Source organism: Halichoerus grypus, chromosome 6, assembly GCF_964656455.1.
Source record: "Halichoerus grypus chromosome 6, mHalGry1.hap1.1, whole genome shotgun sequence".
NCBI lineage: Eukaryota > Metazoa > Chordata > Mammalia > Carnivora > Phocidae > Halichoerus > Halichoerus grypus.
The window spans coordinates 163,173,384-163,235,277 of record NC_135717.1 but is presented as its reverse complement, the minus strand read 5'-3'; the positions used below and the strand labels follow the sequence as shown (position 1 = coordinate 163,235,277).

General features: G+C 41.6%; 1 protein-coding gene across 5 annotated transcripts; it reads right to left on the bottom strand.

Moving 5' to 3' along the window:
* Positions 1 to 6,373: 6,373 nt before the first annotated feature.
* Positions 6,374 to 54,068, bottom strand: TCP11L2 (t-complex 11 like 2). Of its 5 annotated transcripts, none has more exons than XM_078076511.1 (10): positions 54,027 to 54,068; positions 45,382 to 45,571; positions 42,862 to 42,997; positions 38,934 to 39,054; positions 29,532 to 29,752; positions 28,582 to 28,718; positions 17,273 to 17,460; positions 16,878 to 17,059; positions 14,270 to 14,442; positions 6,374 to 8,822 (listed from the first exon to the last, which is right to left on the bottom strand). In XM_078076511.1, the coding sequence occupies exons 2-10, from the start codon at positions 45,536 to 45,538 to the stop codon at positions 8,581 to 8,583; spliced, it is 1,557 nt and encodes a 518-aa protein (XP_077932637.1). In that variant the 5' UTR covers positions 45,539 to 45,571; positions 54,027 to 54,068; the 3' UTR covers positions 6,374 to 8,580. The 5 variants fall into 5 exon arrangements, with proteins under 5 accessions (XP_077932637.1, XP_035939044.2, XP_077932639.1 ...); XM_036083151.2 differs by having other exon boundaries at positions 53,918 to 54,057; XM_078076513.1 differs by lacking the exon at positions 54,027 to 54,068 and adding an exon at positions 53,145 to 53,343.
* Positions 54,069 to 61,894: the final 7,826 nt, after the last annotated feature.

Sequence of the window (61,894 nt, the reverse complement as noted above, 5' to 3'; positions counted from 1 at the left end):
TTATTCAACCATCAAAATGACCTATATTGAGGAGGGATTAACTCACTAGAGGCTAGAGCAAACAGGACAGTAATTAAGACAATGTTATATTCTCAAAGGACTGGAGAAAAGATCCGGGAATAAATACCAAGATGTAGAGAAATTTAATATGAAAATATGATATTTTAAATCAGGCAAAGACGGGTTATCCAATAAATGATACTGGAAGAGCTGATTAGCCATTTAGAAAAAAATCTAAGTAAATCCTTTATGGCTTATGTATTTAAATGTTAAAACTTTAAGAGAAAATGTAAGTTGAGTATGTTCGTAAGATTGAGATTGTGAAAGTCTTCAAGGACAGCAACACAGAAATCCTAAAGGGAAATATTCATAGATTTGGTAATATAATTGTAACCATAGTTTTAGGATTCCATGAAAATGTAAAAATTTTCTGAACAGGTTTTTTAAAAGATTTTATTTACTTGAGAGAGAGAAAGAGCGAGCGCAAGCAGGGGAGAGGCAGAGGGAGAAGCAGGCTCCCCATTTAGCAAGGACCCCGACATTGGGGCTTGATCCCAGGACCCCAGGATCATGACCTGAGCCAAAGGCAGACACTTAACCGACTGAGCCATGCAGGCACCCTTTCTGAACAGATTTTTTAAATTCACCGTGAATAGAGTTCTTTAAAAACACAAGTTGTTAGAAAACAAAGTATTGGATTGGTAGCCCTAATTTAAAATGAACTCATACAGATCAATAGGAAAAACTCCCATTGGAAGAAAACAGGGCTAAAGATACCAGCAATTGTTTAACTGGTACGCAGTTTCCATTTGGGAAGATGCGAAATTTGTGGAATTGGCAGTGGTGAGGATTGCACAACAGGGTGAATGTGCTTAAGGCCACTGAACTGCATGCTCCAAAATGGTTATAATGGTAAATTTTCTGTGTATTTTGCCATAGTAAGTTATGAAAATTTGTAAATATACATGTGCCATTTTCTCATTGTGAGTGTATAACCCTTGCCTGCTGTTCATTTAATTTCTGAATTAGCAATTCTTAGGAGATACAGGCACTGAAATTTACTTGAAGTAGCTAATTAAAAGAAGAATCTTAACCCTGTGCTTGAAGATCTTACAGTTTACTTAAAGAGACACTTTTACTTTTGTATCATCCTTGTGAATTACCAGAGAGCAGCCTATTTAGAATCTAGCATGGAAGGGATTGTGAGGTGATTTTTAGATGGCAGAGTTCTCAAGTTTGGCCCAGATGTGTTGGCTTACTGCTCCAAAGTCCTCTTGGCTTTCCACGCTCAAAGTGGTTCTCCAATTTTAGCATCTGAATCAGCTGGAGAACTTAAAACCACCTCAATTTTCATATTAGGCAGGTTTGGGCTGGGGCCTGTAAATTTGTAGTTCCAATAAGTTCCCAGGTGTTGCTGATGCTGCTGGCCCAGTGATCACACTTTGGGAATCACTGTCCAACATAAGACATATCGCTGGATACCATATCCTCTGTTTATGCATCTAGCTCTTCTTCAGACCCGGAGCTCCTGGAACAGGAACTATCTCCTTTGTCTTTGCATTCCCAGGTTCTAACCCATGTTTGTTCCTGAATAAATTTTTGTTGAATAAGTAATTTGAAAGAAAATAATGCAGTGAGTATTAATAAATTTGATATTTCTTGTTTTAAAAAAACTTGTTTTTTGTTTTGTTTTGTTTTTTTAGTTTCTCTTGAAAAGAGATGGATCAGGTAGCAGGGGTCCCAGAATCCTGCATGGGAACAATTAGCTGACGCTGAGTGGTGTCAGGGCCCTTAGACCACAGCTGCCACGATCCTTGCAACCCTTCCCTTGCTGCACCTGCCTCCCCCCTCCCGCCCCCTCTGCCAGGTATTGGCATTTGCCCCCAGGTCAACCCATGACTTCTTTCTGATGCCCTAAGGAACTGAATTTTAAAAACCAATAAGCCAGAAGCAGTCTCCTGAGTTCTCTGTTTCTTGCTGTCACATCCTTTTCCTGAGATATTAGTGCAAAAAGACTCATGGTTTGAGTAGAAGGCTGGGCATTTTGGGAAGGGAAATCTCGGAGGGAAAAATGGCTGACATCTTGGAATACAGTGCTATCACTTAAGTATAAAGTGCTGCAATAGTCAGATGAGAAGGTGACCAATGCCATGGAGAAGTGGGTAGGGGAAATAGGGGCAAAAGAAAGAGGAAGAACTGAGGTGTCCAAGCTGGACCATTTACTGATCATTTACTCTATGCCAGGCGTTGGAATAACCACTCTGTGTGCATTCTCTGATGTAATGATCAACTGCTGGGAGGTAAGTATGATTATCTCCACTTGACAGGAGAAAAGACTAAGGTTCATAGGGATTAAGAAATTTGCCAAGCAGAGCTGGAATTTAAATCCATAAATATCTGACCCCAGAGCTCATGCTTTCAACCGCTCTATCATAATACCACACTGAATGGATGGGGTGGCAGAAGACATTTCAAGCAGAGAAAAACAGCATGAGCAATGGCATGAGAGCTTTACACAGTACCACATCCTGACAATTGAGTGTGGTTCTCCATAGGGCTTGTCTATAGGGAAGTGTCTGTCGATGACACTAGAAAGATCTATTGGGGCTGGGCCATTATTGGCCTTTATGCCATGTTAAAGAAATCAGACCTTACTTTGAGAGGCTTCAACATGAAGACACTAGAAACGAAAGAAAAGGATTGTCCTTTCTTCTTCAAAACCTTGACGCATCCAGACTGGGAGAACACATGCGTGATCCTGATTTCTAAACCTGAATAAATTCATAATAGAACTAGCAGAGACTAGAACAATGTTGGGGAAAGAACATGGGCTCTTCAGTCTGGAAAGGCAAGGGCAAAGAGGGAGTCCATGAAGCCATCATTTCACAAACAGCAAGGTGAGGCTGAACATGGACAGAAGCCTCTAATCAGAGAACAACCTGCATTTTGAGCAAGGGTGGATGGTCCAAAAACCTCTTGCTGCTTGACACGCCCACAAACCCCTTCTCTGAAAAGCCTTGCGTTGTGTCATGAGATCTGGCCATACTGGGAGAACTGATAGGGCCAGGAATCTGCCAAAGACAGCCAGGCAGGGGAGCTGAGGTGGCTTGTCAGGCATGAGACCCCTACCCAACGCAGGAGAGTGGGAGAGAGGAGTGACCATACTGACCAATGGCAATTAGACCCAATCATTTCTCTCTGGGATGTTATTCATTAAGAAGGACCAGAAGGGAGGGCAGCCACAGAAAGAAGCAGAGAAGTAAAACGCCAAGGAAGCTTTTGGAAGCCGTGAGAAATACTTTTGATTGGATGACCTTAGGAAACCTATATAGCAGGTCGTTTAAGAGCACACTTTCCAGGGTAAGACTCTTTGGGTTCAAAGACACCAGCTCTGTGACCTTGGACAACTTCCTCGGCCAATCTGGAGTCTCATTTTGCCTGTATGGAAATGGTGATAAAGCCCGCCTCCCAGGGTGGTGTGCAGTTATAGGAGGTCAGGTGTATGAAGTGCTTAGAGTATTCCTTGCCTGCCAGTGCAGCTGCTGAAGACAGATTCTGGGTTTTCTTCTTTATAAAGCCTTGCAATAAATCCCTCGGCCCCTTTCCCTTGAAATCTGAAAGAGGCTAACATAGTAAGCTTAGAGATGAGGAAGAGAAAGCTTCACCCCCAAAATAGAGAACAAGAGGACACAAGTCAGTAATACAAGCATACTTTCTAAAAGATCAAATCAGGTGCGCCTGGGTGGCTCAGTTGGTTGAAGCGGCTGCCTTCAGCTTAGGTCATGATCCCAGGGTCCTGGGATCGAGCCCCACATCGGCTCCCTGCTCAGCGGGGAGCCTGCTTCTCCCTTTCCCACTCCCTTGCTTCTGTTCCCTTTCTCGCTGTGTCTCTCTCTGTCAAATACATAAATAAAATCTTAAAAAAATAAAAGATCATAAATGATTACTAGATACAATTAGAACATGTTGGGTTTGTCACTTTCCTTTGCAGCTGTCACCAAGGACAATTACTGCTTCCTCTGCATACCCTTGAGCTTCTCTGCCAGTGACAATACTGGGCTTAATGAACCATGGTTCTGATGGGATATGACCATTTCTGTTCTGATGTATTTAGTACTTGACCATCACAGCTCACAGTACTAAAACCTCCTGAAGCTTGAAAGAGATTTAGGACTAATAAATTACAGTTATTTTAACATATTCTGACAACATTATGCTTTGGAGTTTGCAGACGATTTTGAATACATTATCTCATTTGATTCTCACAGCATCTCTGTGAGGTAGGGTAGGAAACTGGTAAGGAAATTAAGGAAACTGGCTTGAGTTCATACAGCTATTAAGTAGAGGAAGTGAATTCAAACTCAGGTCTTGTGACTCTCAGTCCCATGCTACTTTCACTAAACAATGAGTGGAAAATTTTGGAACTTACCATCCCCAGAGGTGGAACAGGCTGAACTTCAGTTTCAAGAAGGGTTCGAATTAGAAATAAAAATATGTTGCACAACAGGCGGTGCTCTCCGCAGCGGTGGCATACTTTGCCAAGCAGACACAGCGCTCTCTACTGCTCATCCTGGACCTGGCTTCAAAATCCTCTCAACACAGTGCTCTGGAGAACTACTAGTCAAAGATCAGAGCAGGCACATGGCTTTAAACCTTTTTTCAGGAAGAGAAGATTCATGGGGCTTATTTAAGGAAGCTAGAAGGACCCAAGGTAGAGACTGCTAATACTGACCAATATATCCAAATCAGCCTCTTCTTCCTCGGCACCTTGTCCTGCCTCCCTTGCAGTTAGATGAGGCCACATGATTGAGTTCTGGCCAATGAACCATCAGTGGGAGTGGGCAATCCTTTTCTTTCCCTATCTTCTGAGTGAATGGAGACTTTGAAGAGCTAGGGGGACATCAGTCACAGGAAGGATGGAAGTTGGGCTTCTGAAGGGCTGAATGGAGTAGCACCTCCCCGAGAGCCCACCAACCTACCCCCTGCTTTGAACTGTAATTTGAGAAATGTGGGTCTATGAGGCCACTGAGATGGGGAGCTATTTGTTCAACAGTTCATCTGCACACACCAATAAAGGCTGACTTCACATGCCTATACCCTTCCTTGAATCATCTTATGGTGTTATTCTCAGAGGCAATGCTAGATTGGGTGAGCTCACACATTTCTCACATTCAAATTTTAAAGACCTCACAAATGTACATGATGGTGGATTTTTTCTTCTTCTTCTCTTTCTGTTCCTCAGCAAACCTTGTCCATTTGGAAAACATCTCTGGTTGGGTGACTTTGATGGGACCATGGGAGTCTAAGGGTCAGCTACTCCCTCATTCCATCCCCTGCAAATCAGAGCCCGGGCACTTGGTCTAGATTCTTCTGCTTGTTGATATCTGGGACTTTAAATCTTGAGCAAATGAAGCAAAGAAGCAAGGACAGTTGAGAAATCAGTCTCTGAAGCCATAAGACTGAATCCAGCTTGGCCAGAGTCCTGTAGCTTGCATTGCCCTGGTTCCTACCCATTTTCCAAGCCTGATTCCCCAGATTAAGAAGATTCTGTGAGGTACTTTATAGCTAAGCAATAAGCTCCCTTTCTGCTTCAGTTGGCGTGGGTCCATTTCTGTTCCTTAAACCCTGTGTTCATGTGTGAGTGCATGTATGTGTACACACTCCATGCAGAGGAATATTCCAGCACCAACAGCAACTGTTCTTTGCCGGGGTAATCTTTCCAAAACATAATTTCCAAATACATAATTTCTAAAACATAACCCTCTCCTGTTTCAAAAGATTCAAATTCTTCATCTATTTCAGGACAAAACCCACAAATTTTAGCATAACATCCCAGAACCTTTTTACCTCTCTCGTTTCGCCTCCCCTCACTTTTACTTTTCTACTGGGTGCTGGCCCTTGGCTTGCCATTTCTCCACACCACTGTACTCACCATGCCCTTGGCCTATTGTGCCTTCCCCTTTCTTAGCCCCTTGGCAATTCCTGCCTATCCTTCCTGTCGTAGCTCAAGAATGATCTCCATGAAATAGAATTTGATGGTATTACCTCTAGCACTATGTGTACTTGTTTTATGGCCCATATTACACTTTGTTGTGATGGTTCACAAGTTTGTCCTTGTTACTAGGTTATAAGCTTCTTGAGGACAGTGTCTGTCTAGTCACTGTGTATCACAACACGTAGGATACCTCTGGGCGTATAGTATATGCTTAGTAGGTATTTGTTGACTGACCGACTGACTGAGTGACTATGACCTGATCTCTTTAAGGCTCTGACAATCACCAGAAGAATAATTCTAGAACAACTACAATAAAGACTGTACAATATCCAGCCCTGAGGTACCCAAAGGTGGTTTAGGAAACAAAGAGACACTGGCTATCTTGAAATAATTTTTAATGTTTTAAAATTTAACTAGTGCACACAATACATGTTTTAGCAGAAGAATGAAAATGTGTGTATGGTGTTTAATAAAATTGACATTACAAAACAAGACCACGTTAAGAAAACTTGAAAAGTAGAAGTAAACATTTAAGTAAAACAAAACAAAACAAAAAAAACAAAAAACACAACATGCTAAGGGATATGCTTTTAAAATCCTAATAAATGTAGTTGCTTAAATCCAGACTTGAGACATTGAGATTTACTTTGGGACTTAAAAAAGGAAAAATAAAGCTGCAGAATGCCCTTCATTTAAAATGCATTTAAAAAAAATGTCTGCACATTGTTTTCCTGCTGGCAATTGCAATATAATCAAGTATATAAGAATACCGGCTGGATTCCAATCTGATGATAAAAAAAGTACACCACCTGGTCTTCCTGTTAAGTATACAGTTTACCTCAAAAAGCAACAAGAAGTCACACTACATATTACTTTTCCATGTCAGACCCTCCCTGCCACCCATACTCCAAAGTGAACAGAGTTGAAAACTACTTCAACTTAAGTGAAAATGAAAACAAAAATCTTTAGCACCTTATAGTTTCTAAGCACAGGACAACACGGGCAGAAGGGAAATATAGGAAGAGGGGGTGGAAAACGGGTAAGACCAGTGATGTGCTCTTCAGGAAAAGTTACTTATATACAGCTGCTCAGATGGATAGAATGGCTGATTTATATATTGGTCATTGTGAGAAAAAAAAAAAGGACTTTCAAAATTTCCTCAAATTTTGGCAGATCCCTCCAAAATGTAAAGTTCGGAGGTAATTTACCCACACAATCATTTCCTAGAACTTTATAAAATAATTAAATAGCACCATAATGGTGGAAGTCATAGTGAGGAAAAGAAGGTAAGAAAGAAAGGAATGCTCCTTTTTAAGTCCTACCCACTCTTCCCCACCAGACTATGAAGATTCAATGAGTCCTTAGAGAACAAAATAACCAAAATGTGTTTGATGGGAATAAAGTACTTTCTAGACGGAGTCTGCCCAGACTGGAGTGTTTCCCTTAACATTTCAAAAGAAGTATTCAACTCCAGGACAAGCCGATTTCTCTAAAATCCCAATGACAGCCAGTGCCGGCTTGGCCAAGTTTTGCTTTAATGCTCAAGAATGTCAAATGATAATGATACTTAGAAGAGCATCTTGGTCACAGCGGGGTAAGAATTTAATCAGCACAGGGGGCATTTGCTAGCAAGTTATATGGTTAAAAAAAAAATCCAAAGTTCAACTATTTCTTTTTCAGATGTGAACTTCACTGAGAACAGTGATCTCCTGGGGATCTGGTTTTATTGTTAACTTCCCTTCTTATTATAAATAAATCAATTCAAACCACTCCTGCCTTATGTAAAAATACCAAAATCTTATATAAACCTTACCTATGGCCTGAGAAATGCAAGGACATTCACTAAGATATTTGTGCAAAAGTTGTTTCTCTCAGAGGGCAGGATAAATTGCAGGCAGAAAAACCAACCTCTAGAATAAAATTTTAGAAGGGATTTTTTTTTTTTCTATTTTCACTACATGAACAACTTTTATCTAAAATTTTGTACATAGCTTTAAAATATTTTTAATAAATTTAAGTTCTAGACAAATACTGACAATTGGTAATATAAAATGTGATTTGGTACATTTGTGGAATTTGAAGACTTACTATGTAAGTTTCTATTACACATTAATAATATTTAATTGTACATTTCAAATACAATTATGCTTACTTCACATCATTTATTCAGAACATCAATCCCCTTGGTTATTCTCACGACTTCCAACCCTTTAAGAAGTTGTACCAAAATTAAAAATCATTAGATTTGATAATGACAAGTGAGGAAATACAACTCCTTAAGGTTGAATGAATAAGCCATATATGAATACTTAAGAAAACCTTACAAGTATTATATAGGTAATATAATTACAAATTGCTTTCTGTCCATTAAAAACATCTCTTTTGAACTTGAAAATATGCATGAATAGGGTCTATACGATGTGCATGTTTTCTGCAACGCTAATATTACTGGATTTCACAAATTCAGGCTAACACTGCACCACGAACAGGACTGAGAATGTGCCGCATCTGTAATGCCACTGGTGGAAACAGACTGGGTACCAAAGTGCTGGATTTCCAACCTCGCATCCAATGTCAGTTTCTCTTTAGTTAGAAGATGAGGCATCCGCCTTTCCCATGGCTTCCTCGCCGAAGAGCAGCTTTCGAAGTATGTTTGCATAAAATGGTCCGTACACTTGTTTGTTGAGATTCACAATGTTTGCATATTGAGAGCCTAGCACTTCTAGCTCCTGTTGAATGACGGCAAGGCCTCCTGGCACGGGAGGCATGCATTTTTGAGGACTTGGAAGACAAAGTAGGCTTTTCATGTATAGTTGGATTCGTTTATCTGGGGAAAAAGAAGATATCTTTATCTGTCCCATTATTAAAGAACATGATTTTTAAAAAGAAATGAGAAAAGTAATTATGGGGGCGCCTGGGTAGCTCAGTCAGTTAAGTGGCTGCCTTTGGCTCAGGCCATGATCCCAGGGTCCTGAGATCAAGCCCCACGTCGGGCTCCCTGCTCAGCGGGAAGCCTGCTTCTCCCTCTCCCTCTGCCTGCTGCTCTGCCTACTTGTGCTATCTCTCTGTCAAATAAATACAATCTTAAAAAAGAATAGTAATTATGGTAGGTGAACTGCAGTAATATTCTCAATTCTTTGCCCTCCCTGTATCCACGCTCTTTATGAGGTAGCTTTGCAGCTCTTCCCATTGAAGGCTGGAGACTGTTTCCCCATGTCTTGAACTGCGGCCGGCCTTATGGCTTGTTTTGGCTGATAGAGAATGTGGCAGAAGTGCCGGTATGCTAGTTGCATGCAGAGGCTCCAAGTGCCATGGTTCACATCTGCTTTCTCTACCCACCACTGCACATGAACAAACCTGGGCTAGATGAGAGACCACATCGAGGGAAGTCCAGCTGTTCCATTGGAGGCCGTCCTAGACCAACCTATAGACAACAAGCTTGCAAACACTTGAGAGAGTCCAGGCAAGATCAGCAGAGCTACCTACCCAAGCCACAGCTGACTGCATAAACAAGCCCAGATGAACTACCCGGGTGCCCCACAGACTTGTGAACAACACTGTATTTGTGGGTTTTTTTTAAGTTCTGGAGTTTGAGGTGCCTTGTTACACAGCAATGCAGACAAAAAAATGTAGAGTACTTTTGGAGTAGGACAGGGACTCTTCTACAAAAACTTAATACTTAATGTCCATGATTTTAGTCATGTACATGAAAGCTGAGTTTGTAAACTGGCACTGCTAGTTCAGCCCCACACAATGTTTTTTTGGGGGGAGCGGGGGGTTTAGAAATAGAAACTCTTTAAAATCATGGGATTTCACATAGAAACCCAAATTTCTGGTTCCTCTTGAAAAATGTAGAGATGCAAACTTGGGGGCCCAAATTACCACATGACCAGGGTGACCACACATCCAGGTTTTCCCAGGACAGTCAGAGTTTACACCTGCTGTGCTGGCATAATTAACAAGAATGCTCTAAAAAGTGTCTTGGTTTGGACAATAAATTATACAGTTGCCCCACCTATGGCCAACAATCTGGAGGCACTGAGGAGGGGCTGCCCCAACTGGCACTCCAGCTGTCCGTCCTCTCCATCCTCCTACTTCCCTGCTTCAACGCAACTGCATGTGGGCGACTTTACAAAAGGATGAAATGCGTAAGTAAATGAGGCTGCAATAGTCCCGGACAGACCAGACCCTCTACAGGCCACACTGCCTCAAGGACTTCTTTTGGAAATGGAAACTTCACAAAGGAAAGTTTACTAAAGAGAACACAGTGCACAGGATATGGACCATGATGACATTAATGAAACTCTTGTCTCCAAACACTTCTCCCAAAAGTCACACATTGCAGCTAGGTCTGACCTAGAATTCTAAGTTCCCAATGTCGCATGTCTTGTCTTAGCCAGAACTGTTTGCTCTTACTAGACGACCCTTCCCTCTCATCTCATCTCTGCCCAAAGTCCAAAACATCCTTCAATGCCAAGCCTAAAGTTACTTCCTTTCTGTGGCTTTCCCTAACATCCGTCAGACAATCATGCCGTATTACGGTTACTTGAGAACATATGTCTCTCTCTCTCTCTTCTTAGACGTAGAGCTGCCTGAGGGTGAGGGCTGTGTCTTTTTTATCTTTATATCCCTGGTCTGGCACATGGCAGGCACATCACAGATGCTGACTGAACTGAAGTGAGAATGGAATGAAAAAGCTCCGTAAAGGTGAATACATCCAACAGAGTCAGCGAGAAATGGGGTGGGCAGTCAAAGAGGACTTGGCATCACTCATAATTTGTCAACAAGAAGAAATCATTCATGTTAAGTATCACTTATACAACTGAAAATTACTTTTAAAAAACAGAGATAGCTACAAGCATGCAAATAATCTACATAGCAGGTAATCTATAAATAATTTTTCCCTAGTTTTCATATGCATTTGAAAAAAGCTGATTTGAAAGAAACCTTTTCTAGCTATCTTTTTAAAAGGCTAAGAACACAGTGGGAGTTGTAATCCCATTCTAAATAAACAGCACATCAAGAACAAAAGAAGGCAGGGTCACCTGGGTGGCTTTGGTTAAGTGTCTGCCTTTGGCTTGGGTCATGATCCTGGGGTCCTGGGATCATGCCCAGCGTCAGACTCCCTGCTCAGCACAAAGTCTGTTTCTCCCTCTCCCCACCTTCCTACCCCACTTTGTGCCCTCTCCCTCTCTCTCTTTCAAATAAATAAATAAAATCTTGAAAAAAAAAAAAAGAACAAAAGAAGGCAGACTATGGGTACCACAAACAGGGAAGGAAAACCAAGGCTAACTGGTCCTTCTTATGTCCCCGGGTTCCTCTGAGTGCTTAATTTACTCCAAGCCTTCTGCAAGCAGAAAATTAGTCAATTGTGTACTAAATTTCCTGTTAGACTGGTTGCCTGACTCTCAGGAGCCCAGGTCTGTTTTCGTCACAGATATGGTCCAAACACCTTCCTGCAAGATTGTTTAAAGAAAGAAACTCTTTCAGGGGCGCCTGGGTGGCTCAGTTGTTACGCGTCTGTCTTTGGCTCGGGTCATTGATCCCAGGGTCCTGGGATAGAGCCCCGCATCGGGCTCCCTGCTCTGCGGGAAGCCTGCTTCTCCCTCTCCCTCTGCCCCTGCTTGTGTTCCCTTTCTCGCTGTGTTTCTCTTTCTTGTCAAATAAATAAAAAAATAAAATCTTTAAAAAAAAAAGAAAGAAAGAAACTCTTTCAAAACTGTTATTATGCTGACAAGTAGTTCTGTCTCCTCTGTGGATGAGTCAGTTTTTAGGCCAAGACTAAAATGACAGAAGTGTTTGTCCAATTAGGAGCAGCCAAACTGAGACCCTGCCAAAGGCGTGCCCTTGGCTTCCAGAGTCGAAGGAGAGCCGCTCAAATGAGTCATTCGAGTTTCTAGGCAACGATACTTTGAATGAGGTTAAAAATGCTTTCAGTTTGCAAAACAGCAGAAAAGTTGGACTAGGGATAGCTGGGTGAAAAAAAAAAGGTGCTTTACCGAATTTTAAGAGGCCACCTTGGGGTGGGGCATCTAGCTAGGGCATCCCAGCTCCCTTCCTTCTGAAATTGCAAGTGCTTCCTTTATCTAAAGCAAGGGCACAGAGGACACCTGGATGCTCCGGCCACCATGCCAACCAACAGCAGGGCTCCAGTTCTGACTATAGTGCCCACCAGGAGTGGTTAAGAATATGAGCTCTGGAGTCAGACTGGCTCATTGAGAGTCCTTTGTCTGTAGCCAGTTGGTTATGTGAGGTACGCACCCAGTCTAAGTCTCTGATGCACTCACCCCTTGCACAAATACAGTTGATCCTTGGACAACATGGGGGTGAGGGGCACTGACCCCTCCCACGCAGTCAAAAACTTGCATATAACTTTTGACTCCCCAGAAGCCTAACTACTAATAGTCTACTGTTGACCAGAAGCCTTACTAATAACATAGTTGATTAACACATATTTTATACACATATTATATACTTTACTCTTATAATAAAATAAGCTAGAGAATAGAAAATGTTACTAAGAAAATTATAAGGAAGAGAAAATACATTTACAGTACTGTATCAAAGTAAATCTGCATATAAGGGGACCTGTGCAGTACAAACATGTGTTGTTCAAGGATCAACTGTACTTATTAAATGTCATCTGTGGGTCCAGCCTGGTACAGGGACATAGAAGACAAGAGACATGCATTCCATCCTCACAAGGCCTGCGCACCAGTGGGGGCCAGTGGTATGTGGCAGAGACTGCAAACGGTCTGCCCCTCCTCCTCCCAGCTATGGGCTGTTCTGCTGGAGACTAAGGGCCATGAGGACACACAGGGGTCGGCAGTGAAGGCATGCACGGAAGGCCTCAGCCCCGAGTGGCTGCAGCTATGGTGTGTTTGTCATTGTCGTCCAGAGTGATCTCTTGGTAACCCACAGTGCTGCAACCAGCACTACTCCTTTCTGGGGAGGGGTTAAAGCCTTGAGCTTTTACGGCCTAGATCTCCAGCATTCCATGTCCCCAGGGGTAAGGATGAGAGAAACTATGTGAGAGCCTCAAAAATAATAATAACAAGTATTTGTACTCTTAGGGAAGTCAGTGTCGTACTTTGAGAACTTGCAGATTAGTCCATAGTTCCAATTCTATGCTCTTTTCCTCTTTCTGGTCTTTATTCCTCTCTCTCTATAGCAGACACTTGCTTTGTGCCCCACATCACCTTCTCCCCCTCCTTCTGGCCACATCACCCTGATTTGGTCTGGGGCAAATCTTCTCTTCCCTACTCTCAGACCAGGTATTGCAGGGAAAGTGGACTCATCCTGGCTCCAGGTACTGAACACACGTCTCAAGCTCCGGTTCCTTCCCCTCTGGCCACCAAGACTGATTCAAGAATGTGACTTGACCTACAGTCATGCCAACGGGAGCCAATGAGACTCAATTCTGGGGTCATTATTTGGGCCTACAGTGAAGCCAATACCTTGCTTTCCACTTGACTTCAATACAGAAAGGTACAGGCTGGAGCTGAAGCAGTCCTGCCATGATGGAAAGAGTCAATCTGTGAAGACAGCCAGCCCGAAGGGAGGCAGTGCTGAAGGGAGGAGCTGGGGAGACTAGCGCCGGTGACACAGTCTGAGCTCTGACTATGCTGCATAGGAGCCAGCCCTGCTCTGCTCTGGTTGGTTATAGGAGCTAAGGCACTTCCTTTTTGCTTAAGCTAGTTCAGTCCTGTCACAGGTCACAGACAGTCCCAACTGATGCCTTCTCCGCTTTCCCAACTCACCAACACAACTTGACACAGAGAGGGTCACTTGCCTAGGAATCAAGTACCAAAAAAGCCCACCACCATGCCCCTCCAGTTCCACAGCCTCTTGACTCATTGTCTCTTTAAACCTGGCTGAGAAAGAGGCCTCAGCTTGCTTAGCCTCGCTCACAGCAGAACTGGCATCTACTTTCTTGAGCATACTGCCGGCTGGTTTGGATTGTCACACTGATCTAGGATATTAACATACTGGTAGCATTATGGTATTTTCTTCATAAAAATCTCCTGGCTGGATAGTAAGACAGAAGGCCCTGGAACATTCCCCCACTCTGTTACATATATACACAGAAAAAGCAGTGAGTCCCAAACCTTTGAAAGTACAATTTCTTTCTTTACGTTTTTAATATTTATTCTCCAAAAGGAAGAGGTCATCTGTTTAAGACTAAAATGTAACTGACACTTGACATTAGTCAAAACCAGCAAGTTAAAGCAAATTGGAATTGAAATGGAAACCAATGAAAACACGAGGACCCACCAATCAAGGACCAGATAGGATTGTCCTCCTCTTCGATGCTTGAAAATTGACCTATGAGATTAGCTTGGACCTCAGCATTTAAAATGGATAAATCTCTCTCCACCAGGGCCTTGTTAACCTCAACACAAGTCTGAACACCAATAGAATTCAGGACTTCCTTCAAGTTAAAGGTCCTAAAAAAAGCATAAAACAAAATCGCATCAGGAATAGTTTTTTTATTCAGCAGTTTTTAAATATTTTTCAATATACCAACTTGTTTCAAATGTCTGTCATTTTTCATTTACACACAGTAAGTACTTCTATTAGCATGAACTTGGAATATAGTGACTCCTCCCAAGCACCAAACCTACGTGTAGCAGATTTTTAAATGCTTAAAACCATTCAATTCTGTAGGTACTGTTTAGTTAGGAAAGCAGAGTCAGAAAAGTGTGGTCCCTGAAAATAAGTCTCGCAACCCCATTTTCATGCAGGACCATCAGAAAATACCTATTTACTTCTTAAAATAAACCTTTTTGTCTGAGCAGATTCATTCATAGATTTTTTTGTTGTTGTTGTTAAATCTATGCTTATAAAATGAAGAATCGATTCCTTTATCCATGCCTGAACAGTGAATCTATAAAACCAGTCAAAAACAAGAAATGAAGGGACGCTGGGTGTCTCAATCAGTTAAGCGGCCAACTCTTGATTTTGGCTCAGGTCATGATCCCGAGGTCCTGGGATCAAGCCTTGTATTGGGCTCTGCACTCAGCCAGAGTCTGCTTGAGGTTCTCTTTCTCCCTCTTGTTCTACCCCTCCCCCCACTTGTGATCTCTCTCTCTCTCTCTCTCTCTCCCCCTAAAATAAACAAATAAATCTTAAAAAAAAAAAAGCTCATAAGAAATGAAGATATTTAGAGGTTTATACCATAATGACAAATTACCTAAAATTCTTGATCTATCATGATCAAAGATAAGAAGCTTCTTCCTATTGTTACTTTCAAGTAACCAATCAAAAATCCCAGAAAACCATAAAAAGTAATTGGCAGTGGGTTATTTAAGAGGTAAGAAAAAAGAGGTAATTAGAAAGGGCATGTGTTGAGTCCACGCTATTGGGGAACAATGATTGAAAATGGTCTCTCATGATCCAGAAATGGTCTTTAAGATAACTTTGTGCAAAATGGAAATTAGAGGATAAGAGAACAGGGGTGGGCATGGGGGATTAAAACAATGAAGCAATCGGAGAGGCAGAGCATCTATAAAGAGATGATTTAACAACTAACTAGTTATTAAAAGTGAACATTTATCGAGCACCACGTGCCAGACACCTGCACTAAGTGCTTCACAGTGAATCATCTTAAGTTCCCACATTTGTAAGTTGGCACAATTATCCATTTTTGCAAGTGAGAAAATGAGGCTCAGAGTGATTCGGGAACTTGTTCAAGGGTACCTAACAAGTCAATAGCAGAGCTGGGACTTAAACCGTGGTCTGTCTGACCTGAAGCTTGACTTCTCAGTAACCACTTTGCTATATGCTTTATATGAATACTTAAGCAGCACTGTGGGTTCTCTAAAGGCTTAATAAAAATTTCTGGAAAGTAATAGTTACCCTGTGTGGGGAAATGCTAAGGTAAGACCAGCTGCAAACCTAGAGAAGGTTTCTTTTCATTATACGTCTTGGGTCCTGGAATGTGAAGTAAATGAGCTTGGCTGATTAGCACAGAAATAGTAGAAAGGGCAGGGCCTTGACATAGTTGGGCCAGGCCTTAGGCCTTGATTTGCCTTTTTTCTCAATGTGCAGCCCAAGGCAAATCCTATCCTCTCTCTGACAACTTTGGATGCTATAATCACTCAGGGCACTGTTGGCTCTTAATATTTTAGGCTTTTATCAAGTAATCTTATGTGCTTTCTCAATAATGAGCAGGAGGATGGAAGGATAGAGGCGTCTCCCTTCAAAGACAGGAATGAACAATGTAAGTCCTTGAAAGCACCTGAAAGGGGAACCAGCAGGAGGAGCTGACCCATATAAGACCCATGAAAACTTCTGGTCATTGACTAAGACTAGGAATTTTCTGACTTGGACAGGATTTGCAACAGGATGATCTAAATGAAATCCAAGGTCTGATACTGGGCAACGAATTTAGCAAAAACAAGAGCTTTACTGGACTTGTGCAACATCTCTGAAGGACAGGATGTCACTACTTCTACTAAAGAGTTCATAGCAGGCTGGATCAGTCAAGTTGGTAAACATTCCATTGCAGAAAAATTATGGAGTCAGAACAACTGAGTAGGAAAGCCTCCCTGATAGGGCCTTCTAAACCCTCAGCTTGGAATTCTGATTTTTGTTTGTTCCACAGCACCGTCAAAGAAGAGCTCTTGCACAGGCCCATCCTAAGCAGAAATAGGACACTCACCCTGGCATTTGTCATGGAAAAGATCTCTCCCTTCTTATAAAAGGACATCTAAACCTCCAGAGATATTAAAAGAAATTCTAGAAAAAGAAGGTGTAAGATAAGCTTCTCTAAAGTACAGTCCTAAATATTACACCCAGACATCCAGGATTATTCACCATCTCTGAAACATACGCAGAGCCTTAATATGAGGATGAGCAGATAAAAACACATGGAACTTACTCTTTGTTCATGCCTTCAAGTAGAACAGCTGAAATCCTTTTTAACCTGTTTGCAAGCTCGGGGAGGCCTTCTGTAAGAGCACCCACCATGTTGTTGGTAATTAGGGACAGGCAGGCAATAATTTTCAATTGATTCAGCTTTTCTGTCAGTTCCTGAAGACGTGCTCCATCTGTCATGAGTGTCTAGCATATTTATTTTAAATGTAAAAATAGAAAGGGAAGCTCAATACCATGAAAATATAAAACAAGCAATGTTACATCCAAACTCCCATTTCTATCTGATTTCAGGAAAGTCATTAAACCACGTGCAACACTAGACAGACTAGCTGATACACAGATCGAACTAGAGAATTAAAATATTGGAGAACTTGAGGGAAGGAAAAAAACCCCACTCACCTCTGGTAATTCTTTTTTCTGATAATCCCACTGTAACAGTTTTAAATAACTGTTATTTAGCACCAGTGTAGGGCTCAGGCTTGGCTTAGAGCTGTTTTCAGCCCCAGGAGTTAAAGCAGTCTCAGAAAGAGAAAGTAGTTCTTCATTTACAGATTCTTTTATCCATTCTGTAGTTTGATCAAGAGCACCTGAAAGTGAAAAGGCCACAGATTTGTCCTACAGCTATTAGATCCCTTGCGTGCATTCTACATGACAGATGTTAGGTTAGGAGCTGGGCATGAATGACAAGACAGGCACACCCTTAAAGGAGCTTATAGTCCAGATGGGGAGACAGCTGTAAACCAACAATTACAGCAGAATACAATAAATGCAAGAAGGCACAGTGGGAGTGGAGGGAGCAGACACTGTCCAGGACAGAGTCTAAGAAGAAGAGCTCTATAAGTGACACCTAACCATACAAAGCCTTTTTTCTCAATGTGCAGCCCAAGGCAAATCCTATTTGGCCATGGTCATGTGTGAGCTGGCTCCTGCCTACCCACCCAATGCCATCTCCAGGCCAGGCAAATGGCCCATACAAAACCGAGAACAGTGAGAGAATACGGCACATTCTGGATGCTTCGAGCATATCTGTATTGCTGGTCCATAGAAAACAAGGGAGAGTGGTAGCAGATGGCATTGGGTGGGTAGGCAGGAGCCAGCTCACACATGACCTTGAATTTTGTGCAGAGAAGGTATTTAGACTAAAAGCATTGATTATTAAACAATTTTGGATCCTGGACCCCCTGAGTGTCTGATTAGAGCTATGCCTTTCCCAAAATGCACATTCATGCTAGTGTGCACACCTTATTTTATTTTTGACTCAGTTCTAAGGCTTCCCATTAGAAACAATTTGCTTTTTATACCACATTTCTTATAAAACTGTGTATTTGGTAGAATTTATAAGGTGGAAATTGCTAAAAAAAAAAAAAATATGCAGACTGAACACAGGTGCAGATTTTTTAAAAAGCACCAGAGAATGAAATACAGAATAGTAACCCTGAAATTCTTCTTCAGACCCAGCGCTTGAACGGGGGTAATCTGTGAGCGGCAATACACTAGAGCAACACCACCCCAGAATTTCACAACTTTGCTTCTCCTCAGTTGGCAAATGTTCTTGGTTTTTCTAATTCTGTTCATAAAGATGTAAAAGACTTGTAGTCTTTTGTTTAAAGGACATCCAACAGAGAGAGAGAGTGAAAATCTTGGTGGATATAATTACAATGTGGCGTTAATAAGCATTTATACTGCAAGCTTAATCATTTACAGCTGACACACTTAAAAGCCCATTTAGTTATCTCAAACAAAAGCAACAGTGTACCATAGTGGTTCTCAATTCTGGATGATTTTAGGATCACCTGGGGAGCTTTAAAAAGAAAGATCTTGGGCACAGCTTCTGGAGATTCTGATTTAATCAGTCTGAGATGGGGCTCAGGCATCTGTGTTTAAACACCCCAGGTGATCCTAGCAGGAAGCCAGAATTGAGTATGACCAGTAAAGCAGAAAGAGCACAAGTTCAGAGTGAAACATCAGCTTTCCTCTAAGGGATCTATCTGCAGAGATGTTACTCCCACAAGCTAGTACATTGACTGCTCTATGTGGCTCCAAAGCCAAGGTCAACCCCTTGAGACACTTGTACCCTTGATTTTTCATGTAGGCAGTAATTCTCTTCATCCACTCATTTATTCAATGACAACTGAGCACCTAATGTACACTAGGTTCTGTACCAAGTGCTGGGGATTCATAGATGAGTAAACATGTTCCGTGCACTCAAGAAGCTCTTAGTCTACTAGGAGGGAGAAACACAAGAACAGGCAATGGCTTTACAGGTGCATTTACCTAAGAATTTCCCAGGAGCTATGGAGGCCCAGGAGCACTGCACCTGAATTCACTCTCCACCCAATACATGCTTCTGGTTTCTTGCCAGGGAGGCTTGGCCTAACCCCCCTGATACTATCTTTGGTTCTCTAAATCTAAATCCTTCCAGTCTTTACTGACCTCACCTAAATCTCTCTTTCTGTGGGAAGCCTTTCTTGATCATATGGACCCATCCTTCGCTCACCCTTCTCAGAGCACCTATCTTTGAATTTTTGATCTGGCTGTCATTTCTCTTAAACAGCTGAACTAAAAAAACAGCTTCTCTACTTTTTAAAAAAATTGTTATTAAATATTTCATGTGCATTCATCTCAATTTCATCTCATTAATGAGATCACTAAAGAGTTCAATCTATGATCTTTATTTTTTATTTCTCTTTCCCTTGACTTAATTCATACCACAACTTGATAGGTATGTGAAATGTGGCTTTATTTTGGCGGACACATTTGCTTTGGAAAATACTCAGATTATCTTTCCAGTGGTACTTGTCACATACTGGGTGCTCTAAAAGCCTCTGCTCTGTGTCTGGCATGAGAGACCTGGTAGGTTTCCAATTTAATTCACCATCTCTGGAAGTAACCATGGGCTTAAAGAATGCCTCAAATAGTCTTGTTCAGACTGACAAACTGATTGGTCCTGCAGCTATCTTTCCCTCCCCACTGTCATCCAGTAAAATGTTTACTAATATACACAGTACATGCAAATCAAGACAAATTGTTTTTTGTAAACTCTTTCACAAAGCAGAGAAGGGAATACTTCTCAATTCATTATTTTATGAGGCCAGCTTTGCCCTGATACCAAACCCAGACAAAGGTATTAGAAGAAAATTACAAAGTGATCTCTTTCCAAAAATACAGATGCAAAAATCCTTAAGAAAGTACTAGCAAGGTAAAGTATTAGCAAGATAAAATAATGCACTATGACCAAGGGGGTGGGATAAACATTTCAGGATTGCAAGGTTGGTTTAATTAGAAAAACATCAATCACTGTAATTCAGCACATTAACAGAATAAAGGAGAAAAAAGATCTCTTCAGTAGATACAGAAAAAGCATGTGACCAAATTTAACATGTGACTTATTTAGATAAAAACTCTCCACAAACTAGAAATAGAACTTCCTCAACACAGAAAAGGACATCTATGAGAAGCTGCAGCTAACACCATACTTAATGGTCAAACAATGAACATTCTTCCCCTAGAAAGGCAAGGATACCCTCTCTCATGACTACTACTGAACATCTGATTGGATGTCCTAGTCAGTGCAATAAGGCAAGAAAAAGAAATAAAAGGCACACAGATTAAAAAAAGAAGAAGAAGAAGAACTAAAACTGTCTTTATTTGCAGACAAGATGATTGTATATGTAGAAAACCTAAGGAATAGTCCAAAAACCTACTAGCATTAATAAGTTAATTTAGCAAGTTCTCAGGATGCAAAGTCAATATTCAAAAATCAATTATATTTCTACATACTAGAAAATAAAAATTTTACAAAATACTATTTATAACAGCATCAAAGAACATAAAATAAATGAGATTAAATTGAACAAAATAAGTATAGGACTTGGGGGGGCACCTGGGTGACACAGCTGGTTGAGCATCCGACTCCTGGTTTTGGCTCAGGTCATGATCTCAGGGTTGTGAGATCAAGCTTCATGTCAGGCTCCCGGCTCAGCAGAGTCTGCTTAAGTTTCTCTCTCCTTCTCCTTTGTCCCCTCCCCCCTCAAATAAATAAATCTTAAAAAAAAATAAGAACTAGACTTGTACACTAAAACTAAAATATATTGCTGAAATCAATTAAACTTAAGTAGACATATCCAATTCACAAATTAGTAGACCCATTATTGTGAAGATGTCAATTCAACATAATTCCAATCACCATCCCAGCTGGCTCTTTTGCAGAAACTGATAAACTAATTAAAAATGCATATGGAAATTCAAAGGACCTAAAATAGGCAAAACAATTTTGAAAAAGAAGAACAAAGACGGAAGACTAACATTACCTGATTTCAAGACTTAGCCTCAATAATCAGGACTGTGTGGTATTTAGTGAAGAGAAGACACAGATCGTAGGATGGAATAGAATCCAATAAAAAAAAAATGAAGTAGTGATATGTGCTACAAGATGGGTAAATCTTGAAAATATTATACTAAGTGAAAGAAGCCAGACACAAAAAGCCACACATTGTATGATTTGATTTATATGAAATGCCCGTAATTGGCAAATCCATAGAGATGGAAAGTAGACCAGGGGTTGTCAAAGGCTAGGGGAAGGGAGGAATAGGGAGATATTGGTAGTGGGTGTGGAGTTTCTTTTTGAGGTGATGAAAATCTTCTGGAATTAAATACTGACGATGGTTGTATAACCTTATGAATATACTAAAAACCACTGAATTATACACTTTTAAAAATTTGTGAATATCGTCAATTGATTTTCAACAAAGGTGCCAAAGTAGTTCAATAGAGAAAAGGTAGTCTTTTTCAAGAAATGGTGCTAGAATTGGATATACATATGGAAAAATGTGAACCTTGAAATATAATTACCTTGAAGTGTTTCCTAAGCCTAAAACTATAAAAACTTCTAGAAGAAAACATTCAAAAAAGTCTTCATGACCTTGGGATATACAAAGATTTTGTAGACACACCACTAAATGCACAAATAAAAGAAAAATTTTATAATTTGGTCTTCATCAAAATTAAAAATTTCTCTTCTTCAAAGGGTAGTGTTAAGAAAATGAAAAATGTAAGCCACAGATGGGGGGAAATTTTCATAACATATAAATCTGACAAAGGATTTATTTCCAGAATATACTGAGAGCTCTTCAATTCAGTAATAAGACAACCCGGTTTAAAAACAGGCAAAAGATTTGAATAGACACTTCACATTAGAAGATAAATGGCTATTTTACATATGAAAAGATGCTCAACATCATTCATCATCAAGGAAATGTATATTAAAACCCAATGAGATACTACTTTCACACCCTCTATAAAAGGTAAAATTTAAAAGACCAATAATACCTAGCGTTGGTGAAAATGTAAAGCAGTTGGAAATAGCACAACCACTTTGGAAAATAACTGCTAGTTTCTTATAAAGTTAACCATATATTTAACATAATGACCCAGCCATTCCACTCCTAGGTGTTTACCCAAGAGAAAAGAAAACACATGCCCACATAAATACTGGTACACAAGTATTCACAGCAGCTTTATCCATAGTAGACTAGAACCAGAAACAACGCAAATGTCCATCAACAGGTAAATGGATAAAGTGTGGTATAATCATGGGCGCCTGGGTGGCTCAGTCGTTAAGCGTCTGCCTTCGGCTCAGGTCATGATCCCGGGGTCCCGGGATCGAGTCCCACATCGGGCTCCCTGCTCGGCGGGAAGCCTGCTTCTCCCTCTCCCCCTCCCCTTGCTTGTGTTCCGGCTCTCGCTATCTCTCTCTCTGTCAAATAAATAAAATCTTTAAAAAAAAAAAAAAAAAAAAGTGTGGTATAATCATATAACAGGATGCTTCTCAGTAATACAGACTATTGATAAATACACAACATGGTTGACTCTCAAAAACTTTATGTTGAGTAAAAGAAATTGGACAAATAAGCGACACACAGTGTGATTCCATTTCATATGAAGTTCTACAGGAGGCAAAGCTAATCTACAATGATGAAAATTATATCAGCATTTACCACGATGGAGGAGGTTGACTGCAAAGGGCAAGAAGGTTCTTTTTGGTGTGACAGAAACGCTTTATATCTTGTTTGTAGTGGCAGTTACAGGATTCTTTTGTCAAAACTCACAGAACCATACACTTAAAGTGGGCACATTTTATTGCACATATAGCATATTTCAATGAAGTTTAAAAAAAGGGATATAGGTTACAGGTTGGCCAACTAAGTCACTGAATCTAAACCTAGTAAATGCAGGTTGAAATCGCATAAAGCTTCATCAACACTAAACACACACGCAAATATTTACATTATGTAAAAGTCACCGATTGTGCTATTTAGTGCTACAAATAGCAGACAGGGGAATGTCCTGTAAAATCTGCCAGTTTAGTGTGAATGGTTTTAGTATTTGAGCCTTCTAAGATGGATGCATCAAGGGTATCCCCATATGGATTCTTCAAGGAATCCAATTCCCATCTCTGCTGACTTCTAATAGGGTACCTAAGCATGAAATCTGGTACATAAGCATGAACTCTGAGTGACCCCTAAAAAGGCAACAACTCCACATCCTGGATCTGGGGGATAGCCTGTATAATTCTAAGCAGAGAGTATGCACATAAACCAAGAGAATGCTGCAGAATTATGTGAATGGAAGACCCTGAGGTTGTGCAAAGATTTAGATGGCTCCCATTTTCAATATTCTGGAAAATATTCAGACTAAATACTTCAATTTCCAGTTAGAAGAATATAGTTCCCTTTACCCATGACACCTGCTCTATTATGCCTAGTAATACCTCACCTCCCTTCTTTTGATATTGATTTCTTTTCTTTTTTTATTTTTTTTCTTTTTTTATTTTTTTAATTTTATTTATTTATTTGAGAGAGAGAATGAGACAGAGAGAGAGCACGAGACGGGGGAGGATCAGAGGGAGAAGCAGACTCCCTGCTGAGCAGGGAGTCCGACGCGGGACTCGATCCCAGGACTCCAGGATCATGACCTGAGCCGAAGGCAGTCGCTTAACCAACTGAGCCACCCAGGCACCCTCTTTTCTTTTTTTAAAGTAGGCTCTACGCCCAACTTGGGGCTTGAACTCATGACACTGAAATCAAGAGTCACATGCTCTACTGACTGAGCCAGCCAGGCACCCCTTGGTACTGCTTTCTTTGAGAAATCATTTTCCCTCCTTCCATGGTTTCTTTTATAAACATCAATTAAGAGGCCCCTGACCAGGCAACGCCCCTGACCATGGGTTGGCCTAGCTGAATCATATGCCCATCAAACTTTCTTGGGATATGATTGGTGACTACAGCATTCAAGGATGGACCATTTTAAAGTATACATTAACTGTTCTGATGAAGGGGCTAGGAACTTTCCCTTATTTTTCCTGCCTAGATTCCTGATGCTCTCCTGGTTTCTGGCCTTGTTCAGGCTCAGGTATTTTGGCTTTTTTTGTGAACTGCCCCCGTCCTTCCATTCTCCTCCTTTTTTGCTAAATCAGCCAGAGTTGGTTTCTGTTGCCTGCAGTATAACCCAGCTGATATAACACAAAAGTGAAAAATCCAAAGAAAGTAGCCAAAGCAGCAGCTTGGTTTAGTCTTGGCTTGGATGTAGTCCTGGCTTCCAGTCCTAGCTCTACTACTTATTAGCTGTGTGACTCTCTGGTGTTTGGGCAGGCCATTGTTGAGCATCGGTTTGCTCATCTTCAGAATGTTCCATTAGTAGTTCTTAAATACCTTGTGTGCCAGGCAAAGAAAATAAAAATGCAGTTTGATGTGTTTTTGAAAAGTGTTTATGTCCCACAGGATTTTTGAAAGAATCACATGAAATGAAGTTCTATGAGAACGTTTTATCAGATATAAGATATTACCTAAATAAATAAAAAGCTTCTCTTTCTGAGTATCTTAGAAATTACTTTTGCTCTGGTCCCTGAGGGGTAATCTGTTATTCTTTCCACAGGTAATTTAGTTGTTGGACCTGATGTGGTTATCTTGTTGATGATTAGTACATGCATCCAATCACTGCTTAAGGCTTTCTTGGCTGTACTTTAATCAGGCAATTATATAAAATCTCTCTGTTGGCAAAATAAAGTATTTTCTGGAGTCAATTCAGAAATCTAGAGTGCTTCTCTGTATTAACTTTCCAATAATTATTTTATAAAAAATCACGTACACACAAAAATCCAACCCTTTTGTCCTTCTGCATGTTACTATGAGGCTCTTATTCTGATATTAGGGCACAGTGATCGACTTTTGGCAGAGCGACTTGAGGATATAATTAACAGCTGACATACACTCTGCTTCCTGGACTCTTGATTTCTCTGGGAACATATTTAGAGCTGGGCAATAATGACCTATATGCACAACTAGATTTATTCTATTCTTAAATCTCTTAAAATATCCAAGTCAATGTGAAAAGTACAAATGAACTGCAGGTCACTAAGCCTGGGTTTTAAGGACAGAAACAAATCATTTAAATAAAATTGTAATTCAAACCAATATTAAGGAATTTGCTCCAGATGACAAGCTATCTTGATTCAAGACACGGAGACATTTGCACACACATGTATAAACATGTACACAGGCGCACAAATGAAACCAAACAATAAAACACTGGAAAGGAAAACACTGCTACAAACATAGTTACTGTAGTTCAGGTTTCAGATTCAGGTTCTTTGTAGGGTTCTATTTCCATTAATCCCTCTCTCCCCTTTGGAGCTAAAACAATACAGCCCTGAAGTCACAGAATTTTGGTTGTGGAAGGATCCTTAGAAGTCATTTAATCTTATCTGCCACTCAGTGCTAGCGCTCCCTCTGCAGATGGCCCAAAGAAAGTCAGTAGCTCATTTGAAGACAAGTAGTGTTGTGTAGCGGTTCAATGTACATGCTCTGGGGCAGAGACATGTCTGGTTTACTCAGGCGTTAGCAGTCACCTAGGGTAAGTACCTTAACCCCAATTTCTTCATTTGTATGTTTTTAAAGATTTTTTATTTATTTACTTAAGAAAGAGAGAGAGAGCACAAGCAGGAGGAGTGGCGGAGGGAGCTGGAGAAGCAGGCTCCCTGCTGAGCAGGGAGCCCAACGACGTGGGGCTCAATCCCAGGGCCCTGGGATCATGACCTGAGCCGAAGGCAGACGCTTAATGACTTAGCCACCCAGGCACCCCCATTTCTTCATTTATAAACAGTGAGTGATAACAGTGCCAGATTCATAAGGCTTTGTGAGGCCTAAATGGGATAATAAAGGAAAAACATCTGGCACATAGTAAGGACTTGGTATATAATAAGTGTTCAACAAAATGATAGCTGGCACTATTACTAGTACTAATATAGAGGCCCATTCCAAGCTTAAAACAGCTCCAGCTGCTAAAAAGGTCGAAACTGGCTGCCTGTGCTTTCCCTCCATGGATCCTACTCTGCCCTACAGAGCTTAACCCAAGGTCCCTGAATCAATAACAACAGGAAGGCAGTGCTCCTGGCCCATGTGCATCTCCTTGTTACCAAACAGAATGTGCACAGCTTCATGGACTATTCCTGCTATGACCCTCCACGAGCCAGGCCCTTTTCCCTGGACATGCTCCAGACTCTTGGAGCCCCTTTAAAAGTGGTACCTGTTTGGCTTTGTTTACATTAAGGCTACCATATTGACTAGCTTGGTAGAAAAGCTCAGTCCACGAGGGGTGGGGGTGAAGTGGGTGGATCATCTAACAGCCTTATAGTGTAGTGAATTAAAGCCCAGAAGCTAGTGTTAAGAGTTTGCCCATGAGGGAATCCGATAAGCCAGTCTTTTGCCAGCTGTGCAACATCTGGCATCTCAATTCCCTCGCCTGTGAAATAAAGGGTTTAACAGTACCTACTTAACTAAGTAACTGCGAGGTTTCATTGAGGTACCACATTCTCTACTCCCAGGCTTTCTTGACCCCTCTTCCAGTCCAATTTTAATGCCCACTAGTTCACGAACCTGCTCCCATCAGGGTTACCAAGGATCCTCATGCAGTCATATCCAGTGGTCAAGCCTTGGCCTCCGTTTTTCTTGACCACTTAGCAGACTGATTATGTCTTCATTCTCCAAACACTTTGTTCACTTGTCTTACAGAACATCACCAGCTCCTGGCTTCCTTCACCTCTCTGGCTACTCTTTCACAGTCACCTTTGCTGGATCCTTCTCCTCTTTTCGAGCTCTAGATGCTCTAGAGTCCCAAATCAGGCCTCTTCAGTATTGACACTCACTCCCCATGTAATTTCATCTAGTGTAATATTGTGGCTAAGAGCATGAACAGTATAGCCAGACCACCTGGGTGAGTCCCAGTTCCATAGCTTACAAGTTGTGTCATGGATGCAAGAGATCTAACCTTTCTATCCCTCAGTTTCCTCATCCGTAAAATGGGGAGTAATTTCCTAAAGTTGTTGCAAAGATCAAATTAGTTAATACAGGTAAAGTGCTTAGCATGTGGTAAGCACATGTTAGCTATTATTCAGTTTCGTGGCTTTATCTATCATAAATATACTGGTGAGTCCTGAATGTATACTCCCAGTATCCACCATTCCCCTGAACTCTCGTCTCTTATATCCACATGCCTACCTGACGTGTCCATGTTGATGCCAAACAAGATCTCAAAGTTCATATATCTAAAACTGAACCCTGATTCCATACCACCTCCCTCCCTGCCTTCCCCTAGTTGCCCCACCTCACAAATAGCCATCACTATTCACCCCTGCTGCTCAGGTGAAAACCTTAGCATCATCTTCAACTCCTCCCTTTTCTCCTTCATCCAACTTTCAGCAAATCATTTTGTTCAACTTTCAAAATACATCCAGAATCTGACTTGTTCATACTACTTCTGCCACTGCTACCTGGACCATTAGTTCTTGCTGGAGCAACTGCAATACCACCTACTTGGTCTCCCTGTTTCCCTTCCTCATTGCTCCGGTATGATCTATTCTCTACCCAGAAGCCAGAGTAGTCTTTAAAAATGAAAATCACATGTTGCCCTCCTGCTCAAAACTCTCCAATGACTTCCCATCACACTTGGAATCAACTCTCAACTCTCATTTCCTAGCAAGGCTCAATAGGACCTGCCTTTGTCTACCTCTCGGCCTTGTCTCCTCCCACTCTCTCTCTGCCTACTTTACTCCAGCCACATTGTCTGCTCTTGTCTGTCCATCTTCACGTGCCAGCTTCACACCTTTGCACTTGCAGCTCCCTCTGGCTGGAATGTTCTTCTCTCACATTTTCACATGCCCCTTTCCTTTGCAAACTCTGCTCAAATGTTACTTCTTAGAGAGGTCTTCCCAGTCTACCTTATCTTAAAAAACACCACCTCCCCAACTCCTGCCCCATTGCTCTCTGCCCTTTTTTCCTACTTTTCTTCATAGCACTTAACACATCTGACAATATATGTTATTTGTTTGTTTGCCATGCCTACTAGAATGTCAGCTCCTCGGGGGTCACAACATTGTTTTGTTCACTACAGTATTCACAGCAACTAAGTAGTGTCTGGGATACAGCAGGTGCTCAATAAATATATATTTTTTAATGCATGAAGAAATGAATACTGCTTGGCACAGTTCTTGGGACATGGGCAGACAGCTATAAATTTGTGATGTCGATTTTAGAAGTTAAAAAAAAATGTTTAACAGAAAAGCCAAAATTCTTTAGTGATACTCAAGACGTCAAAAACATAAACACATCATATTTCCACCCAATTTCAACATATACACATTATATTGTACTTACTTGGAGTTTCTTCTAAAATTTCTTGGAACTTGGTTCTCTCATAATCCACCAACTGGCGTTGAAGATGTGGTCTAAGACTCCTAATTGTAAAATTGACCATGTCCATTTTCATGAGGTCCAGGACATGAAATATTTGTCTAAAAATTTTAGAGTTAAAATAGTTAGAGAGGTGATTAAGAAATTAAGCTGAAATTCATTAACTGTGATCTATTTTACAGACTGGAAAAGATAAACATCCCCAAATAGTTTTGAAATTCCCATTGCCATTGGCAAGGTCACTTTTCATAGAAGGCATTACACTTGCATTCCAAATGTAATCTTCACAGATCTCAAGAGTATTTGCTTTAGCAAATACAATACTTCCAGCTGATCCATTACACCTGGCCGTAAACTGATAGACACTAAGAAGCATAAACAATGAGTCTTAATGAGACAAAGAAGATTCAAGAAGGAATTTTCATTGGAAAGCCCTGAAATTTTAAGGAGTCTGAACGAAGTGTACATGGTTTCTATTCCTACTGGAGTTGGCGGGGGGTAGAGAGAAAAGAAAAAAAAAAGGACAGGGCAGGGAGGCACAAAAATACTTAGCTTTGCTATCTGGTTTTCTTCTAAGATCAAGGATTCCTTTGGGAGACCAGTTATTACTCTGCGTTGCTCAATGCCCACATTCCCTTTTGTTTTGTTTTGTTTTTTTAATATTTATTTATTTGAGTGAGAGAGAGCATGAGCAGGAGGGGCAGAGGGAGAGAGAATCTCAAGCAGACACTGCACCGAGTGTGGGGCCAAATTCAGGGCTTGATCTCATGACCCTGAGATCATGACCTGAGCCAAAAACAAGAGTCAGACACTTAACCGACTGCACCACCTAGGTACCTGCCCCCCCCCCCACACTTCCCTTTTGAATGAACTCAAAGGAATTCTCAGAAAATGCAAGCAGCAAAAGTGCTAACCTCAGCACCTCCACGATGTTGCTGGTAGCCTTGAGCTCTCTGATATCGTCATCTCGCACGGGAGCACACAGCTTTCCCATTGTACTGATGACATAGTTGGCCAGGCCTTGGATGTCAACAGCACTGTGCTCAGCCTGTTGTCTAATGAGGTCTGTGTCCAAAACTTCACAGATTTGGTTGCGAAGTCTGTTGCCGCCAGGAGTCAAAAAAGAGAGGAGAATCTACATAGGGAAAGGAAAGTTAACAGCATTGTTACATGAATAAGGGTTGTCATTTTTTACTTCAGTGTCTAGATGACTAAGCTCCTTGTCCATATTTTAATGCCCTGGATGCCAAGAAGCTTATACTGACTGGTGGTGGGTCAGAGGAGCACTCTAGTGTCTCAACTCTAAAAAGAAAGCTCTATCTTCTGAATTAAAGTGCCCCCACCCCCGCCTCCAACCCATGGAAGTTACTGAAACTATCAGAGTAAGAGCAACTGGCAAGGAAGGAGTATTACTGAAATAACTTCAGAAAGTTTACATTGGGGGAGGAGCAAGATGGCAGGGGAGTAGGAGACTGAAATTTCCACTCATCCCAGGAATTCAGCTAGATAGTGAACAAACCATTCTGAACACCTACGAACTCAACAGGAGATCGAAGAAAAGAATAACAGCAACTCTCTGAACAGAAAAGCGACCACTTTCTGGAAGGTAGGATGTGCGGAGAAGTGAATCGGAGGCGATATTCCGGAGGATAGATGGTGGGGGAGGGGGCCTCCGTCAGCCGCTTCTGGCAAGTGATAGAGCCGTGGAGCACAAAATCGGAACTTTTAGAAGTCGGCTCCGCTGAGGGACGTTGCTCCAGTGGCTAAGCAGGGGATGGAACCCTCACGGGACAGTGTGGTCTCAGGACCCTCGGGGTCACAGAAAGACTGGGGGTGTCTGAGTGCGGCAGAGCTCCCAGGTATCGGAGCGGGGAAGCCGGCTGCAGAGATGGAGCCCAGGCGTGGGCTCTCAGCTCGGGGTTGCCATAAACCGTGATCCGCGGCAAGTCGGGCCACTGCTCCTCCAGCAGGGACCCAACAAGCGGCAGATCCGGGGAGACTCCCCTTCCTCCCCTGGGAGGAGCGGCGCGGGAGCGCACCGCAGGGATCTGCTGGGTTTGGAGACTCCACACGGGGTCGAGTGCCAGAGATAGAAACGCTGGGTCACAGGCGGGGTGAGCACGGAGTGCGGCCGGAGACCGGGGAGATGGGAGTGACTGACTGCTTTTCTCTGGGGGCGCACTGAGGAGCAGGGCCCCGAGTTCTCGGCTCCTCCGGGGTGGAGATTGGGAGGCTGCCATTTTCACTCTCGTCCTCCAAAGCCGAATGGAAAGCTTGCAGGGAACAAAAGCTCCCGAGAGCAAACCCGAGCAGATTACTTAGCCCGGACTGGGCAAGGGCGGGGCAATTCCGCATCCGGCAAAGACTTTGGGAACCACGGCAACAGACCCCTCCCCCAGAAGATCATCAAGAACAGCCAGCCAAGACCAAGTTTACCCATCAATGAGAATGGCAGAACTCCAGCGCTAGGGGAATACTGCACATAGAATTCATGGCTTTTTTCCCATGATTCTTTAGTCTTTCAAAGTTATTTTTTTTTAACTTTCTTTTTCTTTTTTTGAACATTTTCTTTTCTTTTTTTTTTTTGAATTTTTCTTGTTCCCTTTTTCAACCAACATCTTATCAATCCCTTTTTTTAAAAATCTTTTTTATTTTTCATTTTTAGAGTCATATTCTATCCCTTCAGAGTAGTTAACCTTATTTTTGGTATATATATATATATATATATATATATATATATATATAAGTTGTTCTCTCCTTAAAATTTTGGGATACAGTTTCTTCTAACAGACCAAAATATACCCTAAATCTCTAATGTATGGCTTTGTTCTAGTCTTCTGCCTGATCCCATTCTCTTCCCTTTTTTTTTTAAATCCTCTTCTTTTTTTTTTCAACCAACTTCTTATCTTATCAATTCCTTTTATAAAATCTTCTATAATTTTCATCTTTACAGTCAATATATTCCATCCCTTCATAGTATTAACCCTTATTTTTGTACATATATAAGATTTTCCTTCTTTAAAATTTTGGGAGGCACTTTCTTCTAACAGACCAAAATACACCCAAAATCTAGTGTGTGGCACTGATCTATGCACCAGCCTGATCATATTCTGTTTTTTCGTTGTTGTTATTGTTTGTTTGTTTTTATCTTTTTCTTTTTCTTTTTTCTTTCTTTCCCTTTCTTTTCCCCCAGTTTCAGGTCTCTTCTGATTTGTTTAGTGTATATTTTTCTGGGGATGTTGTTACCCTGTTAGCATTTTGTTCTCTCATTCATCTATTCTCCTCTGGACAAAACGACAAGATGGAAAAAATCACCTCAACAAAAAGAACAAGAGGCAGTACCAACTGCCAGGGACCAACTCAATATGGACATTAGTATGATGTCGGAACTACCGTTCAGAATGATGATTTTAAAGATACTAGCTGGGCTTGAAAAAAGCATGGAAGTTATTAGAGAAACCCTTTCTGGAGAAATAAAAGAACTAAAATCTAACCAAGTCGAAATAAAAAAGGATATTAATGAGGTGCAATAAAAAATGGGGGCGCTAACTGCTAGGATAAATGAGGCAGAAGAGAGAATCAGTGATATAGAAGACCAAATGATGGAAAATAAAGAAGCTGAGAAAAAGAGAGATAAACAACTACTGGATCACAAGGGCAGAATTCGAGAGATAAGCGATACCGTAAGATGAAACAACATTAAAATAATTGGGATCCCAGAAGAAGAAGAAAGAGAGAGAGGGGCAGAAGGTATAATGGAGCAAATTATAGCAGAGAACTTCCCTAATTTGGGGAAGGAAACAGGCATCAAAATCCAGGAGGCACAGAGAACCTCCCTCAAAATCAATAAAAATAGGTCAACACCCAGACATCTAATAGTAAAACTTACGAGTCTCAGGGACAAAGAGAAAATCCTGAAAGCAGCTCGGGAGAAGAGATATGTAACCTACAATGGTAGAAACATTAGACTGGCAACAGACCTATCCACAGAGACCTGGCAGGCCAGAAAGGACTGGCATGATATATTCAGAGCACAAAATGAGAAAAATATGCAGCCAAGAATACTATATCCAGCTAGGCTGTCATTGAAAATAGAAGGAGAGATAAAAAGCTTCCAGGACAAACAAAAACTAAAGGAATCTGCAAACACGAAACTAGCCCTACAAGAAATATTGAAGGGGGTCCTCTAAGCAAAGAGAGAGCCTAAAAGTAACATAGACCAGAAAGGAACACAGATAATATACAGTAACAGTCACCTTACAGGCAATACAATGGCACTAAATTCATATCTTTCAATAGTTACCCTGAATGTAAATGGGCTAAATGCCCCAATCAAAAGACACAGGGTATCAGATTGGATTAAAAAACAAGACCCATGGATATGCTGTCTGCAAGAGACTCATTTTAGACCCAAAGACACCCCCAGATTGAAAGTGAGGGGGTGGAAAACCATTTACCATGCTAATGGACACCAAAAGAAAGCTGGGGTGGCAATCCTTATCTCAGACAAATTAGATTTTAAACCAAAGACTGTAATAAGAGATGAGGAAAGACACTATATCCTACTTAAAGGGTCTATCCAACAAGAAGATCTAACAATTGTAAATATCTATGCCCCTAACATGGGAGCAGCCAATTATATAAGCCAATTAATAACAAAAGCAAAGAAACACATCGACAACAATACAATAATAGTGGGGGACTTTAACACCCCCCTCACTGAAATGGACAGATCGTCTAAGCAAAAGATCAACAAGGAAACAAAGACTTTAAATGACACACTGGACCAAATGGACTTCACAGATATATTCAGAACATTCCATCCCAAAGCAACAGAATACACATTCTTCTCTAGTGCCCATGGAACATTCTCCAGAATAGATCACATCCTAGGTCACAAATCAGGTCTCAACCAGTACCAAAAGATTGGGATCATTCCCTGCCTATTTTCAGACCACAATGCTTTGAAACTAGAACTCAATCACAAGAGGAAAGTCAGAAAGAACTCAAATACATGGAGGCTAAAGAGCATCCTACTAAAGAATGAATGGATCAACCAGGAAATTAAAGAAGAATTTTAAGAATTCATGGAAACCAATGAAAATGAAAACACAACTGTTCAAAATCTTTGGGATGCAGCAAAGGCAGTCCTAAGAGGAGAGTATATAGCAATACAAACCTTTCTCAAGGAACAAGAAAGGTCTCAAATACACAACCTAACCCTACACCTAAAGGAGCTGGAGAAAGAACAGCAAATAAAGCCTAAACCCAGCAGGAGAAGAGAATTAATAATGATCAGAGCAGAAATCAATGAAATAGAAACCAAAAGAACATTAGGACAGATTGACGAAACTAGGAGCTGGTTCTTTGAAAGAATTAACAAGATTGATAAACCCCTGGCCAGACTTATCAAAAAGAAAAGAGAAAGGACCCAAATAAATAAAATCATGAATGAAAGAAGAAAGATCACAACCAACACCAAAGAAATACAAATAATTATAAGAACATATTATGAGCAACTATATGCCAGCAAATTAGATAACCTGGAAGAAATGGATGCATTCCTAGAGATGTATCAATTACCAAAACTGAACCAGGAAGAAATAGAACACCTGAACAGACCTATAACCACTAAGGAAATTGAAGCAGTCATCAAAAATCTCCCAACAAGCAAAAGCCCAGGGCCAGATGACTTCCCAGGGGAATTCTACCAAACATTTAAAGAAGAATTAATACCTATTCTTCTGAAACTGTTCCAAAAAATGGAAATGGAAGGAAAACTTCCAAACTCGTTTTATGAGGCCACCATTACCTTGATCACAAAACCAGACAAAGACCCCATCAAAAAGGAGAATTACAGACCAATATCCTTGATGAACATGGATGCAAAAATTCTCACCAAAATACTAGCCAATAGGATCCAACAGTACATTAAAAGGATTATTCACCACGACCAAGTGGGATTTATCCCTGGGCTGCAAGGTTGGTTCAACATCCTCAAATCAATCAATGTGATACAATACATTAATAAAAGAAAGAACAAGAGCCATATGATCCTCTCAATAGACGCAGAAAAAGCATTTGACAAAGTACAGCATCCTTTCTTGATCAAAACTCTTCAGAGAATAGGGAAAGAGGGTACATACCTCAATATCATAAAAGCCATCTATGAAAAACCACAGCAAATACCATTCTCAATGGGGAAAAACTGAGAGCTTTCCCCCTAAGGTCAGGAAAGTGGCAGGGATGTCCACTATCACCACTGCTATTCAACATAGTATTGGAAGTCCTAGCCACAGCAATTAGACAACAAAAAGAAATAAAAGGCATCCAAATCGGCAAAGAAGAAGTCAAACTCTCACTCTTTGCAGATGATATGATACTTTATGTGGAAAACCCAAAAGACTCCACCCCAAAACTGCTAGAACTCAAACAGGAATTCAGTAAAGTGGCAGGATATAAAATCAATGCACAGAAATCAGTGGCATTCCTAAGCTGGTGCAACCACTCTGGAAAACAGTATGGAGGTTCCTCAAAAAGTTGAAAACAGAGCTACCATATGATCCAGCAATTGCACTACTGGGTATTTACCCCAAAGATACAAATGTAGGGATCCGAAGGGGTACGTGCACCCCGGTATTTATAGCAGCAATGTCCACAATAGCCAAACTGTGGAAAGAGCCAAGGTGTCCATCAACAGATGAATGGATAAAGAAGATGTGGTATATATATATAATGGAATATTATGCAGCCATCAAAAGGAATGAGATCTTGCCATTTGCAATGACGTGGATAGAACTGGAGGGTGTTACGCTGAGCGAAATAAGTCAATCAGAGAAAGACATGTATCATATGACCTCACTGATATGAGGAATTCTTAATCTCAGGAAACAAACTGAGGGTTGCTGCAGTGGGGGGGGGTGGGAGAGATGGGGTGGCTGGGTTATAGACATTGGGGAGGGTATGTGCTATGGTGAGCGCTGTGAATTGTGCAAGACTGTTGAATCACAGATCTGTACCTCTGAAACAAATAATGCAATATATGTTAAGAAAAAAAAAAAAAGAAGAAGATAGCAGAAGGGGAAGAATGAAGGGGGGGAAATCAGAGTGGGAGACGAACCATGAGAGACGATGGACTCTGAAAAACAAACTGAGGCTTCTAGAGGGGAGGGGGGTGGGAGGATGGGTTAGCCTGGTGATGGGTATTAAAGAGGGCATGTTCTGCATGGAGCACTGGGTGTTATGCACAAACAATGAATCATGGAACACTACATCAAAAACTAATGATGTAATGTATGGTGATTAACATAACAATAAAAATTTAAAAAAAAAGAAATCAGTGGCATTCCTATACACCAACAACAAGACAGAAGAAAGAGAAATTAAGGAGTCGATTCCATTTACAATTGCACCCAAAATCATAAGATACCTAGGAATAAATCTAACCAAAGAAGCAAAGAATCTATACTCAGAAAACTATAAAATACTCATGAAAGAAATTGAGGAAGACACAAAGAAATGGAAAAAGGTTCCATGCTCATGGATTGGAAGAACAAATATTGTGAAGATGTCAATGCTACCTAGAGCAATCTACACGTTCAATGCAATCCCTATCAAAATACCATCAACTTTTTTCAAAGAAATGGAGCAAATAATCCTAAAGTTTGTATGGAACCAGAAAAGACCCCGAATAGCCAGAGGAATGTTGAAAAAGAAAAGCAAAGCTGGTGGCATCACAATTCCGGACTTCAAGCTCTATTACAAAGCTGTCATCATCAAGACAGTATGGTACTGGCACAAAAACAGACACACAGATCAATGTAACAGAATAGAGAGCCCAGAAATGGACCCTCAACTCTATGGTCAACTAATCTTCGACAAAGCAGGAAAGAAGGTCCAATGGAAAAAAGACAGTCTCTTTTGGACAGACACATGCAGAAGAATGAAACTGGACCATTTCCTTACACCACACAAAAAAATAGACTCCAAATGGTTGAAAGACCTCAATGTGAGACAGGAGTCCATCAAAATCCTAAAGGAGAACACAGGCAGCAACCTCTTCGACCTCAGCTGCAGCAACTTCTTCCTAGAAACATCACCAAAGGCAAGGGAAGCAAGGGCAAAAATGAACTATTGGGACTTCATCAACATAAAAAGCTTTTGCACAGCAAAAGAAACAGTCAACAAAACCAAAGACAACTGACAGAATGGGAGAAGATATTTGCAAATGACATATCAGATAAAGGGCTAGTATCCAAAATCTATAAAGAACTTATCAAACTCAACACCCAAAGAACAAATGATCCAATCAAGAAATGGGCAGAAGACATGAACAGACATTTTTCCAAAGAAGACATCCAAATGGCCAACAGACACATGAAAAAGTGCTCAACATTGCTCAGCATCAGGGAAATCCAAATCAAAACCTCAATGAGATACCACCTCACACCAATCAGAATGGCTAAAATTAACAAGTCAGGAAACAACAGATGTTGGCGGGGATGTGGAGAAAGGGGAATCCTCCTACACTGTTGGTGGGAATGCAAGCTGGTGCAGCCATTCTGGAAAACAGTAAGGAGGTTCCTCAAAAAGTTGAAAATAGAGCTACCATATGATCCAGCAATTGCACTACTGGGTATTTACCCCAAAGATACAAATGTAGGGATCTGAAGGGGTACGTGCATCCCGATGTTTATAGCAGCAATGTCCACAATAGCCAAACTGTGGAAAGAGCCAAGATGTCCATCGACAGATGAATGGATAAAGAAGATGTGGTATATATATACAATGGAATATTTTGCAGCCATCAGAAGAATGAAATCTTGCCATTCGCAACGACGTGGATGGAACTGGAGGGTATTATGCTGAGTGAAATAAGTCAATCAGAGAAAGACATGTATCATATGACCTCACTGATATGAGGAATTCTTAATCTCAGGAAACAAACTGAGGGTTGCTGGAGTGGGGGGTGGGGTGGGAGGGATGGGGTGACTGGGTGATAGACACTGGGGAGGGTATGTGCTCTGGTAAGCGCTGTGAATTGTGCAAGACTGTTGAATCTCAGATCTGTACCTCTGAAACAAATAATGCAATATATGTTAAGAAAAAAAAAAAAGAAGAAGATAGCAGGAGGGGAAGAATGAAGGAGGGGAAATCGGAGGGGGAGACGAACCATGAGAGACTATGGACTCTGAGAAACAAACTGAGGGTTCTGGGGGGGGGATGGGTTAGCTTGGTGATGGGTATTAAAGAGGGCACGTACTGCATGGAACACTGGGTGTTATACACAAACAATGAATCATGGAACACTACATCAAAAAGTAATGATGTAATGTATGGTGATTAACATAACATAATAAAAAAAAGTTTACATTTAAACCATGCAAAGAAAGAACAAGTTGCAGATCATAGCTCCACAAGAACCCTTTAAAGAAGAACAAATGGAGGGACGCCTGGGTGGCTCAGTCGGTTAAGCGGCTGCCTTCGGCCCAGGTCATGATCCCAGGGTCCTGGGATCGAGTCCCACATCGGGCTCCTTGCTCAGCAGGGAACCTGCTTCTCCCACTCTCTCCGTCTGCTTGTGCTCTCTCTGTCAAATAAATAAAATCTTTAAAAAAAAAAAAAAGAACAAATGGAAATACCCCATGGGCTCCATTCGTATACTTTACATATAAAATATTTATTATATATTATACAAGCAACCTATCCTGAGTATTCACCACACAGCAGACACTGTGCTTACATACACAGCACATGGTTAGAAGTACAGGCTCTGAGCCAGAGTACCTCAGCTCAAGTCCCTCTCTACCCCTCAAAGCTGTGTGACCTTGGGTGAGTAAGGGAACTTGGTTTCTTTTTATTTAGTAAGAATAACAGGAATAACTACTTCATTGTGGTAACAGTAAATGAATAATCTAGTGTTTGGCATAGAGCAAATGCTTTGTGAATGTTAGCTAAAACTATAACTGTCATATCATTTAATTCCTACGATTACCCTGCAAGTACTCAGGACACTAGGACTCATGGAGGGAAAGCCTTTGCTAAACCCGTCACTAAACCAGGTTGTCTAGCTCCTGAGTCTGTGCTCTTAACTACTGTGACCACTACTTTGTGTGCTAAGCATTGCCCTGCGCTCCTTCCACTGCCCTATTTCCCTAGCCTCCACCCCAGCCCAGGAAGTGCATTTCGGAAAACACCCTTCCAGTGATTGAACTTACTCAGTTTTCCAAAAAGAATCTCCAATACTCTTCGGAGGACAGGAAAACAGTCTTTAGGGAAAAAAACATTACTAATCAATACAGACAACATCAACTTGCCTCTCTGATTTCTTCAAACAGTTTGATGGCATGTTCATACTCGGGAGGCTCAGCATTCAGTTCTGACTCCAGGACGTCCCAGAAGGCCTGGTGGACAATGTGCTTCACTCGACTGGCTAAGCTACAGAAAGGAAATGAATTGCTTTTCAAAATAAGCATTATTTTTCCTGATTATAAAAGAAATGTGCTCATTGTAGAAATCTTAGAAAATGCAGGAAAAAAACAGAATAAAAATGGCCCAAAATCTCATTTTTAATCTTTTGACATATTTCTCTGGTTCAATGCATTGTTTTAATATAGTTGAGGATAACCAGTAGGTATATTATATACTCGTTTCATTTAATATTCTGTCCTGAGTTTCCCCTAGATTTTAAAAATGCTTTCTTGCTATAGCTTTCAGTAAGTTCATAAAATTCTGTCTTAAGGAGATGCCATAATTTACCCAGCTACTCTTTAGATCTTTAGACTGGTTCTAGATTTTGGGAATGAGATGGCAAAGTAGCTTTTTCCTCAACAGCTGAAGTTTCATTGCACAGAATAGAACAGATTAGCCCCAAGGAGACATGCATGTGAACTGCTGCCAATTGCAGTTGAGATGTCCCATTTAAAATTAGCTGGACCAAACTGCTGAAATAGGAACCTTGCTAGCAAGAGCTCACAATAGAGTAGGTGGCCACTTTGCTTCGCCGCTTATGTCAATGCCCTAAAATAGGTGCACATTTAAATACACACCCCTACTGACCTCCTACATTTGGCAACAGTTTTAAGAAAAGCACATATTTCCCTGCACTGTACTTATGAGTCTCCATCCCCTAAAGGTCATACATCTCTCCCAGGCAGAGGCCATAACTACTTCTTCTTCTAAGTACCTGCCACTGTACCTAGCACACTACCTGGCATACAGTGAGTATTTGATGAATGCATGGTGAATGAATTAATAATTTGATAGTTAAGTACATCTAATTTTTCTTTTTGGAATATAAATAGCTAAACATACAATAATGCTATGAGAAATTAAAATTAGCTTTCTGAGGGGTATGAGTTAAAATTGTTTCTGTAACTGCAAATGCTATATTCTACTCAGCAACTTTAAATGTTAAAACTTACTCTGGTTGCCTGACTAGTTTCATTCAACATAAATGCTATTTCCAAAGTTGACCCTCCTGAGCAACTACAGAACAATTAGAAAGGCAAACGCTGCTGGCTTTCACTCTGGACTTTACAAGCCTCACATAGTTGGCTTGAACGGACCAACCAAGAAGGAGCTATAACAACTTTAGAGCTCCTGCAGGGATATCAGAGTTTAAATGTAAGTTCTCCTAAAGGCTGAAAGATACTTTTTAGCCTTTTAATCTTCTGGTGGATGGTGGGGAAGGATGAGATCAAACAAATCATTTACAGGCGTTCCTACTGGGTATCAGAAATTGGACATATTTTGCCAAGTCTTTTCCCCCCAAAACAAGACTTGGTTAAATATGAGAGTCAGTGATATTTTTAAAAGTAACAACTTGGCCATTTGTGGACAGTCATCTGAAAAATCAACAGGTCATAATATGCCATTTCATTTTTAAATAAAGGTAATTGTCCTAAGTTTGCATTTTGCTTTCCTTGCTCACATTTTCCAGCTATGGCAGAAAATGAAGGAAGGAAGCATTCCTATTTCCCATGTTATCAAAATACTTATGTTCAAGGCACTCAGATGCCCATGAGCATGCATTTGAAGTAAGCATTTTAGCCCCCATCATATCCTTGGGGAACATGAGGCTCAGAAATGGTCTCAGCAGAGCCAGGATTCAAACCCAGAGCCTATCTGATCCTAAAGTGCCTTCACTAATGCCTGTATTTGCAACTTTTGAATTTAAAGTATAAATACTTTCAAATTGTCTTTTGCTGTACTTCATAAAACACACTACTTTTAACTTCAAACATTCATTTTCGTTAGTCAGTCAAAAATGTTTATAAGGCATCCAATATGGCCAGACCCTATTTTAGGTACTGTGGTTACTATAGTAAAAAGAAAGTGTTTGCTCTCAAAAAGCTTATTTGTTAGCAGGGACAGGAAGACAAAAACAAAACACATTAAAAATAAATAAGGCAATTTCAGAAACATAAGGAAGAGAGAATAAAACAATGTGGTAGATAGTGATGGAGAGGGTGCTAACTTCACTGGTGGCTGAAGAAAGCTTCTCTAACACATTGCCCTTTGAGTTGAGACTTGAAGGAGGAACAAAAAATCAGCCGGTGAAAATCTAGGGGAACAACACTGAAAAAGCAGAAAGAAGAAGGACAAAGTCCTTGAACAGGATTGAGCTGGTGTATTCCGGGGTCGGCAATGAAGCCAGGGTGGCTGAAGCATAGCAAGCAGGAGGGAAAGGAGTAAGAGACATGGTCTTGGAAGTAGGGCCTTGCTGCCATACTAAAGGGTTTGAGTTCTTATTCTAAGTGTAATAGAAAAACCATTGAAGGATTTTAGGCAAAGAAATAGGGATCTATTCTGATTAACCCTTTAGAAAGATCATTCTGGCTACCATGTGGATATGGAGGATGGATTATGGGGAGCTAAGGATCCTGTGAGACAGGGCAACTAGTTAGGACTTAAAGAGTCGAGGTCAGAGATGACGGTGGCCTGGCCTAGGAGCGTAGCAGTAGAGCCGGTATAAAGGATTATGGTGAAATGCAGTTACCATAGAAAACCAAACAGATATACCTATTTTGGCCAGTAATCTTAAAAAATATTAATGATTATTATGAAAAATAACCCCAGGAGCAGGAGGACTATGATCCACATTTCGAAGAAGGAAAATTATTATGTCTGCTACTTTCCTGCCTTAAAACAAATAAACACAAAAGCTCTAAATAGAATCAAATATTATATTTTGTCTTACTTGATAGAGGAAATGCCTCTGGATTTATAAATGACACTGTGAGGTTGAAGATTCAATGCCATTATTCGTGAGCTAACTTTGCCTGTAAAGATGAGTTATCTGTAGTTATGGCCTCAAGCCTTTTCTCCTCTTTGTCCCAGGGGATTTATGAGCCACCAAAGTTAGAGAGGCTGAGGTAGGATATAAGGGCATGGCTCTAACTAGAGGTCCTTGGGTTGGGGGCTTGGGGGGGTGTGTGAGGTTAACCGGGGTGCCCATGTAGTTGTGATTCCTACCTCCAGATGCTTCTGAATCACCTATTAGCACTTTGGCAGCTCCACTACATTTATTTATCTTTTACAACCTGAGTATCAGTTTTTAAGAAGTCAAGCTGCAGGGGCGCCTGGGTGGCTCAGTCGTTAAGCGTCTGCCTTCGGCCCAGGTCATGATCCCAGGGTCCTGGGATCAAGCCCCGCATCAGGTTCCCTGCTCGGTGGGAAGCCTGCTTCTCCCTTCCCCATTCCCCCTGCTTGTGTTCCCTCTCTGTCTCTCTCTCTCTGTCAAATAAATAAATAAAATCTTCAAAAAAAAAAAAAAAAAAGAAGTCGAGCTGCAAACATTTCTTGAGCATGTACTAAATGTCAGGTATTCTGCTAGGTAATGGGGATACAGTAGCAAACGATATAGACATAGTTCCTCCATTAATGGTGTTTTGGTCACATGGGAAAGACAGACACTGAACATAAAATTATAAGCCCTCCTAACAAAAAGGAGGTAGGGGGGCAACAGGAGTCTTTAGGAAGGGGATTTAATGTAATCTAGTACGCTCAGGAATGTCAGGAAAAGCTTCCCTCAGGAAGTGACATATAAGCTGAGTTCTAAAGATTATGGGTAACATGTACCCTTGAGGAATGGTTTTAAAAACAAGTATAAGACCTTGCTAGAGAACTAACCAACGTTTACTCCCGGTGGCTATTATACAAGACTTCTAGGAATCAGTGTGAACGTGTGTATGTGCGAGACTCTGCAGCTCAGTTTACACATAACAAACACCTCTGGGTTACCTGTTCTCAGGGAAGGCGTCTTGTTTCAATTGAAAGTTCTCATTTACAGCAATTTCGTGAGCAAGTGTCATGTTTGATAAGTTCCTTGCTGCAGCCATCACTTCGTCAAATGTTACAACCCTGGGAGGGCTTGTTGCTGAAACAAAAACAAAATGCAGTTCATGTCATGGAGGAAAAGCTGTCATCCAATGAAGCCTCCTGATGCAGACTGAATTTACGTTATTCTAACATATATATATTCAGGGTTTTACAAATAAGAAGAATACATACTAAATTAGGTAGACTTCCCTGCTTACTACTTAAGACTTCAAAAATTCAAGAACTCCTTTGGTAGTTTCAGTTACTGTATTGATAATAAATTCTCAAATGTTTTAGAGACTATCTTATTAGTATAAGCTATTATAAGTTATTTTTATTAAATCACCTCATATTTTAGTACCTATTGATATCTGCATTTATTACACATACTATGCAGGAACTTGATAAAGACTACTTTTATTCTGTAATTCGTAACTCATTAATTTAAGCAGACTCAAGATGAAATAATTGATTTTTTAAAACTATAACTTCTAAAAGTATAGGCAGTAGAGCATAATGTTTAGGTTTGATTCCAATTTTTTCCAATTGGTAGATATTATTTGACTTCACTAAGGCATAACTTACCTCCTCAGGGCTGTCTTTAGGTGATTAAATAAGATAACTGAAGAAGAACAAAGTAAGAATTTCATAAATGTAGATAATTAAAATAAAATCTGGTAAGCTGGATAACCTACTCAGTAGGAAGTAGTACATAAAGAATTATTCTACTTACTTCTAAAGATTATTCTAAAAAATTATTCTAATAAACCATGTCTTTTAAAAATTACTATTGGAACTCTTAGCTTCAATTAATTAAAAATCACTACCTCAAACAACAGTACTGACTGGCAATATTTTGCTACCTAAAATACTTTCTCAAAGAAGCAGAGGAGAAGGAGGAGGAAGAGGAAGACCATGTGGAGGAGGAGGGGGAGGAAGAGGAAAAAATGGTGATACACGGAATTAGTAAAACCCCTCTTTAGGATGCCTGCATACCCTGTTAGAGGAGCCTCATATATAATATAAAGAGTGAGAAAAAGCACAGAAAGCTAGGTGGCTGCTAGTAAATTCTTTTCTCAATTCTCTGTCCCATTAAGATTCTTTTTAAAAATGTCTGTACCCTTGGGTCCAATAATCCAATTATATCCAAAGGAATTCCTGGAAAGGCTTAATGCACCAAGATGTTCATAAAGCACTATTTGTAACAGCAAAAAAAAAAAAGAGGAAATTAACTCAATGTTCAATGATAAATCAATGGTTAAATAAATTTATGGTATATTCATTTGATGAGGTAGTTTTAGTGTTTTAAAAGTATGTTATATCATCTGTAAATGTTTTAGTTATAATTCTTTTTTTTAAGATCTGTTTATTTATTTGAGAGGGGGGAGGGGCAGAGGGAGAGAGAGAATCCAGAAGCAGACTCCCTGCTGAGCATGGAGCCCAATGTGGGGCTTGATCCCAGGATCCTGAGATCATGACCTGAGCTGAAATCAAGAGTTGGCCGCTTAAATGACTGAGCCACCCAGGCACCCCATGTTTTAGTTATAATTCTAAGTGAAAAGAGTCTACACATATATACACACACATATGTCTATGTGAAGAATGAATATGACAAAGTGCCACCAGCTGTCATCTTTGGGTGATACTAGGGGCAAAATTTTCTTTTCTTTATACTTATGTACTTTCCAAATTTTTAAAAATGAGACTGTATAAATTTAAAATAAACACAAATGAACAAACGTTTTTGAAGTGGGCATTTGATTATATTAGACATTAGTTGCTTCTTTCTGCATTTGCTTTATCTGTTTAAGGTGTTATATTTCCTATGCAAAATGTCAATTAAAAAGCTAAAAAAAGACAAACACACTTGCTCTACACACCTCTAGCTTCCATACTCAAGGGAAAAGATATCTCCCCACTATGGCCACTTTTTTAACTTTCTCACACCCCTAGTGTAGTAATTCTCCTCGTGGGCACTTTTGTGGGGTGATTTGCACAACAGGTTTTGAAATCAGCAGGAAGCCCTTTACATTATTTCACTTCCTGCCTGTCCCTTGAATTGGGGCAAGTTTCCTTCCATGTAAATCAGCAATGATCAGAAAAGACCAATTTGAACTTATCCTTGAATGTCGCCCAAGAAGTGATCTCAAGAGGGAGTGGCTTTCCACTACTGGAGAGAAAAGACAGGTTGGGTTTGGGAACCTGATTTATAATCAAACCAAAACAGATCAGAGACAGTAATGAAAATAAAAATGGGCAGGTTGTATACCTTTAGCGGCCACTTACTCCTGCCCTTGCAGTGCTACTACGGTACATCTAGAAAGGAGGGGGAGTCTCTACTCTGCTCTCATTCATTTATGAGTTTTCAAATCTAACACACATGTCTAGAAGCAACAGCCCCCCGCCCCCCCCCCCCCAACGCCTGCTCCCCTGTCAGCTTACAAGCAGGAGAGCTGGATTTGCTGGAAGAGTCGCTTGTAAAGCTCTGCCTGGAGCACTCATAGTCACTGAGTGAAGCCATGCTTTCGGAAAACCGGGAAGAGTCTGAATCGCTTGGCTGGTCCTCGCCCACACACTGCTTCTCACCATTGAAGGGCATCTTGTGTCACTCACGTGTGGGCAGAGATAGTGCCTGCATAGACAAACAGACCTGCATCAACGCTCTGTGGTACTTCCACCAGCATCGCAGATGCTTCTTCCAGTGTAGACAGTTTTGCCCACAGGGGTCACAGTGTTGAAAGGCCCCAGAAGATAACCTCGTCTTTCCCATAGCAGCCAGGCTATTACCAGGCCTTCAAGACTGCCTTCCAGAAAAGAGACTCCAGAGCCCTAAGTGTGAACTCGCTCAGGACATACACAGTGTGAATGTGGAACAGCTCTCAGCAATAACAGATCCTTTAAAAATGAGCAGAAGACACACAGTCTCTCTCTTCCTGGGTTTCTAAAACATGGAAGGTAAGAATAAGAGGGTGGGGCCCTGAGGCTGGACTGCCTAGGTTAGAAGCTCATGCTGTCTTTGCCAAGTGACCTTGGGAAAGTCACTAACCCACCCACCTTGAGTAAAACTGGGCTGAAAGACTAAACTTACAGAGTTGCTTGAAGATTAAATAGGATTAACCTTATTAAAGTGCTTAGCACTCAAATGTTAGTTATTATTACTGTTCCTATGGCTTTGTTTTAAATAAACTATTTTTGAAATCAGCCTCTTTAGTTCCTTCTGAGCCTCTTGGGGAAAGGAGAAGACTAAAATCTCTGGCTGGCAAGTCTTCAGGTTCTTCTCCATTTTCCTGTGAACTGCCATGATATAAAGACTAAAGCCTGACCCTGGGTTTGCACTTGACAGCTGACTTGGTACCCACTACTACCCGATGAACAGGCACCAAAGATCCTGATTCATGAGTGAAGGAGACAGCCTCTGAGGGACGAGGGGACTTACCATGCCATAAAACCAGTCCCTTGACTCTATCTACAGCCAGTGCTGTATCTGGGACATCAGACTGCCTCTCAGGTAAGAGCAGGGCACTTGGGCCCAGTCACCCCCTAGAAAGGAGATCCTGGGCACATAGGATGCCCCAGCCTGAGCCCAGGAGCCTCAGCCAAGGCCCAGGAGGGAGCTGGCTCTGATATGTATGGTGTTAGCTGACACTAAGGGGAACCTGGCCCCGAGGAGGAAGGCACCTCAAGTCCTGAATAGACAATAATGATAGTAAGGGTTCACTGAATCTCTTTAAACCTGAACCAGCCCGTGCAATGAGGTATACAGAGCTTTTAAAGCTACAAAAACTTGAAAACACAGCCACGCATAGTATGTCTGGAAATCCTGCAGTTTTTTCAATGATTCCTTTCATATTTATTGAGTGCCTACTATGCAGCAGCACCAGGAAAGGTTAACAGTGAACAAAAGAGACAGCGCCCTACTCTCATGGGTCTCAAGTCCAGTTACCCACAACTGTGTGTGCTGGAGGCTAGAAGATGAGAAAAGGAGAAACAAGGCATTGCTGGGGAAGCACAAGAAAGGAGAGACCAGGTGAGACTATGGGGGAATCTAGCCTTTGTTGAGAGAAATGGTGCCATTTTTTATCCGTTGGGTGGTAACAGAGACAAGGATGAACCTCAGAGGGACTTTAATTAAAGGTAAATGCCTAAGGGCATTTGCCCCGGCCTCACCTAAACAACCCTCTTCAGTCCTGCCAATTGTACACCTTCCTGGGCCTACCACTTTCATAAACAGAAAACCACTAACTCAGAGGCTGCCTTTGCAAGGAATCCAGTGAAGCTGCCAGGAAGCTACCATGTAGAGAGGTCTGCCTTGTCCTAGACTCCCAAGCCAACCACACAGGCTATATATAAAATAGCCCTGAACCCCTGCAACCTCAGTGGGGAAATAACCTCCTTCATCACATACAAACTAGTTTCTACTTGAGCTTTAACTCCCATCTGCTGAGGGGAAGGGAACAGAGGACAGAAGAAAAGGGTCTGCTCTAACTCTTTCACTTCCATCAAACCCCAATCCTAAATGGAATACTTACTCTTCCGTCTAGATTTCTCTCTCTCTCTTTGCCAACATTTTACGTCTCACTGATGGCATTTCTTGAAAATGCTACCTTCCTCAGGAAGCCTTTACTCCCTGGCCAGAGTGAATGACACTCTTCTTTCTACATCTGCAGCACATGTCCTATATCCCCACCATAGAGCTGAGTCCCTTGTACAGTTATTTCCTTCCCATGGCTACTTCTGACTCTCCTTAATAAGGCAGGGACTGTCTTGTCCATTGCCAGTGTTAAGTACGTGACAAGTATTCATTTAGTGCCAGCTGAATCGGAATCACTGAATCCCATTTGGTACAGCTTCAACCAGAACATTCGCAAACTGAAATCAGTACACACTTACAGGCCTGGTACTGCCAAAGTTAATGCTCTGGAGCAGAGAACCTACCACTTAAACCTACTTTATTAGGTTTAAGACTCAATATTCCCTGGTCCTGATCACACTCTTATTTGAATATTTTAAACTTTATTTCCATTTTATTATTTTTTTCCCATCATTCCACCATAACAACTGTGCTCTGTATGCTCTGCTCTTAATTTTTCTTCACTTTGGCTGTTTTTCCAAGTAAAGGTGAATAAAAGCTTTCATCCATTGGAATTTATGAACTAGGTTAATAGTTATAACTGTCCATTTCATTTTTCTACTCCAGCTGAACAGCACACTTTGTAGGTTCCTTAATTGTGTTTAACAAGGCAGCAAAGTACAAAGATTTAAAAATAAAAAGATGTAGGTTAGGAGTTAGAAGGCTAGAGTCTGAGGCCTGAATCTGTCATTAATTTGCTATGTGACTTTATGCACATCACATCGGCTCGCTTCACCTCATTTTTCTGAGCAGGTTGGGCCAGCTATAAGGTCCCTTTCAGCTAGGAATTGCTAAAATTCTATAAACCCAGAGTTCCATGAGGCTTCACTAGAAGTTCTGAGAAATTAAATGTGCTCATGGCAGACATACTTAATAATGTGCAACTATGCTTCCTTCCAAAAATTCACTGGAAGTAGAGTTTCTGGCACAGGGAATGCAACAGAAAATGTGAAAGCTTCAAAATGTTTAGACACTCTTGTTTGGATGGTAGAAGCCTCCATAGCACAACTGGGCTTTAGTGCATCCAAGGAGAAACTTTCCTTTGAAGCCCAAATGCCCATTATTATTCTATAAGGAAATTGCCTGTTTCCTCCTCTAGGCATACTAATAATACCCAATGCATAGGGTTGGTGTGGGACAACATTTAGTCAATATATGTAGAGTGCTTGGAACAGTATCTGACAGAAAAAACAGGATATAGATGATTGCTATTATTAGTATTATTTGCATTTTTTCTTGTTATTATCATTTCAGGCATTAAAAACTCTAGAAGGGAGAACTGTTTTATCCCAAGATGATAAAAGCATATTCCCCTACAGATAAACAAGACTGCTAGTTAACCTACGACAGAGCTCTTGCACTTGTCTGAGATACTAAAGCTGAAAGCAAAAGGCCCATTCCAGTGCAAATGGTCTTCTGTAAGCTCATTCACATCTGTTCTTACTTTTCTTGGTCTCGGGTTTCCATATAAGTCATCTGGGGACAAAGCTACTTGACTCAAAAGGCACTGAGGGTAATTAGATGGCTTTAAAAACTATTTTGGATTCTCTCTTAGAATAGTGATAATAAAACCAGTCTATTTCTTTAAGAAAGGTAATGCTTCTCATACTGACAAACTTAGACCCACTTAACTTTCACCACTGCCAATCACAAGCAAACCACACAACTTTTAAGAAACACCACATCTCATCCTACCTGGAGGATTTACTACTGGCCAAAGATAAAGTCAAAGGTGAAAACAGTGGATAACTCCAAGCAAAGCCTCCAACACACAGTGGGTCTCCTTATTCAAGGAGAATAATCACATTCTTACTACATTCTTTCTCATTTAATTAAGTTCAATATTATATAATTTCTTCCAAGACCAATGACTGGGATGCAGCTGACACTTAAACATTTACTGTTGAATGAATGGCAATATGATCATTGACATTTTAGAGATGAGGAAATGTACAGGGACCCCAAAGGGGATAGTTCTGTGTCCCACGACAGATAGAAGGGAAATGGGTTTTTTTAATTTGCTAGTTGACTCCTTAGCCTGTGTCCACACTACCAACTTTACTTCTTTATTTCCTTTTCATAGCAAACTCATCTGCAAATGGTCCAGCACAGATTCAGGATTAGAAAGATCCACCAATGACAATGTACCTGTCCACGAAGCAGTAAGAACACTGGCTCTGGAATCAGGTGGACTGGGTTCTTGATCCTGACTCTTGGTATTTACTGACTAGAGAGAGGGAACTTAGCTATTTGTAAAATGGGGCTAATAATAGTATCTACCTCATAGAATTGTTGTGAAGATTAACTGAAATAGTCTATGTAAAGTACTTAAGCTCCTAGTAAGTGCTTGACAGGTTGTCAACTATTATTTTCTTACTAAAAGAAATTATGATTTCCAAACATGTCAATGTCATAAAAACAAAGAAAGGCTGAGGACATGTTCCAGATGAAAAGAGACTTGACAACTGAGTGCAACAGATGATCCCTGACTGAATCCTATACCAAAGGGGGAAAAAATGCTATTATTGGATCAATTAACAGCACTGTTACAAACTTTACTGTCTGTATTACAATGTTAAATTTACTAAAGTTGATAAATGTACTGTGACTACATATTAGGAATAAAGGGCCATGATGTATGCAACTTTCTCTCAACTAATTTAATGAGAAAAAGAAAAAACAATAAGGCATATGGAGCAAAATGTTAACAGATGAATATGAGTAAAAGGTAGACAATAAGGAGTTCTTTGTAGTGTTCTTACAACCCTTTCTGTAAGTTTGAAATTATTTCCAAGCAAAAGATTAAAAGAGAAGTACTAAACCAAAACTTCAAGTCTAATTCAGAACAGTCGGGCTCCTGTAATTTTTAGATTTTGATTGTTCCCACTGTTGGGATAGCTTAGATACTGTTCTATTACAAAAGCTCTTCTAGACAGTCTGGCTTGTCCCAATGTCCTTCTTGAACAGTGTCTAGAGAATAAAACAGGAAATAGGCCAGAGCCCTTCAGAAGAGGCACAATAAATCATCCCTTTTAAGAGTTCATCTCCAGGTGGTTTCCCTTTTCTTAAGAAGTTTCCTGGCAGGGACACCTGGGTGGCTCAGTCGTTAAGCGTCTGCCTTCGGCTCAGGTCATGACCCCAGGGTCCTGGGATCGGGTCCCACATCGGGCTCCTTGCTGAGCAAGGAGCCTGCTTCTCCCTCTGCCTGCCTCTGTCTCTCTCTCTCTGATAAATAAATAAAATCTTAAAAAAAAAGAAAAGTTTCCTGGCAATGGTTTATATTCCTCTGTGATTTGGCCTCTGCCTACACCATCCCGTATCACTCTTCCCCTAACCCTTCCTGCTACGGACACAATGGCTTTCTTCAGTTTCCTCAGATATGCCAAACTTCTTACTTTGGAGCACTTGCACCTGCTATTCTCTCCTGTAGCATGTTCTTCTCCCTGATCTCCATGGGATGGGCTCCTTGTTGTCATTCAGGTTTGAAATTAAACATTACAACTTCAAAGTGACATTCCCTGATATCCTCACTCCATCTAAATTAGCCATCTAGAGCTGAGAACACTTCCTGGGATAGAGGGGGAGCCAGAGGAGTCTCACTGAAGAACAAATTAAGCCACACTCCTATTCATATTACAATTTGGGGCTTCCTTCTCTCCTGCCTCACTCACATTGCTCATATTCCCATTATGCAGTCACTTAAAGTACTATAGTTGCTCATTACATATCTGCCTCCCCACTAAATTTTAAGCTGCTTGCAGGAAGGACTATGTCTCTCTCCCCTTTCCAATTCCCAGTGCCTGCCTCAACACATTTCCCAGGCACCTATAATTCAAACTAGCAAAGACTCAGAGTTCCAGAGCTTAAAGAAATGTTTACATTGTGTCTTTCCACTTTCTTAATGCTCACTGATAGTAAATAATAACAATTAGAGCTAATAGTTACTGTGTGCTTATTATATCCCAGCCCCCATAAGTGCTGTAAGTGTTTTATCTCCTTGAATCTTTATCATAACCTTGTTAGCTGAGGTATTGCTATTATCCCCATTTTACAGATGAGAACCTGAGGCTCAGAGAGGTTAAATTACTTGCCCTAGGGTTCACAGCAGTGGCAGAAGCACAACCGAAATCCAGGCCATGGATCCCTATAGCCCATGCTTTCTACCACTCTAGGATGGCTGGAGAAAATTTGGTGTGCTGCTCATTCTTTCCACTCTCAGTCTGCCAAATCAATCTACCCAACACCACGTGGATACTTGCATATGTGGTAATAAGCTGACCTTACCCCGGGGTGGCAGCTCAAAGTGCTATACCGTGAAGGGCATCACTGAAAGAGTCTATTGTCCAAAATAATTCTCAACCACCCCACTAGAGTAAATGAAAATCCTCTATCAGGGAGCCATTCTTTAAGTACTGCAAAATCCCTAGTTAAAACCCACATATTATCAGAAGTCTTAACTGCTTACAACTAATATAAAAAACATTTTGAGGTGAATTATTCAGATTTTCCAGCAGTGCTCTGGACAAGGAATGGAGCCCAACCAGTTAAAGTTGGGTCGTGGAAATGAGAAATTTCAAGAGCTATCTAGTGGATGTCATCCTTGAAGACCAGGTCAAGGTCATATGCAAAGACAAGCATTCACATATGTGTAGTAAAGGGCAAGGAGTCAGAAGAATAAGACCGGGCTCTGAAGGAAAAAAAAAATTGTAGATGGTGTGGAAAATTGCCATCTTCTGCAAATGCTGCTTTAGAACCAGTCCCAAACAGCAGTGCTAAAAAGTTATTCATATGCAGCAAGGCATAAACCACAGAGCAGAGAGAGGTTCCTGCTCCATTCAGCTAGAGAATACGGGTCTTCATCAAATTAGAGCCAACAAAGAGCTAGATAAAAGCCAACAAGCCAGGCATTGTCTAAGAAAGCAGATGTTCATGCAACACGTAACATTACAGCATCAGGGAGAAGGATTTCTAGGCACTTTTCACACTTGGAAACACTTCTCCTCCCACCCCTGGCTGGCCATTTTAATACCTGTGCTTCCTCCTCTGGGGGCCTCAACCCCTCACAGAATGGCACTGAAGCTGCTTCCACACATGACTGGGTATCTTCAGCCCTGGGCCACTTCAAGCGAGGCAACCCACGGGCTGCCAGAGTGATGTATGAAATCCCTGGAGGCAAGAGGACAAGGCAGGCAGGGAGCCACCTAAAGTGGGAACCACTGCGATAACCTACCTCATTCTGATCGGCAGGTGGCAAAGAGCAGGGTCTCTGGCTGGGCTGGAGGCCATGAGACCACAGGGATCTTGGGGGCGGAGGGGCCCACTGGGGACAAGGACAACTTGCCTGGTTTCTCAAGGTTAAAATAACAGGACAACCACCTAAGACAATTATTTCCCAAACTTCAGTCATTTGGCTACCACTGTTGACGCCTGTTTCCACATCTCCATCCTCATCTCTACCCTAATTTATCAATCACTTCTATCTTGACTAGATTTTTGCATTTAAATACATTTATTTTAAAAGGAAACTTTATATCATTGTGAAATTGCTTGTTTAATGGTTTTTCCCAATACTAACGAAAACGCAGAGCCCTGTTCGTCCTCGTGCCATCTCCAATCTGCGCTGTTCACCCAGTGGTGCCATCCAGCGGCGCGGCTTTGGGAAGCACAAGCCATCTCCGAGAGGCCAGAGGTTCGAGCCCGGGGCCTGACCGGCATCTCCCGCCTCGTCGCCTGACAGTCGGCTCGAGGGGAGGCACCGGGAGTCTGCACAGCCCCCCTCCCGCCGCCCCTCCCCTCCAGCAGCACGTTTCCTGTCAAAACAAACCCTTGGGGGAGGGGACGGCGGAGGCCGAGCCGAGTGCCAGGGAAACCCCGGCAACAAACCCCCAACACACGCTTCGCGCCGCGCCCGGCCCCCACCGTGGCCCCGCTCGCCCACCCGCGCTGGACGGGGGTCGCAGGCGAGAGGGGGCCCCCACCCGGAGCCCGGCTGGTGGGAAGCCTTTCGCAGCGCTGTCGCTGGCATGGGGCCAGCAGGACGTAAACAGTAGCCAAGCGGCCGCAACCCCGCCGCCTCCGGGACCCGAAGCCCGCGGCTATGCTAACACCCGCGGCGGCCACTCGGTGCCCGCGCCCCGCTCCCACGCGGGACGCCGGTTCGAGGTCAAACAAGGGGATGGGGGGAGCAAGAAGCGGGGCTTTAACGCCCCTGGCACCGGAGTCCCAGGACAGAGTTCCGAGGTGGGTCGGGGGAGGCCCTCGGGCTGCCCTGGGGCGAGGTGTCCGGGTCCACTGACCCGGGCCGGTCACCTCACAGCCGGCGACCCCCTCGCCCTGATGGATACGCACCGGGTCCCGCGCAGAGACAGGAGGAGGAGAAAGGCGACTGAGTGAGCCTGGGTCAGGGGTCTCTGGGTGTCCCCTCACCGAGCACCGCACAAGCACCTCGAAAACTCACCAGTCCAACAACCCCCAACCTCCGGGTCTTCCCCGCCCCCCCCCCCGCTCCCGCCCCACGCGGTATTTAAAGGGCCGGGAGGGACTCTGAGGAGACAACCACGGCGGAGCAGTGTAACCGGCGAGCGGGGGAAGACGGCCCGCGGGAGAGGAGGAAATCCAGGTAACTTCATGCTCCGATCGCAGAGCTCTGACACATCTGACCTACTACAGAGCAGTTTTCCTCATGTTTGATGAAAGAGGCCGAGAAGCGCTTGGATTGACGTTGTTCTGCATGCGAGAGGAAATCGCCCCCCCCCGTGGGTTTCGAGTGGTGCGGTCCGGGGACTGCTAGGGGCGGGGAGAAAAGTGTTTACGGAACTGGGGCAGCAGTGCCGCTGGGAGCGCCCGGCGTTGGAGGCGGGGCTGTCGGGCGCTGGGGGGCGGAGCCGAGTGAGGAGGGGGTGTCCGGGGGGTCTGGGGCGGAGCGGGAGCGTTGGGGGCGGGGCGAGGCTGCTTGCGGGTCCATTTGTGGCGGGGTTGGTGGAGCGCGGGCCTGGCTTGGGCTTCCGGGGCGCACCACGGTGGATAATGGTACAAGCTCCCCGGCTGCGGGTGGAACTTCTACTACTGGAACACCCCTCATCTAGGCGGGGCGATCCAAATTGGGTGCCCACTATCACGCCGTCCGCACAGACACTCACAACCCAACAGACAACGGGGCAGGTGCGTTCCCACGTGCGCCAGCAACCAACCTTGTCACCTACATTTCTGTCTGCACCTCCACAGAAACACCGGCCCAGATTTGCATATGGCTGGACTGAAAGATTAGCTCCTGGGAGTCACACCCTCCCAGGTTGTCTGAAGACGTAAACTGTAAACTTCGTGTGCACGCAAAAGATAAAACCTCTCACTTCCTCTGAAGTTCTGGGCAGCACCTCTCTGCCGGAAAAGTTTCGACATTGGTTAATGTAAATAAGCAGCCCTAGCGCGGGTTCTGTTCAGCTCTTGTGGGTGTGTATCTTGTGGATGTACAGAAACACCATTCCCTAACCGCACACGTAAAAACCACTGTATCTTCTGTAAATTGGCATTATTTGGGAGAAAGTTTCATGCAGGAATGTTAAGTGAATTTTCTATAGGCTGAAGTATTTCTATTTCGTGCTGAAACCATGTCTGAACCGTGGAGGCAAAATTGGTTCTAGAATAAACCAGACAGGCAACATTTTAAAGGTGGATAGAAAGCCAGTCATCCTAGATGGAATAATTCAGATTGGGGTTCAACCCTGGCTCTGACATTAACTACCCAGCAGATCTTGGTCAATGGATAACCAATGATAACTACCTCATTGGGTTATGGTGAGGATGGAATGAGATAAAGCATCTGAAGTGCTTACAGCTGTACACAGTAAACACTAGTCAGTGTTAGTTATTGAAACTATCAGGCAAATCACTGAACAAACTTGGCTGCTGAGCTCTGTAAATTTGTATTTGTGTCTCCTTATGCCACTCTCCCCTCCCTTCTAAAATATACAACTTGATACAAATCAAAAGATTAAGGATAAAATGCTGTTGCCACCCATAGGTTCTTTCCTGTGAGCCTGCCCTGGTTTCTATTGTTTGTTGGAATCAGCAGTCAGGGTAACAGAAGCCTCCAATTTCAATTCTTGCCAAATAACAACCACCACTCAAAGGTCATCACCACCCTAAAAACTCCACAATAGAAGGATTAACCAAAAATATCCCCCCAACTTTTGGACACTGTGACAATGACACATTGCAGCTTTGCTTCTTTTTGTTAGCTTTATAGGCACTTGTTAAGTATTGTTTTTGTGTTATTACATAACTTGGAACAGGTGAGCATGAGTCAGGAAAGTTGTCCAGTCTACCTGGGTGACCAGCGGCCTGACCCTAGGCATGGCACTTATTTCAAAGCTCAAATATGTAACTCTCAAAACCACAAGGAAGCATTTTTTTTTTTTTTTCAAAGCAGATGAGTCAAGTTTCAGCATGTGCTGGGGTGAGAACCTTAAGGTGGAGGAAGTGGGGTAACATCAGTGACCAACGCTGGGGAGAGAAAATATCCTGGAAACACAATCAACTGTTACTTTGACATTAAATAACTTGCTATCTGGAAACCTTTTGGTCAATTACCTGACCAACCGCCCTCAGTCTGGCTTGTTTATAAAAAGCCACTTTGAAAAATATAGTACTATAAAAAATTAGGCAGTTCCCCTAAAAAATGAGCCTTGTATCACATTCTTGCTCAGAGAGCTCAGGCAGTCATAGAATAAAACCTTCCTTGCTCAGATTATGTTCATGACCTTTTGGGGGAAATGTCTAAAAGGCAAACTCTTTAGTAAGTAAGCTTTTTATTTATTTTCACACCTAATTTTTCTAACTTTCCTTTTTGAACCACTTAGAAAATTCACAGTAATGCAGTTTGCTTACTATAAATTATGCAACAGTCTAAATTTGTTCTATTGCCTTTGGCACATACATGACAAAGGGCTGATCAAAATTATTGCCAGGTGAAGAACTAGAAATACTTATTTTCTTTTTACACATCATAAATCTGAGTTTTAAATTATAATGAGCCCTTGAAAAAAATCAAAAGATCCCCTAATGGAATTTGAATATGGATTTGTAACCTCTCAACCATTTAACTTATATAGAGGAGCTGCATCTTGTGCTGATTTAGCACAGTATAAATTCAACTATATGGCCTCAGATGGGACAGGGTGCAGGGAGCACAACAGAATAACTTAAATACTGACAGTGATTTTGCCCCCTGTTCTCTCTATGGGAGTTGTGAGGCTTCTCTTCCTGAGTTGATCTCAGTTTCCAAGCTTCTGGTTACATTCCAAGCTTCTTACCAAGGGCTGGCTTCATGAGTATGCAAACTGAGCAGGTGCACAAGGCCCTACACTTGGAAGAGCCCTACACTCAGTTTAATGCTCTGCTGCTGCCATCTTGAAATTCTTCATAATTTTTCAATGAAGAGCCCACATTTTCATTTTGCACCGGACCTTGCAAATTATGTAGCTGGTCTTGATCTCACCACACAGAACATCAGTCTAGAGTTTAAAGGTGCTTATTTTCCCTTCACCTTTTCAAATCAATTATTTTATCTAGTGCTCAGTTGAAGAAACATAACCTGTTTCAATGCCATAGGCAAAAACAAACAAACAAACAAAACCAAAACATAAGTGGGTATATTCCAGGTCTTATGGCCCATCAAAGGACCTTTCAAAGATAATTTTGACTGCATGTGATTTTGACCTTATGTTCTCCCTTTGGAAATTAACCCCTCACATAAGATATGATTCCACTGTAGTGGAAAAATTGATTGCTTGGAATACCATCCCTTTTTCTCTCCCCTGTCCATCTTAAGGTGCTAGGAAGGGCTAAAAAGCAGCAAGGGTTGGGGGGAAAGGCAATAGAAAGTAGAAGGTAGAAAAAAAATTTCGCTAATATAAACTAGGTAATTGGTAACTAAATGTTCAAAATTTGACCACACCTTCTCATCAGCTTTTGCCATTCCTTTTCTTTTGGTCTTGAAGATAAAGGAGATTTAGATCACTGACCAGTTTTGACCATTTATCAAAATGTTGATGCTTGATCAAATTTCCAAAGCACAAGAAACAGTTTTCCCCTTGACTTCTCTGAACTGAATTAGCATAAAATTGGAGGTTACTTCTCATTTCAGTTGCCTATACCCTCACATCTAGACACAGACCCAGACCTACTCTCCTCACATACTAAAAGGAAAAATGTTTTTAGAACCCACCCATCCCCCTTTACCCTCCATGTGCCCCCTCCACTTACCAGGAAACCACTGTTGTCCCCTGGAAAGCAAAGAGAGTGATGACCAGGAGGGAAGACAAAGCTGGGCAGGAAGAGGGAGGGGCCAAGGAGAGGTGAAGCTCTAAGGAGCACCTATGAGAAACCAGAGAGGTGTTGGCACAGAGCCCTGATCAAGACAGTCACTGTCTTTACCCCACCTCTGAGCCAGCAGATGGTCATGTTCTAAATGCCTGCCCAGTCCGTCCAACCACAGATGAACATTTATGCCCTCACTTTAAAAATCCATTGGAATACCCAGTGGGGTACAGGAAGAACTTCTAAAATAAGAGGCAAAACCCAGAAGACATAAAGGAAAGATTTAAGAAATGTGACTCCTCAGATAGACTGTTTAACACAAAAGCATGAGTTATAGAACAATGATTGTGGGGTGATACCATTTCTGCTTAAGGGAGAGCTTGCATGAGAGAGAGCATATGTGTATATTGTATTTATAAAATGCATAGAAATGGACTAAAAAGTGACCCTCCAAACTGTTTCAGAGGTAGATTGGTCGATGTTCCTGATTTATTCTATATACATACCAATGGCTTATTTCTTTTCCAGTGAGAATGTATTCATTCATATATTACTCTGTAATTCACACTGCCATATGATGGTACTACTCTTACATTGTATGCCCTCTTAAATATACCTTCGTGTTGGTGGGCTAACACTACACAATAAATAGCTTTCCCATCTTCTTTTTGTTCATATTTTTAAAAGTCATGGTAACAAGTGGAACTTTTCATATAAACTATAGAAAGGAATAGATTTGCAAAAGATCCCTCACTATAGTATTTCAAAATTATTTCTGCTGTAAAAGTAAAAATGATCACTTTTTAGATTGTTCCTTTCAAGTCTAACTCTTAGACAATCCAGGTGCATGGAGTTTACTTTCATTTAAAATACATGTTGTGCCCCAACATGTGACCTCTAAGGGTTTTCTTCTTTTGATGATAAACTGGACAGGCATTCTTTCCCAAAGTGGTATGAGTCTTAAATAATTATACTACCTTTTGAGGATGAAAAATTGAGAGCCCTGAACATGCAGATGTCTGTACAGTAGCTTTTACCTGAGTTCCTGTGTTTTCGAGTGGAAGGTATTATATCAGGGCACTGAGGGTTTGTGACTGACCAAAGTGATATTCAGTGACTCACTGAATTGGTAGGTCAAGAATAGAAACCAGAACTCATTTCATGACTTACTCTATAAATGCACATGCACGTGTACACACACACACACACACACACACATATGCACGTGGTGTCACATGCAATGTATTACCCATTGGTGGCACAATTATCTAATTTCCATAAGAACCTGTCAACATGCATACCAGTGCTATATCAACTAAGTGCTCAGAGTATTTATAAGCACATTCCATTCCATTACTCTAGAAGGGTGCTCATGTCTTCCAGAAAGCAAGGAAAATGGATTGCTGCCAGCTCTCCTGAAATATGAAGCTGTTTATATTTCTCTCATATATATATATGAAGCAGTCAGAGAAACCAAAAAAAAAGTAAATTTTGCTGCAAGAAAATCTGGAGTAAAGAACAATTATAATGGGGCACCTGGGTGGCTCAGTCGGTTAAGCGTCCGCCTTCGGCTCAGGTCATGATCCCAGGGTCCTGGGATCGAGCCCTGCATTGGGCTCCCTGCTCTGCTGGCAGCCTGCTTCTCCCTCTCTTGTGTTCCCTCTCTCGCTGTGTCTCTCTCTGTCAAATAAATAAATAAAATCTTAAAAAAAAAAAAAAAAGGAACAATTATAAGGCATTTCTGGCCAATTCCCTAGAGGCATTCTCGGCTATGACATTGTTTATGTTACAGGTTCACCTGCGTGTACCTAATCAGCAAATCCTAAAAAGCCGAGTGCAACATAATTGCGTACATGTGAATATTAATGCTCAAACTGAATTCTTTATTTAAAGGAAGGCTACTGTGGTTCTACTGTAAGTTAAAATTTTTTAAAAATTTACAAGTTTATGGGGCGCCTGGGTGGCTCAGTCATCAAGCGTCTGCCTTCGGCTCAGGTCATGATCCCGGGGTCCTGGGATTGAGCCCCGCATCGGGCTCCCTGCTCGGCGGGAGGCCTGCTTCTCCCTCTTCCACTCCCCCTGCTTGTGTTTCCCCTCTCGCTGTGTCTCTCTCTGTCAAATAAATAAATAAAATCTTTAAAAATAAATAAATAAATAAATAAATAAAAATTTACAAGTTTATGTAGATCAAAACTTTCAAAGAGCAGATCAATTAAGGTACAGACTAACCTTATATAAAAAGCAAATGTAGTATGGTGGAAAGAAGATGTGCTTTGGATTCAGGCAGACCAGAGGGCTTATAGCCATGTTCTAGCACTCATTATACATATGCCTTTATCGTCACTGGTGTAAAATGGGGATAATGGTGTTGTGGGGGCCATTTGTCATTTTGGTGGCCCAGCTTCCCAAATGGCAGTCTTTAGCAGATCATGGTCTTAGGTGTGGGTGACTTCCTTTAGTTCCTTCCCAAGCCTGGTTTTTCAGCCTTCGTCTAAATTCCATGAACTACCCAAGAGCAGTTGGTATGTCTATTCAAAGGAGGTGTCTGTTATTTGCCACTAGGCATCTTGACTAGGACAAATACCCCACAGTTTGTTGGAGAATTAAAAGATAATATGTATAAGGAGTTGAGTAGAGTCCTAGGTACATTGTATGGATCAATTAACTATAGCTACTAATATCACACTCTTGTTATTTACTGATGTAATATTCACAGTTTCAACTGGTCCTGAGCAAGTTAGAGGTCTGTGACATGTGATATTATGCCAAGGAACAAATTTGAATCCACAAAGTTGGTGGTACAGGAGCCATTTACTCAGCTAATGAGTGAGCCTAACATATCACCCAATATTTACATGTCAATGTGAATATTGCTATTCTCTCCTCATTAGACCAGTAAGTCAGGATCCATTCAGAAAAACGAGAGTCTGTTCCACTTAGTTCAATTGAGGGAATTCAATGGGCAGAGGCTATTATACACAGGAAGAGCTCAAATCCTCTTATGGGATGGCAAAATAACCCAGATTATAGAATCAGTGGGTAATGACTTCCATCCCTAGAGCTAAAGGAACAAAGGGACAAAAGCAGAGCCTGGGAGTCAGGACTGTCCAGTGGGAGGTGAGACCACAGAAGGAGGGACTGAGGAGAAGAAGGTAGAACCCTAGGGGAGATAAGTCACCACTGGAGAGGTTTTTTTCAAGGTGTGGTGGTTGGGGGTTGAGGGGAGGAAAAGGAGGGACTGGAGTGGGGGCTTCTCCCCTCTTCCCATCCTCCTATCGCCCTCCAGGGCCACCCATTAGCCAAACCCAGCCTGAAGCCAGTTAGCAAGGGAAGCTGGGAAATGTAGTATCCTGGGTTCAGTCCTCCCTGAACACACAGCAGAGCAGGGGAAGGGAAGAGAAAGGATCTCTGAGCAAGTGGAGAAAGAGCCAGATGACAAGTATGGTAAATTTCATTAAGGGTAAGAAAGGTCATCTATATTTTTAAAAGTTAAGTCTGATGGCATTTTATTAGGAGAACTACATTCTAGATTGATATTTGCTAATTGGGGCACTCAAGAAATACCCCAGGATTCTATTTCGTAAAGCTACACTTAGTGGGGGAGCCATTCTTATGATGCCTAGCGCAAAGTCTTGCATGTGTGAGGCACTCAACAAATGTTTATTTTATAAACAATTCTATAAATGAGTAAAGACTATATTGGTTAAACACTTCACCCCCACCATTGTTTGGAACATTGTTACCAATGGGAATAAAAGGGGAAAATAAGGACCATAGCTGGTATCTTCATTATGAGAGAAGGGTGAGAGAGCTAATAAAAAATGTATTTGAATTGGAATCTGATTCTCTGCTTTTACATGTTCAATTTAATTTTTCAAAATTTGAGAGAGAGAGAGAGCTGCACGCAGTTGCAGAGGGGTAGAGGAGAGAGAGCCTTAAGCAGACTCAGTGCTAAGCGCAGAGCCTAACTCAGGGCTCCATCTCACAACCCCGAGATCATGACCTGAG

Excerpts from the sequence above, each read along its gene's own strand:
- TCP11L2 (XM_078076511.1), bottom strand. The coding sequence starts at position 45,538 with ATGCCCTTCAATGGTGAGAAGCAGTGTGTGGGCGAGGACCAGCCAAGC. Across the intron at positions 42,998-45,381 it reads CAAATCCAGCTCTCCTGCTT|CAACAAGCCCTCCCAGGGTT; the intron begins GTAAGCTGACAG and ends TTTTTGTTTCAG. Across the intron at positions 28,719-29,531 it reads AACATCGTGGAGGTGCTGAG|ACAAATATTTCATGTCCTGG; the intron begins GTTAGCACTTTT and ends TAAAATTTTTAG.